Source organism: Primulina huaijiensis, chromosome 6, assembly GCF_012295235.1.
Source record: "Primulina huaijiensis isolate GDHJ02 chromosome 6, ASM1229523v2, whole genome shotgun sequence".
Classification (NCBI taxonomy): Eukaryota; Viridiplantae; Streptophyta; class Magnoliopsida; order Lamiales; family Gesneriaceae; genus Primulina; species Primulina huaijiensis.
The window spans coordinates 13,006,508-13,078,596 of record NC_133311.1 but is presented as its reverse complement, the minus strand read 5'-3'; the positions used below and the strand labels follow the sequence as shown (position 1 = coordinate 13,078,596).

The 72,089-nt window shown below is 35.9% G+C and overlaps 6 protein-coding genes across 19 annotated transcripts in view; 2 read left to right on the top strand and 4 right to left on the bottom strand.

Moving 5' to 3' along the window:
• Positions 1-15,670: 15,670 nt before the first annotated feature.
• Positions 15,671-17,056, bottom strand: LOC140979098 (uncharacterized). Its single transcript, XM_073444447.1, has 2 exons — positions 16,647-17,056; positions 15,671-16,160 (listed from the first exon to the last, which is right to left on the bottom strand). The coding sequence occupies exons 1-2, from the start codon at positions 17,054-17,056 to the stop codon at positions 15,671-15,673; spliced, it is 900 nt and encodes a 299-aa protein (XP_073300548.1).
• A 1,734-nt stretch (positions 17,057-18,790) lies between these two features.
• LOC140979097 (uncharacterized) lies at positions 18,791-20,092 on the bottom strand. Its single transcript, XM_073444446.1, has one exon. It carries the CDS (start codon positions 20,090-20,092, stop codon positions 18,791-18,793), a length of 1,302 nt encoding a protein of 433 aa, XP_073300547.1.
• Positions 20,093-31,364: 11,272 nt separating this feature from the next.
• On the top strand, positions 31,365-35,724 carry LOC140979494 (ethylene-responsive transcription factor-like protein At4g13040). Of its 5 annotated transcripts, none has more exons than XM_073444907.1 (7): positions 31,365-31,570; positions 32,584-32,642; positions 32,820-32,950; positions 33,827-33,911; positions 34,658-34,832; positions 35,215-35,336; positions 35,417-35,724. In XM_073444907.1, exons 2-7 carry the CDS (start codon positions 32,600-32,602, stop codon positions 35,530-35,532), a joined length of 672 nt encoding a protein of 223 aa, XP_073301008.1. In that variant the 5' UTR covers positions 31,365-31,570; positions 32,584-32,599; the 3' UTR covers positions 35,533-35,724. The 5 variants fall into 5 exon arrangements, with proteins under 5 accessions (XP_073301008.1, XP_073301010.1, XP_073301011.1 ...); XM_073444909.1 differs by having other exon boundaries at positions 31,395-31,416; XM_073444910.1 differs by having other exon boundaries at positions 31,423-31,570; positions 32,592-32,642.
• A 665-nt stretch (positions 35,725-36,389) lies between these two features.
• Positions 36,390-41,270, bottom strand: LOC140979493 (uncharacterized). 6 transcript variants are annotated; one of them, XR_012175751.1, is made up of 4 exons: positions 41,075-41,270; positions 39,275-40,797; positions 38,985-39,164; positions 36,390-36,825 (listed from the first exon to the last, which is right to left on the bottom strand). XR_012175751.1 is itself a non-coding variant. In XM_073444906.1 (2 exons), the coding sequence occupies exon 2, from the start codon at positions 40,757-40,759 to the stop codon at positions 39,389-39,391; it is 1,371 nt and encodes a 456-aa protein (XP_073301007.1). In that variant the 5' UTR covers positions 40,760-40,797; positions 41,075-41,270; the 3' UTR covers positions 37,309-39,388. The 6 variants fall into 6 exon arrangements, 1 of the variants encoding a protein (XP_073301007.1); XR_012175748.1 differs by having other exon boundaries at positions 38,970-40,797; XR_012175749.1 differs by having other exon boundaries at positions 38,985-40,797.
• A 15,905-nt stretch (positions 41,271-57,175) lies between these two features.
• LOC140979492 (probable LRR receptor-like serine/threonine-protein kinase At1g06840) lies at positions 57,176-66,452 on the top strand. 5 transcript variants are annotated; one of them, XM_073444900.1, is made up of 21 exons: positions 57,176-57,420; positions 57,800-57,952; positions 59,265-59,418; positions 59,939-60,010; positions 60,118-60,189; positions 60,438-60,581; positions 60,736-60,807; positions 60,885-60,956; positions 61,330-61,404; positions 61,618-61,686; positions 61,883-61,951; positions 62,049-62,120; positions 62,319-62,405; positions 62,586-62,654; positions 62,773-63,266; positions 63,628-63,774; positions 64,368-64,651; positions 64,875-64,926; positions 65,123-65,373; positions 65,535-65,669; positions 65,852-66,452. In XM_073444900.1, the coding sequence occupies exons 1-21, from the start codon at positions 57,279-57,281 to the stop codon at positions 66,194-66,196; spliced, it is 3,030 nt and encodes a 1,009-aa protein (XP_073301001.1). In that variant the 5' UTR covers positions 57,176-57,278; the 3' UTR covers positions 66,197-66,452. The 5 variants fall into 5 exon arrangements, with proteins under 5 accessions (XP_073301001.1, XP_073301004.1, XP_073301003.1 ...); XM_073444903.1 differs by having other exon boundaries at positions 57,176-57,506; XM_073444902.1 differs by having other exon boundaries at positions 57,176-57,553.
• A 4,420-nt stretch (positions 66,453-70,872) lies between these two features.
• LOC140979491 (large ribosomal subunit protein uL16-like) overlaps positions 70,873-72,089 on the bottom strand; it is a 2,407-nt gene continuing 1,190 nt past the window's right edge. The window contains exons 2-4 of the mRNA XM_073444899.1: positions 71,465-71,966; positions 71,224-71,305; positions 70,873-71,095 (exon numbers count right to left, since the gene is read on the bottom strand). Coding sequence (XP_073301000.1) covers positions 71,021-71,095; positions 71,224-71,305; positions 71,465-71,966 — 659 coding nt within the window. The 3' untranslated portion in view covers positions 70,873-71,020. The remainder of the gene's footprint in view (positions 71,096-71,223; positions 71,306-71,464; positions 71,967-72,089) is intronic.

The following is a 72,089-nucleotide window of genomic DNA, read 5'->3' as shown; positions in this document are numbered from 1 at the left end:
GAAGCGTTATCTGATGCCGATTCATCCAAGTGGCTTGAAGCAATGGAATCTGAGATTAATTCCATGCATTCGAACCAAGTGTGGAACCTTGTGGATCCACCTGAGAGAACCGTTCCCATAGGGTGTAAATGGATTTACAAGAGGAAACTTTGGGCGGATGGGAAGGTATTGACCTTCAAAGCGCGATTGGTGGCAAAAGGATATACTCAAAGACAAGGAGTTGACTTTGAGGAAACCTTTTCTCCAGTTGCAATGTTCAAGTCGATAAGGATATTGCTAGCCATAGCTGCATGGTATGACTATAAGATATGGCAGATGGATGTCAAGACAGCCTTTCTTAATGGAGATATTAAGGAAGAGATTTACATGTCTTAACCTGAAGGGTTTACATCTGTCGAAAGTGAGCATATGGTATGCAAACTTCAGAGATCTATTTATGGTCTAAAGCAGGCATCTAGGAGTTGGAACCTCATATTCGATAATACAATCAAAGAGTTTGGTTTTACTAAGAATCCTGAGGAACCCTGTGTGTATAAGAAGGTCAGTGGGAGTGTGGTGACATTCCTTGTGCTTTATGTTGATGACATTCTACTCATTGGGAATGATGTAGGAATGTTGCAATCAACTAAGATATGGTTAGCGAGTAAGTTCTCGATGCAGGACTTGGGTGAAGCATCTTTTGTATTGGGAATACAGATCTATAGAGATAGTTCAAGAAGATTGCTTGGTATCACCCAGTCCACATACATGATACCATCGTGAAGCGGTTCTCGATGGATGAGTCCTAGAGAGGACATCTACCAATGTGTCATGGCGTGTCCCTATCCATGTCTATGTCTCCCAAGACTGATGCAGAGATAGCGGCGATGACGAGCATTCCTTATGCATCTGCGATTGGTAGCATCATGTATGGGATGATATCTACACGTCCTGACGTGGTTTTAGCACTAAGTGTAGTGTATAGATATCAATCGAACCCTGGTCTTCCACACTTGAAAACTGTGAAAGACATCCTCAAGTAATTGAGAAGGACCAGTAAGTTGCTATTGGTCTATGGGGTGGAGAACTGAAATTGGAAGGCTATACCGACTCTAGCTTCCAAAGCGATATCGATGACTCAAAGTCAACCTCTAGGTTCGTATTCATGCTCATTGGTGCTGCTGTCTCTTGGAAGAGTTCCAAGCGAGACAGTACTGCGGATTCCACCACTGAGGCCGAATACATTGTTGCATCGGATGCAGCAAAGGAGGCTGTTTGGATAAGGAATTTCGTCCAAGCGTTGGACGTCATTCCTAATGGAGTTGCTCCTATCCCGGTGTTTTGTGAAACACGGGAGCCATAGCTCAGGCAAAGGAGCCAAGGTCTCATCAGAAATCCAAACAAGTATTGAGAAAGTACCACATCCTCGGAGAGATTGTGGAAAGAGAAGTGTCTATCGACTAAGTCGGCTCCGCAGATAATGTTGCTGATCCACTAGCTAAGCCTTTACCTGAACCATTATTCGAGATGCATCGCGAATCAATTGGTTTGAAGTATATGGGTAGTTGGCTCTAGTGCAAGTGGGAGATTGTTAGAGTAGGTGCACGTCGAGCCAAGTGTTGGCCGAGTGTTCACAATGAAACTCTATGTATAAGCAATCTTTATTTTAATAATATTTGAAATTATTGTTTTGGCACATCTTTATCTGTATACCCATGCTAGTTGCATAGATAAAGCCCTTGAATATACAAATAGTAGAAAGAATATGAGATGCTCATATGATGAGTATCATGAAACTCATATTTGGAATACTGTATATTCTAAACGGTTCCTAGTCGATTCAGCCGCCGCTAAGAAGGATATAGGCCGCTCGAGCTTGAGACTAGTATCTGCGATGTGAGTACCATGTTTCATTGGTAGGGGACATTGTGATGTCCGAGCATGCAGATAGGTGCTCCTGGTAGAGTGCACTGAACAACCCTCCATTAAAGGACTTTCCAAGTGGTTCTCACTTATCGAGTGGAAAAGTCCTAGTTTATGGTTGTACACCATTAGTCCTTATGACCCGGGACAACATTGAGACTCTATGTGCTAGAATTACACTTTGACTTGTTTACCGACTCTCATGGGGTCATCAGGTGGCAAGGTTGGGTGTTCTGTCGAAACATATAGGAGTCGATGCATTGTAGTCGGGGATTCACCGCTTACCTACGGGTATGGATATCCTATGTGTTTTTCATGTATATGTAGTTTGAAATCTCTGATCAGAGTATGGTGGTAATTATGAAAGGGGTTTCATAGATTACACCATCGATGCAACTACGACATGACACATAGTATCGATTCATTGACAACTCTCGATAAACCAATGGTTGTCGAATCGATCGGGATATATGAGATGAAGGGACCGTACTGTACGCTAACCATAATTGAATGGTTCTTGCAGGCACTATCATTTGATACCTAGGGAATCATGTAAGCGATGCTGCTAGACGTTTAACATGATTGGTTGGGTACTATCAGACTTGAGTTCTGACGTTCTTATTATCAAGGAGTTGATAATTAGGAATGGAGCAATTGGGGTATGCTCGTATAAAGACATGTTTAGTCCGACTCACATGGAGATGTGAACCCACGGCTAGTTGTATCAGTGATTCATTGAGGGCCACACAAGTACTAGCTTTCTAGATCCCGTTGAGAAGTAAAATAGTTCAATGTGTTGAACGGCTTATAAATGAGTTTACAAGCGTAAGGAAAAATAGAAGTATGACTTCTATGAGAGAATGTAACTTTTAATTTATGAATGTGTTCCTAAAATTAAAAGTTGGCCAAATAAATAATGTATTTGAGAATTGTGATTTTCATAAACATTATTATGGACTAAATTAAATTAATTCAAGTGTTGAATTAATTCAACACTAGTGGACCTAGTAGAGTCCAAATAATTAAATTAATTCAAGTGTTGAATTAATTAAATAACATTGGGTCTTGTAGAGTCCAATTGGAATAATTATTTAACTAGTAGACTTGAGTAAATTCAATTAATATTTAATTAGTCTCAAATATGTTTGAGATAATTAAATTAAGTCCATGGATTTTTAATTGTTAAAAATCAAATTACATTGCATGCATGGGAGGTGTAGGGTTGGATACTACCTTTTCAGTCTCCAAGGCTTGGGATGCTAAAAGTGTTTTAGCTTTTCCCACAACCAAGACAAGTCATCCCTCTCCCATTCAAGACTCAAGATGGCCGAAATTTTGGAAGTGATTTTCTCCTTCATTTTTCTCTCCTTTTGTTCTTCAATTGTTGAGGAAACAATATTCTTCTCCTTGAAAAATCCTATTATTTTTCTAGTGCAAAATAAGAGGGGTTCTAGCTAGTTGGTGGTGGGCTTAATATTTGAGCAAGGTGTAATCAAAGGGAAGCTTGAAGATTTGCCATCCTTTCAAGAGCCAAGTTGTTTACAACTTGGTTGGAGCCATTACATCAATCTTTGAGATTGATAGGTACATTTCTAAACACACTATGAATGTCATTTTTGTGTTTTTGTATTTGCTACACATCTTAGTAGAGGTGTTTGATTTTCTTCTTGAAATTAAAATTTTGAACTTCCGTTGCGTATTAGAACACCCGTAACCGATCTCCTTTCACTTCATTCCTTAGAATTGTGATTGTGCAAGATTCGGCCGTCCAATTTTCAATCCGAGTTTAGTTTTGTGTTTCTCTCGCCAATAGTTTCGAAGGGATGTAAGTTTTATTCCTTTTCTTGCATGATTCAAAACTTTGATATGGGAGAAATCAGAATTTGATTGATATTATGTGTTCTTGAGATATTGGTAAACATATAATTGAAACCGGATCGAAGAACAGACGCCGTATGAAATTGTTATCATTTTCCAGAGTATATTTGATATTGATTATGCAGATTAGAGAATTTTAGATGGTATTTGTATTGATTATGAGTTATGGTAATTGCCTCTTGTTGTTTGAGTTGCCGAATATCTCAATATAGTGCCGTTGTGCCGTTGAGATTTAGCTAGATTGAGTATTTGCTTTGAGCTGTGTATTGATATTGTGACTTGCGATAATGTCATTGCAGATTTTCAGATTGGTATTGAAGCTTCCGAACTCGAGAATTCAACTTCACAACGTCAAACCAAACACCGAGGAAAGAAAGGTATAAATCAATGTTAAATCGGGATAGATAACTCGGGTCAGATATGACTTGAGTTTCCCAAAACCACATACTTACTTGTTATTGCTTTGATGTACTTAACATGCTTGAGATTAATGTACTTGCTTGTTCTATTGAGTTATAGAAAAGCATAGAATAGAAGATAGATATCGTGAAAGAGTCTTTGGCAGTGGTGTCAAGTCACTGGACGTTTAGTTTATATCGATGCGCTTAGGAGTCGATCGACTCCTATTGTAGATACTCGATATAGTGTACCAGAGTTCAGGAATAAGAACGTACCACCATCTAGAAGGGGAGAGTAGATGGGAGACTTGTTGCGTTCGTATTCAAACCGGGATCCCTAGACTAGATAAGAGTCGAGTCAAAGATTAAGAGTTCAAGAGTTTGATTTACAGTTTTGCATCGATTTATGTTTATCAGATTGTGCTACATGCTATTTGATAATTGCTTATGCTTTTGTATATGCTTATATGAATTGCATTTATACGTTGTTTATACTGGGAAATATCTTTCTCGCCGGAGTTATCCGGCTGTTGTTGTGTTTGTATGTGTGCATGACAACAGGTGGGACAGGATCAGGGTCGAGAAGAGGATGAAGATCGAGATTAGAGTGGTGATTCGGACTTAAATATACATCTAGTGATTCAACACGTGACATGTAGTTGATAAACACTAGTTTGTATGATTTCCTTTCGAACAAGTTTGTATTCTGAATCATGTTGTAGATATTGAACTTGATCTTGTATACAATGAAGCATAACTTGGTGTAAGATTTTATATACTTGTTATGAGGGGTTCGCCTTTTAAAAAAAAAAAATTGACCTAGTGTATTTATTGATCCATTTAATCCCAAGAATTATTAAGAAATGAGTTAGCGTCCGGGTCCCCACAACAGGTGGTATCAGAGCCGTAGGTTCCTACGACTGAGATAGAAACAGAGTTGTAGGTCCCTTAGACTGAAGTAGAAGCGGGTGAGCGGGGTACATCGAGTTTTCTTTCTTGCTTCTGTAATACTAACATGAGATTTATTGTAATGTTGCTTTACATACTTCTACTTTAGAAAGTACATGTTTACCTGATTATCTGATTTGATTGGAAACGTGTATATTTGAGAATGAATCAGAACCGATTCTTGATCAGAGGTATGATGATCAGAGGAGGACTGAGACAGATTTGTTAGATTTGATTACTAATCATTTTGATAATCAAATATGCCTCCTCGAAGTGTCCTAGAACATGGTAGTACCTCCAATAATCTGATGGATGTTACAGCGACACCCATGGAAACACTGTTAAAGAGATTTCGGTCATTCAAACCGCCGACTTTGAAAGGCACTGATAATTCTATCGACTGCGGGAGCTGGCTTGAAGATATTGAGATGTTGTTTGATTCACTTGACTATACAGATGAGCGTAGAGTCAAACTGATTGGGCACCAGTTACACGAGGTTGCGAAGAGTTGGTGGCTCACAACCAAGAGAGCCTTGGAGCATCGAGATACGGTTATTACTTAGAAGATTTATAAAACTGAATTCTATCAACGATTCTTCCCAGTATCGTACAGAAAGGACAAGGGTGCAGAGTTTGCCAACCTGAAACATGGTCCCTTGAGTATTGAAGAATACGTGGCCAAATTCTCTACCTTGCTACGTTTTGCTCCGCATGTTGCTGATAATGATGAAATCGTCGCTGATCAGTTCATCAATGGACTGAAACCTGATATTTTTACACTAGAAAATACGGGGCGACCAAATAATTTTGCTGATGCCTTGAATAGAGCAAAGGGAGCTGAAGCAGGCTTGATCAAACAGAGAGGAACTTCGTATGCTGCGCAGACACAGAGACAACAACAACCTCCAGCTCAGTTCCAGCAACCCCCTCCTAGATTTGATAGTGGTGGTAGCATCAGTTGAAAGAAGGATAATCTAAAAGCCCGAGGGAAACAGTTTAAGAGATCTTGAAGTAGATTCCTATAGCTCCAGTAGTTCACGACAGACTGGCCAGAACCAGAATTATACAGGGGTCTATTGCAGAACATGTGGAGGAAGACATCCAACAGAGCAATGTCGAGGAGTGTTTGGTATTTGCAACATCTATCGACAGCCAGGACATTTTACCAAAGTCTGTCCACAACGAGGTTCTCAATGATCCTAGGGAGCAGAATCATCTGGATCAGTGGCTCAGGCTGATAGACGATCATCTGCTGTTCACTCTTTCCAGTCATCACTTACCCATTCACAGTCGAGGCCAGGAGGAAGCCAGACTGTTAGCCAACCTCCGAGACAGTAGGCCAGAGTGTTTGCATTGACTGAAGAACAGGCCCAGGAAGCACCTGATGAGGTGGTTGCAGATAACTGTTCTCTTTGTGGTTATCCTGCTTATGTGTTGATAGATACGGGTGCATCCCATACAATTATCTCTGAACGATTCTCATTGATGCATGCTTTGCCTGTTGAGTCTCTATCTACTATCGTATCTGTCTCTTCACCTTTGGGGAGAGGTCTTATATCAGTGACTTCTGTTAGACATTTTATGCTGCAGTATGAAAGTAATGAGATAGAGTTAGATTGTATTGTACTCGGTTTGTCTGATTTTGACTGCATTATTGGTATCAATATGCTGACCAAGTACAGAGCTACCGTAGACTGTTTCTAGAAAATTGTAAGATTCAGACCAGAAATGGCTGATGAATGAAAATTTTACGGTAAGGGTTCCAGAGCTCGAATTCTTTTAGTATCTGCTTCGTCGATGACTCGATTGCTACAGAAAGGAGCAGAGGGATTACTTGTGTATTCAGTAGATGTACTGAAAGGCTCGACTTCATTGGCAGATTTGCCAGTGGTATGTGAGTTTGCTGACGTCTTCCAAGATGAAATTCCGGGTTTGCCTCCAGATCGAGAAATAGACTTCAGCATTGAACTGATATCAGGTACAGTACCTATTTCCAAAACTCCATACAGAATGGCGCCAGTTGAATTGAAAGAATTGAAAGATCAGCTAGAAGATTTATTGGCCAAGGGTTACATCAGACCGAGTGTTTCTCCTCGGGGCGCCCCAGTACTGTTTTTCAGAAAGAAAGATGGTTCAATGAGACTCTGCATTGACTATCGGCAACTGAACAAGGCTACGGTAAAGAATAAATATCATTTGCCTCGTATTGATGACCTATTTGATCAGTTGCAGGGTTCTTTAGTTTATTCCAAGATCGATCTGAGATCTGGATATCATCAGTTGAGAGTTAGAAATTCTGATATATCGAAAAGAGCTTTCAGAACCAGGTATGGCCACTATGAGTTTATAGTCATGCCGTTTGATTTAACGAATGCTCTAGCTATATTTATGGGTTTGATGAACTGTATATTTCAGAAATATCTTGATGCCTTTGTGATTATTTTCATTGTTGATATTCTGATTTATTCGAAGAATATGACTGATCATGCTGAGCATCTAAGAATTGTCTTGAAAACTCTGAGAGCTGAGAAAATGTATGCAAAGCTATTGAAATGTGAATTTTGGCTGAAACAAGTTGTATTTTTGGGGCACATAATATCTAGAGATGGTATTTCTGTTGATCCTAGCAAAGTTGAGGCTGTGATTAATTGGCCTAGACCAACATCAGTACCAGAGATACGTAGTTTTATGGGTTTAGCGGGATATTATCGTCGATTCATCAAAGATTTCTCTAGTCTTGCTAAGCCGATTACTCAGTTAACCCAGAAGAATGCCCCTTTTGTTTGGTCAGAAGTGTGTGAATCCAGTTTTCTGGAATTGAAGAAGAGATTAACCAGTGCTCCTGTGTTGAATATTCCGTCAGGTACTGGTGAGTTTGTTGTTTATTGTGATGCTTCTCACAGGGGATTAGGTTGTGTTTTGATGCAGCGAGGACATGTCGCTGCTTATGCCTCGAGACAACTGAAACCACATGAGACTCGCTACCCGATTCATGATCTTGAATTGGCTGCCATCGTATTTGCTTTGAAGATCTGGCGACACTATCTATATGGTGAGAAGTTTGAAATTTATTCTGATCACAAGAGTCTGAAATATTTATTTCCACAGTCAGAACTGAATATGAGACAACGTAGATGGCTTGATTTGCTGAAAGATTTTGATTGTGAAATCAAATATTATCCGAGGAAGTCAAATGCAGCAACTGATGCACTGACTCGAAAGGTATGTTCTTTATCCTTATCGACGATTGGTGTTTCGAATTTGAAGATTGCTGTCTTTCTAGATTAGTATTTGAAACAGATTGTAAACCTCTGAGACTTTATACCATTCAATTTGAACCAGAGCTGATTTTGAGAATTAAAGAAGCACAAAAAATTGATAATAATATTTAGAATTCGATTGCGATGGTCAGATCAGGGCATCAATCTGAATATCAGGTTCGTGACAATGTGTTATATGTGAATAATCATCTTGTTGTGCCAGATGTTTCAGACTTGATACAGCAGATTTTGACAAAAGCACACGGTAGTCGTTTTAGTATTCATTCTGGTGGCAGAAAGATGTACAATGATTTGAAGAAACAGTTTTGGTGGAAACAGATGAAATCAGATATTGCAGATTTTGTGTCCAAATGCTTGAATTGCCAACATGTGAACGTAGAAAGGCAGAAACCAAGAGGTCTATTGCATAGCTGAGCTATTCCAGAATGGAAATGAGATCACATTTCCATGGATTTTGTTACGAAGCTACCCGATCCTTCCGAGGTTGTGTTGCGATTTGGGTCGTTATTGACAGATTGACCAAATCAGCGTGTTTCATTCCATACCGAATGACGTATAGACACGACCAGATGGCAGAGATTTATGTCAGAGAAGTGGTCAGATTGCATGGAGCGCCAAAGTCCATTGTATCATATCGTGATCCTCGATTTACTTCACACTTTTGACACAGTTTGCAACAAGCTTTAGGTACGAGATTACACCTGAGTACGACATATCATCCTCAGACGGATGGACAATCAGAACGAATGATCCAGACATTAGATGATATGCTTAGAGCTGTAGTGCTATATTTTGGCACTAGTTGGCAAGATTCCTTACCACTTTGTGAATTCTCGTACAACAAAAGTTATCAGATGAGTATAGAGATGGCTCCATTTGAAGCGTTGTACGGCAATAAGTGCAGATCTCCTCTCTATTGGGATGATATCTCCGAGGTACCTGAACGTGGGCCTGATATGATTCAAGATATGACTGAGAAAGTAAAGCTGATTCAACAAAGAATGAAGACAGCTCAGGATAGACAGACCAAATATGCGAATATTCGACGTCGACCTTTAGAATTTGAGGCAGAAGATAGAGTATTTCTGAAAATTTCTCCTTTCAGAGGCATTTTCAGATTTGGCAAAAGAGGGAAGTTATATTCACGTTATGTCGGTCCGTATGAGATTCTTGAAAAGATAGGTAATCGTGCCTATCGACTCGCCTTTCCTCCGTCACTATCAGAAATACATAACGTATTTCATGTGTATGTCCTACGGAAATATCTTCCTGACGCTTCTCATGTTCTTCAGCAAGATGAGGTCGAACTCGATGAAACTCTGAGTTATTTTGAAAAGCCAATTCAGATTCTTGACCGTAAAGAAAAGCAGCTCAGAATGAAGACTATTCCGCTTGTGAAAGTGCAGTGGAGTCGTCATGGCATTGAAGAAGCTACCTGGGAGACTGAATCAGATATGAGACATAAATTTCAAGAGTTATTTCACTGATGTAAGTTTCTTATTAGCTGCTGTTATATAGTCGTATTTTATATGTGATTTGAATGCCTGCGATTTCGAGGATGAAATCATGTCTTAGAGGGAGAGAATTGTAAGGCCTGAGATTATATCACTGTAATCAGACATTAATTAATTGATAGAATTGCAAATAATGAAGATGTAAGGGGCTAAAGTGCAATTAGTGAGATTAAGTGGAAAAGCATGTGGAGGACAGAACTTGTCGCGCATATGCGCGGAGGAGAGGCGCGCATATGCGCGAGCAGCAGCCACGGGACAGATCTTCTCGCGCATATGCGCGGAGACAGGGAGCGCATATGCGCGAGCAGATGCAATGCTACATGCCGAGACAGAACTTCTCGCGCATATGCGCGAAGACAGGGCATGCATATGCACGAGCAGCTGAATGGCCAAGCGTGAGACAAAAAGTCTCACGCATATGCGCGAGTGTTGGACGCGCATATGCGCGAGACGTGCTGAACTAAGAGTGAGCCACATTTTTTTCCATGCATACTAATATAGAAACACACATTCATCTCCTTCAGATTGACACGGCAAGAACCGAGACTCCATTTTCAGAAATTGTCAAGTTTCTTCATTCCTTAGAATTGTGATTGTGCAAGATCCGGCCGTCCGATTTTCAATCCGAGTTTAGTTCTGTGTACTTCTCGCCAATAGCTTCGAAGGGATGTAAGTTTTATTCCTTTTCTTGCCTGATTTGAAACTTTGATATGGGAGAAATCAGAATTTGATTGATATTATGTGTTCTTGAGATATTGGTAAATGTATAATCAAAACCGGATCGAAAAACGGACGTCGTATGCAATTGTTATAATTTTCCAGAGTATATTTGATTGAGATTATGCAGATTTGAGAATTTTAGATGGTATTTGTATTGATTATGAGTTATGGTAATTGCCTCTTGTTGTTTGAGTTGCCGGATATCTCAATATAGCGCCGTTGTTCCGTTGAGATTTAGCTAGATTGAGTATTTGCTTTGAGTTGTGTATTGATATTGTGACTTGCGATAATGTCATTGCAGATTTTCAGATTGGTATTGAAGCTTCCGAACTCGAGAATTCAACTTCACAACGTCAAACCAAACACCGAGGAAAGAAAGGTATAAATCAATGTTAAACTGAGATAGATAAATCGGGTCGGATATGACTTGAGTTTCCCAAAACCACATACTTACTTGTTATTGCTTTGATGTGTTTAACATACTTGAGATTAATGTACTTGCTTGTTCTATTGAGTTATAGAAAAGCATAGAATAGAAGATAGATATCGTGAAAGAGTTTTTGGCAGAGGTGCCAAGTCACTGGACGTTTGGTTTATATCGATGCGCTTAGGAGTAGATCGACTCCTATTGTAGATACTCGATTTAGTGTACCAGAGTTCAGGAATAAGAACGTACCACCATCTAGAAGGGGAGAGTAGATAGGAGACTTGTTGCATTCGTATTCAAACAGGGATCCCTAGACTAGATAAGAGTCGAGTCAAAGATTAAGAGTTCAAGAGTTTGATTTACATTCTTCCATCGATTTATGTTTATCAGATTATGCAACATGCTATTTGATAATTACTTATGCTTTTGTATATGCTTATATGAATTGCATGCATACGTTGTTTATAATGGGAAATATCTTTCTCACCGGAGTTATCCGGCTGTTGTTGTGTTTGTGTGTGTGCATGACAACATGTGGGACATGATCCGGGTCGAGAAGAGGATGAAGATCGAGATTAGAGTGGTGATTCGGACTTAGATGTAGATCTAGTGATTCAACACGTGACATGTAGTTGATAAACATTAGTTTGTATGATTTCCTTTCGAACAAGTTTATATTTTGGATCATGTTGTAGATATTGAACTTGATCTTGTATACAATGAAGCATAACTTTGTGTAAGATTTTATATACTTTTTATGAGGGGTTCGCCTTTTAAAAAAAATTCGACCTAGTGTATTTATTGATCCATTTAATCCCAATAATGATTAAGAAATGAGTTAGCGTCCGGGTCCCCACAGGCGGTGTGTGTGAAATTGAAGAGAAAAGATCGTTAGAGGAAGAAAAAAGAGGTGGAGGTAGTGGAAGAGGCTGCGGATAAAACCAGAAGAACGAGAATTGGGATCTTTAGAGAGAATGTCGGGGAAAAAAAATTTAGAACTCCCACCACCTCCTCTAGGTTTAATGTCGTAGAACTCACTCATCTAATCACAGCTATAGTGGAGCAGTGTTGGCTCGAAGGCATGAAAATAATCCACCTCCACCGCCTCCTTCCAATCAGAATGCATATACTAAAGAGATGAGAAGACTATGTGAGGAGATAGAACATTTGCAGGAGACTCGAGGGGTTTTCTGCAGAAGTTATTGCATCTGAGCTTCCCCATCACTTCAAATTTCCCTATATATAGGAATATGATGAAAAATGAGATCCAAAAGAGCACCTCTCTCGGGTCTTTGTCGCCACCCTAGCCGAGGCAACATAGCAGTGGTTTAACCCGATTCAGCCAGGAAGCATCCAATCATTCCAAAACTTTAGCAGAATCTTACTACACATATTCGCAAGCAGCAGGAAGCAACCAATAACCACGTTAAGCCTTTTTGGCATGAGACAACAAGAGCAAGAAAATTTTATGATTATATTCACAAGTTCAATAATTGGGTTGTGAAAGTTACCTCTGCAACCCCAGATTTATAGGTAAGTACTTTCATTTGAAGCTTAAAACCAGGAGATTTTTTTGTTCCCTCTACAACCCAATATTTATTGGTAAGTATTGTCATTCAAGGATCAAAACCAGGAGATCTTTCTAAATCGTTGGTCAAGAAGTTGTCCACCAGTTTCGAAGGCTTACTAGAGAAAGAACAAAAGTTTATCAATGTGGAAGAATCACAAAAATCTCAGATGGAGGAGCCCAAGCCAGTCTCAGAAGTACATCGAGAGGCTCAAGCGGACAATCTGGTGCTTCGTCTGAACGAGCCAATCCAACAGAATAACTCTGACAATTTGCCACATATATCCAGTTGAAAGTTGGCAAGTTCAGGGCCCTTGAAATTTGTGAATAGAGCAACCTCATCAAAAGCCAGAAGGAAATTATAAAGGACCTGGGGACCCCTTTTTAATAGGTATTGTGATTTTCTAAAGATTATGGTCATATATAAAAGTGTATAGGCACATAGCTCCAGATAATGAACGGGTTATTCAACAAAAAATGGGGAATGAAAACCATCTTGGAGCAATCAGAATAAAACCATAGGCCTCCTCTTAAGTGGACTCAAGAGGAATGCAATCAGGGTAATTGGAAACAAAGAACGCATGAGCCTCGAAGAAGAGGCCCTTCAAGTGTCAGCCTGAACAACCTAGTTTCGTCCCATGAGACCAACCTCCACTCCGAGGGGATATAAACACGATCTCCAAAGGATCTACAGATAGGTACTCCAACAGAGAGCAAACAGTCGCGACATGGAGAATGCAGAGATCAGGTATAGGAAGATCTAAACTGAGACAACAATATCATTCAGATCCAAAGATATGCAGGGAGTTTCCGACCCACACAACGATGAATTATTCATCCAAACCATGATAGTTAATCAAGAGGTAGCTTGGATATTTGTGGATCTTGGAGCTTGGTCAATATTGTAACACTCGTGACTAAAATACATAATAAGTGCGGAAGCTTTTAAACATAATTTGGAGAAAAGGTGTAATTTAAAAAAAATTTAGGCAGCATCTCCCCGTAATTAGGACATGTCACCTGTCTCAAGCAACACGTAAAACACATGCAAAATATTTTCAAACATATCAAATACCATTTAATGCAGTAACTAACATATTCTACTTCAAAAACAAAACAAGCTTTTCAATGTTTCCCAAAATATCCAAAAGCTTAACATATCAAAAATAACATCCAATCATTATCTCCAAAGTTTGGCATATTCCCTTCTCTCGCTTCGACAACTCAGGGATGATCAGTCTTTCTTACATGTGCCTGCATCACATGAACATAACTGGAATGAGTATAAAACTCAGCAAATGGAATCAATACTAACAAGATACATATATATCATTTTATTGTAAAACATGAAATGTAGGTAGCCTCAGTTTCATTTTGTTGAAAACATCATTCTTCTCGTTTCATAAACATCGAAACATCAATAATATCATCCGTCAAGAATCACAATACAACAATACATAGGGATGATATTCATTTTCATTGATTAACTGAAGAATTGATAGTTCTTATAAGATAGTTCATTCTTGCTAACCCTCTTCGTAAAAACGAATCTTATAGGAGGGACATGTACCTCTGCATAAAATGCATCTTATAAGAGAGTACATGTTTTCATCGTTAATTGGCCAATTACATTGCGGATTTAAAATTGCCAGAGGCAACACCGCTACTATAACTATCAATCCAATCATTCAATCATATAAGACTTCATTTAGGCATTTTATCGAACATCTTAGAGGCATCATTTAAAATTTTACTCCTTTCATTCAAAAATGCATATAATTGCACTACCTTATATACATATTTACATATATATATCATGAATGAAATTTGAAAGAAGTTAACATTATAAAATCATCAAAACACATACATATAGGATCACGTGATGCATTCAAGAAATGATTCCATTTACTACACTTGGAGAACTTGGTTTCGTAAACCTTGAAGTTGATCCTACAACAATAAACCCAATAACTAACCATCAATACCCAAATAATAACTTAAATGACCATTTAATCCAATACATCAATCACAACTATCATGCCCTAACTCCACCATCTTCAATAACTCAAGAACAAGAAGGAAAACCACTTACCTTTGCTCCTTTCACTAAAAAGATGAAGTTTCAACTCTGTATTGAAGATTTATTGCTTGATTAAAAGAAAGGAAAAGAATAAGATGAAGGACCCTAGCCTTCAAATCGATGGAGAAGAGAAATGAAGAGAAGGGAAATGATAAAAATAAGAGTCTCACTCGATTTTATACCTTAAAACACCCAAAACACGTTTTTGCACTGTGTTGGGCGCTCGGGCGGTCAAAAATTACCGCCCTAGCGCGGACCATGCTGTCCAAGACGAAAAATCCAGAACCAGTGGCGCTCGGGCGGTCATTTCTTACCGCTCGGGCGCCGCTCTGCGCATAGCCATATCAAAGATCGCTTCCGAAACGCCTCTTCCTTTCATAATTAGGAAAAGTGGTAAACATGAAAGTTGTAGCTCTATGTCTTGGCTTGCATCTTCAATTAGCCTCATGTCATTTGAAGGTCTGAGTAAAACGTTATGCTCAATCTCCCAACATGTGTCACTGGAGGAACGATGATACACACGACACACTTCGGGGCGCTTTTGGCTTATCTTCCACAATGATTTGAACAAAACTTAAAACATGAAAGTTATAGACTTATATTTTATCTTTCAAATGAAAGTAGCCTCACATCATTTGGATCACAATACAAAACATTATGCTAAAAACCACAACTACTGCCACAGTTTCATACCGTTTCAGCACTTCCATTACCTATTTGGCACAATAGCAACTTTCTATTCTACCCATCCATTCTCCGTTTCATTCTATATCATTCAATGCCATTCATATCATATCTTGAAGTCATAAACCATCACCATTACATCACATATCCCAAAAGATCATCATAATAAACCATAAAAGAAATAATGAACATACTTATATATCATATGCATATAAATGTCTGGGCGTTACAATTCTCCCATCCTTAAGAAATTTCGTCCCCGAAATTGCCATTACTGTGCGCATAACTCAGGATATCGCTGTCTCATTTCCTCCTCTAGCTCCCACGTCCCTTCTTCAACCAACTGATTACGCCAAAGAATCTTGATAATGCCGATCTCCTTATTCCTTAGTACTTTAACCTTGCGATCTAAAATCTGAATTGGAACTTCTTGATAAGTCAAGTTCGGCATCAGATCCAACGGTTCATGTATGAGAACATGGGAAGGGTTCGAGATGTACTTCCTGAGCATTGAGACGTGAAATACATTGTGGACTCTATCCAAGTCTGGAGGTAAGGCTAGACGATATGCTCTTTCTCCAATCCTGTCCAGAATTTCAAATGGACCGAAAAATCTTGGGCTCAGCTTTCCTTTCCTGCCAAATCTCATAATTCCTTTGAGAGGAGCAATTTTAACAAATACATGATCTCCAACTTCAAACTCCAAAGGCCTCCTTCGGATATCGGCATAACTTTTCTGTCTAGATTGGGCCGTCTTCATTCTGTCCCGGATTAAAGCAATCACATCAGCTGTCTGTTGGACCAATTCTGGTCCTAACATCTTTCTTTCACCGACTTCATCTCAGTTCAACGGTGATCTACATTTTCTGCCGTACAATGCCTCGTATGGTGCCATGCCAATTGTCGCTTGATAACTATTGTTATACGTAAATTCCACAAGTGGCAATTTAGAATCCCAGCTACCGGGAAAATCAATCGTGCAGGCTCGTAACATATCTTCAAAAATCTGTATCACCCTCTCTGACTGCCCGTCACTTTGAGGATGATATGCTGTGCTAAAAGCCAATCTGGTGCCCAAGGCTCTGTGCAAGCTCTTCAAAAATTCAGCAGTAAACCTCGGGTCACGATCAGATACAATTGACACAGGGATACCATGAAGTCTCACAATCTCAGCCACATAGACTTCAGCATACTGGTTCATTGTAAACGTCGTCTTGACCGGAAGAAAATGAGCCGACTTGGTTAACCTGTCAACAATCACCCAGATGGAGTTGTATCCCGTTGGTGTTCTTGGAAGTCCCGTTACAAAGTCCATGGTGATGTGCTCCCACTTCCACTGAGGTATTGGAAGAGATTGCAAAGTTCCGGCAGGTCTTTGATGCTCAATCTTTACCTGCTGACATGTTAGACATTCGGATATAAACTTTGCAATATCACTTTTTATACCTGGCCACCAGTATAGACGTCGGAGATCCTGATACATTTTGGTGCTACCTAGATGTATTGAGTATGGTGCAGTATGAGCCTCTGTCAAAACATCCCGACGAATGTTATTACCACTGGGAACACATCTCGTAGCTCCCCACGTTAACAAATCATCAGTGTTCATCGCAAACTCTGTATTTCCTTTCTTATCGGCTTTAGATCGCAATTCCATCAACTGATTGTCATTAGGCTACTCCCGTCGTATCCTATCTGTCAACGTAGGTCGAATAACTAAAGCTGAAAGTCTAGCGATGGTCCCTTGCTCTATTAAAGCGATCTCACTCCTCTGAAGATCCAATAACAATGGCTTCTGAATCAATGAGCTCAAAGAAGAAACTGACTTGCGGCTCAAAGCATCTGCGACGACGTTTGCTTTACCTGGGTGGTAGCTAATGGTCACATCATAATCTTTAACAAGGTCTAACCACCTCCTCTGTCGCATATTGAGTTTCTTCTGTGAGAATAAATATTTCAAGCTCTTGTGATTTGTGAAAACTTCACATTTCTCGCCATACAGATAATGTCTCCATATTTTCAATGCGAATACCACAGCCGCCAATTCAAGATCATGGGTGGGATAATTCTTCTCGTAATCTTTCAACTGCCGAGAAGCATAAGCGATTACTTTCCCACGCTGCATCAATACAGCTCCAAGTCCCATCATTGACGCATCCGTGTATATAATAAAATCTTCAGTGCCGCACGGAAGTGCTAGAATAGGGGCTGATGTCAACTTGTCTTTCAACAATTGGAATCCATCTTGGCATTCGTTTGTCCACTCAAACTTCACCGCTTTCCTCGTCAGATTGGTTAATGGCAGGGCTATTTTAGAGAAATTGGCAATAAAGTGTCGATAATAACCTGCCAAACCAAGAAAACTACGCACCTCGGAGACTGTCGTAGGAATAGGCCATTGTTTAATCGCTTCAATCTTCATAGGATCCACTGCAATGCCATCTCTCGAAACGATATGGCCTAAAAATGATACTTGTTCTAACCAGAATTCACACTTTTTCAACTTTGCGTATAACTGCTTTTCCCTCAATAACTACAATACAGTTCTGAGATGCTCGGCATGAAGTTCCCGAGTCTTGGAATAAATCAGGATATCGTCAATGAAAACGATAACGAAGCTATCCAGATATGGCTTGAAGACTCGGTTCATTAGATTCATGAAGACCGACAGAGCGTTCGTCAACCCGAATGACATAACTAAGAACTCATAATGGCCATACCTGGTTCTGAATGCAGTTTTAGGGACGTCGGCTTCCCTAACTTTCAGCTGATAATATCCAGAACGCAGGTCGATCTTTGAAAACACTGTTGCTCACTGTAGCTGATCAAAGAAATCATCAATCCTCGGCAATGGATATTTATTCTTGATCGTGGCTTTGTTGATCTCTCTGTAATCAATGCACAATCGCAAAGATCAATCTTTCTTTTTGACAAATAAAACCGGAGCTCCCCATGGAGAAGAACTCGGACGAATAAAGCCTTTGTCTAATAGATCCTGCAACTGATTCTTCAGCTCCATCATTTCAGTCGGGGCCATTCGGTAAGGAGCTTTCGAAATCGGAGCAGTACCTGGAATCACGTCAATCACAAACTCAACTTCACGGTCAGGGGGTAATCCAGGCACATCATCTGCAAATACGTCAGGAAAATCCCTAACTACCTCAATCTCATTCAACTTCATTGTCATCTCAGTATTGACATCTATCACAGCAGCTAAAAATCCCTGACACCCATTTGATAACATTTTCTGAGCTTTCAAACAAGAAATACAAGGAGTAACAAGCGAAATACCTGACCTCTGAAAAATCCCGCTATCATCATCTTCTGCAGGAAATTGCACCGTCTTAGCCACGCAATCAATAACGGCACGATATGATGATAGCCAGTCCATTCACAAAATAACATCAAACGCCACCATGGGAATAATAATAAGATAAGCAAAATAGATTTTCTCATTTACTTGGACTGTACAACCTTTAAGAATACTAGAAGGCCATATTTCGTCTCCCGATGGCAACAAAATACTATAGTGGAGGGGTTCATAAGAGGGAACAACATTCAAAGAGCGCAAGAAAATTGCAGACATAAAGGAATGCGTAGCACCAGTGTCAATCAAGATAATAGCTGCCTTGCCTGAAATTACGGTAGTACCTGATATAACAGAAGAATCAAGATTTGCGCTTTCTTTGGTGAGTGTAAAGATTCTGCCTTGAACCTTATCCTCCCCTTTCTCACCCTTTATTGGACAATTTTTGATAACATGACCAACACCTCCACAACGAAAGCATCGATTACTTCCAACCAAACACTCTCTTGTATGCATTTTGCCACATTTTGGACATACAGGTCGATCATACGCAGGCGGTGGCATAGGAGCTTTGGGTCGATGCTCCTCTTTTTCTTTGCCTCTGAACTTTCCTTTACCCTTCCATCCAGATCCTTGGCCCTTAGTAGAAAAATCTTGGCGCTTCAACTGTCTTTCTCTTTCAATTTCTTTCTCGTCCTGGTTAGCCATCCTTGCTTTTTCAACAATCTCTTTATATGAAGCAGCTTTACACATTCGAACGTCTCTTTTAATTTCAGCCCGGACACCTCTCAGAAAATGCTCGCCCTTTTCAATGTCATTACTGGCCAGATATGGGGCAAACTGACACCCCTCTTCGAATTTGAGAATATACTCTTGCATTGTCATATTTCCTTGCTTCAGTTCTAGAAATTCCTTCACTTTCTGACTTCGAACATCTCGAGGAAAATATTTGTCGTAGAATAAATCTTTAAACTCCTGCCATTTTAGTGCCGAGACATTAACTGATACTTTGGTGGCATCCCACCAAATCCTTGCCGTCTTGGTCAGTAGAAAAATGGCACAGCTGACTCGATCTTTATCATCAAACTGAATATAATCATAAATAGCCTCCACAGCTTTGACCCATTCCAATGCGACCATGGGATCAGTGCTACCATCAAATTCTGGTGGCTTCATCTTACGAAATCTTTCGTATGCGCCTTCACTACTGGGCTCGGGCATCGCTTGCTCTCTTTCTCTCCCTCGCCCTGCATTCTGCATCCTTAAGAGCTGCTGGATTTGCTCACCGTGTACCTTGGCCTGTTCTTTTAGTAACTTGCTAAATTCATCAACCACTCTAGATGATGAACTATCCTCCCCTTCTGATGCTTTACGCTTAGGTGGCATGATCCTATGATACATATTTGTTTAAAACCATTTTCACACATAACATATCATTATTATTGAGGCTACACATCCATATTATATCAAATGATGCAGATACATACATACCGAATTGTCGACAGCAGAGGAAGTCATATGCCAAATAATTGGTCCGAAAATCTCTGCTCTGATACCACTAAATGTAACACTCGCGACTAAAATACTTAATAAGTGCGGAAGCTTTTAAACATAATTTAGAGAAAATGTGTAATTTAAAAAAAATTTGGGCAGCATCTCCCCGTAATTAGGACATGCCACCTGTCTCAAGCAACACGTAAAACACATGCAAAATATTTTCAAACACATCAAATACCATTTAATGCAGTAACTAACATATTCTACTTCAAAAACAAAACAAGCTTTTCAATGTTTCCCAAAATATCCAAAAGCTTAACATATCAAAAATAACATCCAATCATTATCTCCAAAGTTTGGCATATTCCCTTCTCTCGCTTCGACAACTCAGGGATGATCAGTCTTTCTTACATGTGCCTGCATCACATGAACATAACTGGAATGAGTATAAAACTCAGCAAATGGAATCAATACTAACAAGATACATATATATCATTTTATTGTAAAACATGAAATGTAGGTAGCCTCAGTTTCATTTTGTTGAAAACATCATTCTTCTCGTTTCATAAACATCGAAACATCAATAATATCATCCGTCAAGAATCACAATACAACAATACATAGGGATGATATTCATTTTCATTGATTAACTGAAGAATTGATAGTTCTTATAAGATAGTTCATTCTTGCTAACCCTCTTCGTAAAAACGAATCTTATAGGAGGGACATGTACCTCTGCATAAAATGCATCTTATAAGAGAGTACATGTTTTCATCGTTAATTGGCCAATTACATTGCGGATTTAAAATTGCCAGAGGCAACACCGCTACTATAACTATCAATCCAATCATTCAATCATATAAGACTTCATTTAGGCATTTTATCGAACATCTTAGAGGCATCATTTAAAATTTTACTCCTTTCATTCAAAAATGCATATAATTGCACTACCTTATATACATATTTACATATATATATCATGAATGAAATTTGAAAGAAGTTAACATTATAAAATCATCAAAACACATACATATAGGATCACGTGATGCATTCAAGAAATGATTCCATTTACTACACTTGGAGAACTTGGTTTCGTAAACCTTGAAGTTGATCCTACAACAATAAACCCAATAACTAACCATCAATACCCAAATAATAACTTAAATGACCATTTAATCCAATACATCAATCACAACTATCATGCCCTAACTCCACCATCTTCAATAACTCAAGAACAAGAAGGAAAACCACTTACCTTTGCTCCTTTCACTAAAAAGATGAAGTTTCAACTCTGTATTGAAGATTTATTGCTTGATTAAAAGAAAGGAAAAGAATAAGATGAAGGACCCTAGCCTTCAAATCGATGGAGAAGAGAAATGAAGAGAAGGGAAATGATAAAAATAAGAGTCTCACTCGATTTTATACCTTAAAACACCCAAAACACGTTTTTGCACTGTGTTGGGCGCTCGGGCGGTCAAAAATTACCGCCCTAGCGCGGACCATGCTGTCCAAGACGAAAAATCCAGAACCAGTGGCGCTCGGGCGGTCATTTCTTACCGCTCGGGCGCCGCTCTGCGCATAGCCATATCAAAGATCGCTTCCGAAACGCCTCTTCCCTTCATAATTAGGAAAAGTGGTACACATGAAAGTTGTAGCTCTATGTCTTGGCTTGCATCTCCAATTGGCCTCATGTCATTTGAAGGTTTGAGTAAAAAGTTATGCTCAATCTCCCAACATGTGTCACTCGAGGAACGACGATACACACGACACACTTCGGGGCGCTTTTGGCTTATCTTCCACAATGATTTGAACAAAACTTAAAACATGAAAGTTATAGATTTATATCTTATCTTTCAAATGAAAGTAGCCTCACATCATTTGGATCACAATACAAAACATTATGCTAAAAACCACAACTACTGCCACAGTTTCATACCGTTTCAGCACTTCCATTACCTATTTGGCACAATAGCAACTTTCTATTCTACCCATCCATTCTCCGTTTCATTCTATATCATTCAATGCCATTCATATCATATCTTGAAGCCATAAACCATCACCATTACATCACATATCCCAAAAGATCATCATAATAAACCATAAAATAAATAATGAACATACTTAATCATAATCATTAAATAATATCATATGCATATAAATGTCTGGGCGTTACAAATATGCTATTCAAATGGGCTATGGATCAAATAGACTTGGGCGAGCACAAGATGGAGCCTGTTGTCAGGGCCTTGTTTGGATTAACAGGACACATTGTTAATCCCATTGGAATGTTCAATTTACCTCTCTTTCTTTGGGTATGAGACAATAGGAAGACACAAATTGTTAGACTTATCATAATGGAGGCTCTCTCCATCTACAATATAATCATGGGAAGACCTGTCAAGACCACCTTCATGGCAGTAGCTTTAGCCATGTACCAGAAGATTAATTTCCTTGTTGAAAGATCATTAGGATAAGTTAAGTGTGACCATAAAATAGCTCAGAAGTGTTATGTCGAATAATTCTGTGTAGAACAGAAGGTAGTTAAAACCAAGAAAGAGAGTCAGCCTGAAAAACGATAACACAGTCATTTGAATCTGATCGATGAAGCAACCCAAGTCATTACGGAAGAAGATCGTGAGAAAGTTATCATATATTCCCCATGTGGCATGGTCAGGATTGCCTAAAATCTAACTTAACCGATCAGGGGTCGGCTACTCGAATTCCTCAGAAATAATAAGGATGTTTTCGATTGATCGACCTCAGATCTCACAAGGGTCAAGAGGGAGGTCATGTAGCACAGGTTGAATGTATTGAATGATTGTCGCCCTGTTGTTCAAAAAAAAATTTAAAAAAAAAGTAACTTTGAGCCGGAAAAAGATGATGTAATACGGGAGAATGTGGAATAATTATTGAAAGGAGGGCACATTCAAGAAGTGTAATTCTTGAGCTGGTTATTCAATGTAGTTCTCATGTCCAAGTCTTCAGGAAGTGGAAGATGTACATAGATTTCTGAGACCTCAAGTTGGCCTATCTAAGGCATTGTTACCTACTTCCCTGAATCGAACAGTTTGTTAATTCTACCGTCAGACATGAGTTCTTATGTTTTCTTGATGCATGCCAAGGGTAACACCAAATCCCTTTGGACGATCGAGCAGGACATGGAAAAAGTGAGCTTCATCACATCATATGGGACTTTCTATTATGTTTTCACGCATTTTTGGCCTCAAAAATGTCAGGGCTATTTACCAAAAGCTCATGGACAAGGTTTTCAAGAATCAGATCGACAGAAAAGTGGAAGTATCTGTAGAGTACATATTTGTTAAAGCTATGGCATCAAATGAGCTTATCAATGATCTAGAGGAAACCTTCTGAAAAATACAAATAGATGTTAAATCCGAGTAAATGCACTTTTGGGGTACATAATGGCAAGTTGTTGGGACATATTATTACTCAACGAGACATTGAAGCTAACCCAAAGAAATTTCATGCTTTAGATACCATGGGATCTTCCCAAAATATCCATAAAGTACAGAAGTGTACTGGGAGGATTGCAACCCTATCAAGATTCATATCTTGATTAGTCGACTGGAGTCTCCCAGTCTTTAAGATTCTCCAAAAAGCTTCGAGTTTTAAGAGGAATGTAGAAAGTGAGTAAGTTTTTCAATAGTTGAAATCTTATATAGGAGGGTTACCCGTCCTCAACAAACCTACCAAGGTGAAGAGTTATTTGTTTACTTGGCAGTACTAGCTCAAGCCACAAGCTCGGTATTGGTCAGAAAAGAGGGTCTGGTTCATCAACCCGTCTATTTTGTTAGTCACACCATGAAAGGGCCCGAGCTGAACTAAAATTCTCAAAAAAAACCCAGCTCTAGCCTTGCTGCCTTGGTCATTACAGCTTGGAAATTGAAGTCATGTTTCATGTCACACCTTATTATCGTGCTCACCAAGAATACTTAGGTAGACTTGTATCCTATCCGGATGCCTCCGAGAGATTGATTAAATGGGTAACCAAGCTTAGTGAATATGATATCAAGTTTGAGCGCAAGACTGCCATAAAATCTAAAACTATGGCTGACTTCTTAGCGGAAATAGTTCAAACAGAAGAGGAAGAATAGTGGAATATTTTTGTGGATGGCTCTTCTTGTCATATTGGGACTGGGGTCAGTGTATGAGGACCTTTTGTGGAGGCCAAAAGTCGCTCAAAAAACTTGTGTTACTTGAGCTATTCGTTACTCGGATTCCCAGCTGACGATTCAGCAGAACAATGGAAGGTCTGAGGCGAAAAATGACAAGATGGTCAGATATGCACAAGTCCTCAATATAGCTCGAGAAGCCTTTGCTGAGCTCATCATAAAACTTATCTTCCCGACAAAAAAGGAAAATGAGATCAATTAGCCAACAAGGATAGCTCTCTTGGCCATTCCCTCAGCTCGGATGTTATCGGGCTGGAACTTTTTTCTCATATTGAGTATGTAAAAGAATTCATGATAGAAATAAATTAACAAGATTGGAGGTATGTCCTTTAATAGTATTTACAATATGGAGTTCTGCCAAGTGATCAGAAAAAAGAACGGGAAATCAAGAGAAGAGCTTTGCACTTTCAATTATTCATTATATCATCTATAATTTAACTGTTAAATTTAATAGTAGGGACTATTTTTGTGATATTTATTAAAAATTAGAGACCAAAAATATTTATAAAATATTATAAACTAAAAATATATTTTATTGCATTATTGTTCTTGTATGTACATTCCTAAAAAATTGTATAAATAAAAAATTATCTTTAAAAAATATTTAGATTTGAATATACAATTTTTTTAAAAATAAAAAAGTTAAAATTATTTTTTTAGAAAATTATATTTTTGATTCTATAATTTGTACATATTTTATTTTCTAGGCTGGTTGTCGTTCAAATTACGATATTAATCCAATAATTTGTATTTTTCAATTTTTTCACTTGAATGATGACAACCTGACACGACGTCGAAAGATGATGACGTTACATCAAAAATTGATGATATGTAACCTAAAATTATTGACTTGGTGTTGGATATTAATAACCTTTTGAAAAAATACAAATTAACATACTAAATCGTGAATTGACCAAAAACATGATAGAACACATAAAACGTGTAAACTAAGGATAAAAATATAACTTCCCTAATTTATTCACGTATGCCTCGTAATATCTATAATTGCAGTTTATTATTAGTTAACCAACCACTATATATCTCTCTTCCTCCATTCACAAAAATTCACAAAAAAAATAAACCATAAGAAGTTTATAAATTGAGCAAAAGATGGTAGATGCTAAAATTTTTATAGTGAAATGATAATTAAATAGCTCATATAGTGAGCTTTGGACCATATCAATTTTATTTAAAGGAGATGTATATATAAAGTGGGTTTCAAATGATTTTTGGCTTTCCAAAATGTCAAATAAACTTTACTTTTTTGAAAGGTCAAATAACATTTGTTTTTCTATAAGATCACATGGCATTTAGTTTTCTTAAAGGTTAAATAACATTTTATTTCTGAAAATGTCAAATAATCTCTGACATTCTGAAAGGTTAACATTTTTCCTATATATATGCATACACTCCTCATTTTCAAGTGAATAACTTGAAAGAACTTTCAGAACTTTCTTATTTTTTTCTGTGACTGCTATTTCTTTTAAATTGTGATATAGTTCAGGTACTGTTCATTTCGCCTATATCAAACTTTGTGCTAATTTGTTGCAGGTATTATCGTTGTATCCTGTGAAACAATTATCAACAGTGAACCTCAGAGCACAGTAGGAGAGAAGAATATGTTTTAAGGAAAATGTAACATATTACAAGTGCAGTTTGATTTCGTTTTCTTTTAACTTTATTTATGTAGGATGGATATGCATTGATTCAAATATTATATGAAGATTAATTTTTTATTATTAATTTTATTGTAATTTACAATTTTTAACACCAGTTTATCCATAATAAATATTTCAAATATTATCCCCATTTCACCCAAAAAACTTAAAAAATATTCTATTTTCAAAATATTCATTACTTGATTTGTGTTTCAGATAGGCTACTGGTTCGAATAACTCGAATGGGCCAAAGGTCACTTTTTTCCTATGGATGCCAGTGAACCATGCTGACAAAACTGAGAAATTTGACGGCTCATATTTCAAGATGTGACAACAAAAGATGTTTTTCTATCTCACAACCTTGAACCTGGCAAGGTTTCTAACTGAGGATGCTCCCAAACCTGCTGAAGGCGAGGGAGATATGCAAACTGCTATTGCTGTTGATGCATCAAACCATTCTAATTTTTGTGTAGAAATTATGTAATGAATGACCTTTCTGATTCACTATATAACAGGTTTAGTGAAAATAAAATGGATCGAGGCTTGTGGAAGTATATGTATAAGAAATATAAAACCGAAAATGTTGGGGCCAAGAATTTATCATTGGCCGATTCTTGGACTACAAAATGCTGGATTCCAAAACAGTGATCATTCAGGTTAAAGCAAAGTGATGTTGCATGATATTCAAGCGGAGGGCATGGCGTTGAACTTTTCAAGTGGTAGCCATTATTGAAAAACTGCCTCAAGATTGGAAACCTCCGGCTTGGTAATATTTCAACAATTATATGAAACATAAACGGAAGGTCAATCTTTCTCTGGCTAAAGCTCACATCTTCAAGCATAGATAGACCTCGAAAGTCAAGGAATTGACTGGATCGGATGGTATCAGTGCCAGGGACCCAAGAAAAATGCATTCAAGAAGAAATTTATAGAAAAATTCTTCAACTATGGTGGTTCGGTTCACAGGGCTTCTATATGCAAGAAACCAAATAAAAAAGGAGATAAATATGGTGGACGACATGTCTCAATATATTTCTCTTATGAATCTATATGTTGTTATTTCTGAAGTGAACTTCAGGGGTTCAAACCCACGTGAGTGGTGGATTGGTACTGGTGTCACTCACTACGTGTGCTCCGATAAGGAGATATTTGCTAATCTTGTGATGAATTCGAGAATGGTGAAAGGTGTACATGGGAAACTCTGCTACATCGGATATCAAGGATAAAGGAAATATGATATTGAAAGTGACTTCTAGGGAAGAACTGACTCTCAACAACATGTTGTATGTGCTGAAAATTCGAAATAATTTGGTGTCTGGTTCGCTTATGAATAAGCACGGCTTTTGCATTGTTTTTTATTCATACAAAGTTTTTCTATAAAAATGTGAATTTTTTTTGGAAAGGGTTATGTTAATGATGGCTTGTTTAAACTCAATGTCACATTCTATATTGATAAAAAAAAAAAAACGCACACACATCTGCAAAACTTGTGTTGAAGTAAAACTAACAAGATCATCTTCTCAAACTATTAAAAGAAATAGTGAGCCCCTTGATTTAATTCATTTGGATATTTGTGATTTCAAAAGAGTGCAAACACGTGGTAGAAATAAATATTTAATTACTTTTATTTATGATAACACAAAATTTTGTTATGTGTCTTCTTAAAAATACAGATGAAGCCATAGATAAGTTTGCAATTTGCAAATGTGAAGTTGAAAATCAACTTAACAAAAAAATTAATGTGCTGAAAAGTGATCATGGAGGTGAATATGAATCACCATTTGTTGAGTTTTGTGCTCATGGAATAATACATGAAAAAATTACACATTTTTCTACTCATCTAAAATGGCTTTACAGAAAGAAAAAATCGTTTTTTGAAAGAAATGATGAATGCATTGTTGTTGAGTTCTGGTTTACCACAAAATATGTGGGATGGAGCTGTTTTAACAACAAATTATCTTTTAAAATAAGGTGCCTCGAAATAAATAAGATAAAAGTTCATATGAGTTATGAAAAGGAAGAATACCTTCTTATCAATACTTGCGAGTGTGGGTGTGTCTTGCCAAAGTGACAGTACCTGCTCCGAAGAAGGTAAAAATAAGACTAAAAATTGTTGATTACATTTTCATTGGATATGCACATAGTAGTGGCCCTTACCATTTTCTTGTGCATGAATCTCAAACACCTGATATCTACAAGAATACGATAATGGAATCAAGAAATGTCTTTTTCTTTTAACATATGTTTTCATACAATTCTAAGAAATAATCAAGTTCTTCTAAAGATTATATGAGACAATGGAAAAAGAACAAGAGATTCATAATGAGGTTGAACCCCATAGCAAAAGAGTTAGGGTAAAAAAAATCATTGGTTCTGGATTTTATTACTTTCATGTTAGAAAATGAACCTCAAAACTTTAAAGAGACGGTGAATTTGCTGAGGGACCTCAATGGAAAGAAGCAATTATTTCCAAAATTGAATACATTTGTAAAACCATACATGAGAACTAGTGGATCTTCCTCCATGAAGCAAATCACTAGGCTACAAATGGATTTTAAACGAAAAATGTAATCAGATGGAACAATAGTTAAGTATAAAGCTGGATTGGTAATCAAGGGTCCTCGTCAACATGAAAGGCTTGACTACTTTGACATTTATTATCTGGTAATGAGAATAACATCAATTCGAGTGATACTTGCAATTGTCCCCTTGCAAAATATTGAAGTACACCAAATTGATGTAAAAAAATATTTTTAATGAACATTTAGAAGAAGAAATTTACATGGAACAATCTAAAAAATTTTCTGCACCTGGGACAGAAACAATGTTTGTAAATTGGTGAAATCTTTGTATGACTTAAAACAAGCATCAAAACAATAGCACGGAAATTTTGATAGAGTCGTGACAAAAATTGGATTTAAGGTCAATGAGTGTGATAAATGTGTACATGTTAAAGACACTAACTATGTTATTTTATATATTTACGTAGATGACATGCTTATCATTACGAGCAATGACAAAATGATTAAATCCACAAAGAAGTTGTTGAACTCAAGATTTGATAAGAATGACATGGGATTAGCTTATGTGATTCCTGATATTAAAATCCACATAATATCATGAGGGATTCTTCTAAGCTAGAATCATTATGTTGACAAATTTTTTGAGAAATTCAACAAAGATGATTCTGCATGGCTAGAACTCTAATAGATATGAGTCAATATCTATCGAAGAATCAAAGTGAGATTGTGTCTCAATTAGAATACTCTTGGATCATTGGAAGTCTAATGTACTTAATGAGTTGTACAAAACCAAACATCGCTTATGTAGTCATCAAATTGAGTAGATTCGCAAGTAATCTAAGAACTAAACTTTGGAAAGCAATCGTGAGATTGCTAAGGTACTTGAGGTATACTCATGATTATGGAATGCACTACACCATATATTCTGCTGTAATTGAAGGATACAATAATGCGAACTGGATATCTTATATGAAAGACTCAAAGTCTACTAGTGAATTTGTATTCACACTAGGAGGTACAACAATTGCATAAAAATATTCTAACCAGAATGTAATAGCTAGATTTACTATAGAATCTGAATTTATAGCCCTCGAAAAATGTGTTGAAGAGGTTGAATTGATACGAATATTCTTAGAAAATATTCCTAGTTGGGAAAAACTCATGTCAACTATATGTATTCATTGTGTTGGAATTATAATTTTGGAGTTTGACAAATTGAACGTGAAAAGATTGAAAAACTGATCAAGACAACTGAAGTTAACTGAACTGAAGATGTGTAACTGGTAGTTTCCTGAACTGAAGATTAATGCACAAATTATTAAAGACAACTGAACTGTTCACAGCTAACTGAAGTTGTGTAGTTACACAATCATATACGAAGTTAACAAGTTAGCAAGAACTCTACGTATATTCATTCTAAGTTAAAAGCTCTCAAAAGCTCACATTTATCATATATATTCATAGCTTTCAGGCTTTATTTTGAGCTTAAGCACAAACATTCATTGTTGTAATATTCGATATTTTAGAGATCAGTTGTGCTTAGAAATTACATAAGTCGAGTACTGATAAAATTGTATTGATACTAAGAGTTTCAGTTTTGGCAGTGTTAAGTCCAAACTGAAGTGGGTTTGTACAAAGTGTCGTATAGATCAAAGCTTTTTAGTGAATATATTATCTTCGATATAGAAGTGGTGACGTAAAAGCGTTTGAAGTCTCCGAACATCCACAAATCTTGCGTTCTTTATTCTTATTTTTATTCTATCTGTCATTCAGTTTATTTACGCACTTTCATTAGTTAACTGATTGACATTGACAACAATAAAGAGTTGTTGATTATGTAAGACGACTCTCAACTGGACTTATCGTTGTTGATTATGTAAAGTCAAATGATAATCTAGTGGATCAGCTAACTAATGGGTTAAATAAAGAGTTGGTTGTGAATTCATAAAAGGGAATGAGACTGAAGCCTATAGAACACATTTATGCGAAGGAAAACCCAACATATTCTGACTGGAGATTCTAAGAACTAGGTTCAATGGGACAATCTAATTGCATTGATTTGGTGAATCAATGGGGGAGTTATCTCTTGTCCATTCCTAAGGTGAAACAATGAATTTGGAGGATAAACATATGATTTTTAATGATTCTTATGTGTCAGTAATTGAGTGGAATAATATAGATTGTGCTTTATTTAGAATCAGCTACGTGGGAGAGAATTGGGACCGCTTCGAAGAAATTGTGAAGCTCAATTCTAGACCCTCTTGCAGAACCAGACATGTGTTAATGGTATAAAAAATACAATCACGAGAACTGAACTATATCAGGGAGAATCTTGTGTGAATTATTTCTTAATTTACATAAAATGCATAATAATTCAAGGACATCAACTCTACTGTCAGCTAGTAAATAAAAGTACTTTCACAAGGGAAGGTTCAAAGGGTCACTCATACCTATCATATTCTGTCACTACTATTTCTTCTATACCGTAAAAAGTTTAGATACTATTCAATTCGTATGTGTCAGATTTTGTGCCAAGTTGTTGCGAGTATCACTGTTGTATCCTGTAAAACAATCGTCCACAGTGAACCTCAAAGCACCGTGTGAAAGGACGAATACGTTTTAAAGAAGCTATAACATATTATAGGGATCGATTTGGTTTCGTTTTCTTTTAATTTTATCTATGTCAGATTGATACATATTAATTCAAATTTTATATGAAGTTTAATTATTTTATTATTAATAATATTGTAATTTACAATTGTATGGCAAATTCATCCATATCATTTCAAATATTCCCCATTTCCCCCAACAGTAGCTGCATGAGTAAACGCCAACTGCTTGTATGTGACACTTCTCTCTTCGTTTCTTCTTCGATTCTTAGTACCTTCCCCTTGTTGTCTATGCTTTAAACCAACCCTTTAGATATTTTTCCTCTTCGGTATCCACGACTATAGTATCTGCTACCTTGTCTTGTTCCTGGATTTTTTTCCTCAGGTATCACCACAAAAACTCCTGCTGCTTAAAATGGCCGCTTGTGATGTAATTAAAGATCGTGTTTTTTGGTTTCGTTTCCCCCAAGGACTGTGGTCGAATTTATTGTCTGCATTGGTTGACTACTTGTCTTGTACTAATTGCTTGCTGATATATGGGATTTGGAATTAAAGTTATTCAAATTATGATATTCTTGGTGGGTTTTCGCCCTTATTTTCTTCTTGTTTGTTTAGTTTAGATTGGATTGCGTGATTGGATCTTGTTTTCTTCCTGTGCTTTTTGCTAGTCCAAGAATGGTAGCAGGGCTATGGGGTTTACTTGTAGTTCTTGAAAATTGGATGATTTTGTTTTTTTTTTTTTTTTTTTTTTTTTTTTTTTTTTTTTTTTNTGTTGGCTTCATGAGTCTTTTAGCTGCACTTCATGGCTAATTTTAGCTTTTTGTGTCATTCTTCCACCGTTATGTCTTTATAATTTGGACAGTCAGCTACTATGATACTAACTGTGGTTTATTGTCTTCAAGGCTTTCTGTGTAGACAATGATCGCTAAAACGAAATTAAAGGTGTGTAAAATTTGAGAGCTGACACTGAATGATAGATGGCTCTGTGTCTTATTTTAGGCACGTTATTTTCCAAATTTACCTTCCTTTCTGTTATCACGTGTTACATGTAAAAAGGGTGAAATCTTTGTGGCGTGGTAGTTAAGCGGATCAAAATTTATTTATTTTTATTTCAAGCTGTGTGAGAATAAAAGTCTTGCTGTAAATTCCCTGAAGATGTCATAAATTGAAAATTGTTCTCTTCATTTCTCAAAGTATATTATACAGTTATGCTATGATGAACTTTGGAGAAACAATGAATGGGCATGTAAAATAAAATGAGGACAACTGTGTCGTACCACCATATGAGGCTGGCTGGCTGCATTTGTTTTTATTTCCTTCTTTTTAGCTCATTCCTTGTACTCATCGTATTTTTTACATTTCATGGGATATTTGCTGAATTATTGGCTTGTGTGTTAGGAGCACAGGCATTAAGATGGTGAGCATCCGGAGGCGCAAACTCTTAGGTCTATGCTCTGGTATTTAAAGTTAAGACAGTTGTTATTAGTGATGAAGTTTATTATGTGAATATTTGGTTGGCGATACATTATCATGCATCTACCTTCTTGAATTGTTCTGTATAATTCATTTAATTGTCCATTCCAGAACTTTATGTTAAAGTGCAATCTTTTTGGATACTTTGCATGATCGTTCAGGGAGAAGTTCTTTCTTGGCTCCACTGCCCCAAGTTGCCGAGCTTGGAAAAAAATTTGAAAACTCCGTGGAGAACACAAAGTCTGTCGGCAGTTATGGTCTGTCTACGAATGGCTGCTACATCCCAGGAGAAGTTAGCATCTCTGAGTTCTATCTGTGTGATTCTATATGTTATCTATCGTACGATTTGCCCGTATGCGGGAAATATGGAACCATAGTCCTTTAGAGTTTAAATTACTATCACAACAATGTTTGAATGTATATGATTTCTTTTGTCCACGGTAAACATTGACTGTCTTGCATCTACTATTAGAAGCTTCTCTCCTTTTAAATTGTGAAGTCTCTTTAGTAAGAGGAACTTTGAAGTACTAAGCATGTTCAGACACATGCAAGATTGATTTTTTACTTTGACCGCCCATCGGTGACCTTGAACAAGAATCCTGTCTTAATTCCCTACCATCTTTTGATGAGATGCTGTAACATTGTAGAATGCTTTGCTCCCGTGTGGTTGATGTTTTTGGAAGGAAGAGCATTTTTGTATGTGTGAGTTGGTTTAAAACTGACTAGCCCTGCTTGCTTATGAAGGTAAATGTGTAGAATCTTTTGGTATAAACTCTAACAGCTTATGTTGTCTCTCTCTCTCTCCCCGTTTGTTTGGTGGATAAAGAATCATCGCCGCATCACCAGTTTTAGTTATTCTTATCATGTTTACCTATAATATAGAGTCTTAATTACAAGGAAAATTTCATCTTCCTTTCTGGTAAACTTTACTGTCGAAAGATCATCCTCTCCTTTATCTGTGGATCATTTTTAATATGTGGCGTGTGCTATTTCATTCAAGATAAGCCTGACATAATTTTTTGACTAACGACTTCCATAGAGAAAAACATGTGTATACATCTCTTCCAGTTCCAATGTTATATTTCCTGCATTCTCAAATTCATGCTCTATAATTTTGTTTGCATGCTTTATGTAATAAATTAAAGATTTTCATTTTGAAAACTGCTAGGAAACCACCTTGGAAGATGGGCCTGGTAAATCAAATGTGTCTGCATCAAGTCCATTGCAAGACAACATCTTTCAATACTCCTCTGGTTCATTTCGTTCTTTTTTTCTCCTTTGTTGTTTATGTCTCCTCCTTGCAGTCTTGTTTCTACTAAGAACTTCTTGCCAGTAATAGTGTAAAGTGTGAACCCCATTGTTGAGTTGTTATAGGATAACTTAAGACATTTTTCGTTTAAAATCTTTGTTCGCATGCACATTGTCAGTTAAGAACTTATTGATTGTCTGTTCGAATTCCACTCTTTTTACGAATGAACAAATTGGTAACGCATCTTTTTTCTGAAGGGTGAGTGTGATTCAGTGTAGTCACTTAACATCTAAATGAAATTAACCAACAATTAAAAGCAGTAGAAAACCCTTATTCAGGTCTGGAAACTTTACGAGCATATGCCAGTTGCCTGATGGTTTCGGGATTAACTTCAACATTAGACAAATACAGTGGAGACTTTGGATCTCATTTGCGTCCCACCTTCAACAACTTTTGTACCTCTTTTCTGATAATCTTGTCTTTCTCGGGTTTTAAGACGTTTATCCAATCATAATACTCAGAATTAGCTGAAGTATATCCTTGTCTTTGTATGTTTTAGAGAAATTGACAGGTTTGATGGATTTTGTCTGTTCACATATTTAAACATTTTGACATGTTCTTACATTCACAATTCCTTCTTTTTTAGGTGCATAAGTTCAATATTTTAACGGGATTATGAGTAAATACAGATATATTAGATGTTCTCAGCATCTTATAATTGATTTGATCCATCAATTTTCAATATTCTAGAGGTTAAACGCAGAAAGCGTCATAAGAGAAAACAAGTTGAAAACCAAGAACCATGCATCATGCGAGGTGTCTATTTCAAGAATTCTAAATGGCAGGCTGCAATTAAAGTTGACAAGAAACAGATCCATTTGGGTACTGTTGGCTCTCAAGAAGAAGCTGCTCGGTTATACGACAGGTAACTTTACTGGTTTTCTAAATGTTTGAGAATTAATTAGAGTTTTATTTGACTTAAGTTTTTTCATTTGCCCATCAATATTTGGTCTCATTAACTTTCACTTGCTGCTCCTCTCTGTTTTACAAAACTGAGTATCTCAATTTGCTAATTAAGTCAAGTGGGATCACAGTTTGGTGCCAGAACCCGCTTTCCGATGAAAAAATTACATTTTAAGTTACTTTTTATCACCAACCCCCATAAAATTTGTCTTCTGACCTCCGCTAATAATATTCGATATCATGTTAATTCTTAACTCTTGCCTTTGTTCCAATGTATACGCTTGTGTTTGTAATAACTTCCAGTCTCTTAGTCAAAATGTGACAGTTTTTTCCAAAACTCACAGGGCTGCATTCATGTGTGGAAGGGAACCCAACTTCGAGCTATCAGAGGAGGAAAAGCAACAGCTTAGAAAATTTAAATGGGATGAGTTTCTAGCTTTTACTCGTTTAACAATAACCAACAAGAGTGAGGAGTCTTAATCTTAAAAATCATATGCACACGTTTATTATCTTTTATTTTTTGACATGTTTTTACTTTATCTACAGAAAGTCAGAGAACTACCCCTGGCTCTCAAAGAAAATTGCAAAACAACGAATTGGAGGGTGGTGAGCAAGGACACAGCAGTGTTTCTGCTTCGGATGATGATGCATCAGTCCCTTGAATTTTGCTTCATTTTTTTCGCAAGTCACACGGGGCGGATAATCCTTTTTATTCAATTTATAAGTTATAAATGTCCCCTATTTGGGCAGATAATGTTCGAAGGGACAACCAAAATGGTATGTCTCATTCGGTGTTATACTTAATTTGTTCGACCTTACCATACTCTTAAGATAATGCCACTTATACATTTGAATCAGTTGTTTTTCAGAAGTGCCTAGAATGAGTTTGTCTCAGCCCCAAATGGTCGCAACCTTTGTGTTGTTTCTTGAGACATTTGGCCTCAAAATACCAACTTGAATACAATTTTTAACTCTGTTCCGTTTATGACAAGTGCTTTGGGCACTCTCTTTCCACAAGAAAGCAGTTTTTCATATTAAATGATATTGGTCGATAAAGGTGAAACTGAATTCTGTCAGTCTCATGGGTTCCAGAAAAGGGAAGACTTAAAACTTGCAAATTTATGGTGGTATAATTGCAATGACACAAAAACCTGTAAACTTATCCAGGCATCTTATTCTTGAATAATAGGTGCCAGAAAGCACAACACCACCCCATGAAAAGTTGTTTGGTAAAACAAATTCATTCAACTACATAGATACACCGTAAATATAAATAAGCACCAAGGGCCTTCTGTAGTTCAGCAGTTTCTATAGGACATGACTGAAATACAGAACAAGAACATTGTAGGAATAACTTTTTATTGACTTGTTGCAGTTCCAAACTTGAGATTACATCATACCTTGAACCACTTTTAAAGTTTTCGGGTAAAAAGCTCCGAAAACAAAAATCCCAGAATTTCCCCTACTACGGAACTACAAATCAGCAGCAAAATACCACAAATCGGGAATGAATAAAAAATAAAATAAACCGTCGACCAAAATTCTGGTTTGATCGCTTATCAGGAGAGAATCTCCATGCACGGCATATATTGTTGGGAGTATGCTTCCCTTTATATTTTATATCGGATCTACAAATATATTGTTTACATCCATTCAAGCAAAAATAATGATTGATATACACCATTTTGTAAGCTCTTCTTCAAACTCCGTAGCAAAATCCTCTTTGTATGCCAAGATAATCCAAACCATCCGAAGAAGCTATAATTTCCACGCTCAAATACTCCCTTTGTTCCACGTGCATGAACCTTTGGAAACAGAGTTGAACTCCATTTGTTCATGCAACTTAATCAGAGAGTAATATGGCGACCAACAATACGACGACATCCTGTTGTTTCTTCCTCTTTGAATGCAGTCTTGCCTGTCAAACACTTCATAGGCCATCAGTTGATTAATGTCTGCATTATAACCAAAAGATCATTCCGAAATGTGACAGATGGAAATATCAAGATACATTAAACTTTGGTCACTACAATAGACACAACACTTAGACAATTACCTCTTATTGGTACACAAAAATCAGTAAATATAAACTCAAAAAATTACAAGATAACACATACTCGATACATACACAAGTGAGAGAACAATGGAATTATTTGACCGTACACGAATCCTGTTTTTTTTAACTTCAATTTTGTCACTGAAAAGAAGCTTGATACACTTTTCTCAGCCACAATAAACGAAGATAGATAGGGAATTTTTTTTATCAAGTGAAAGAGGCAGAACATAGCAGAATGGACTCAAAACAGAGGAATATTACTGTTAAGCTGCACTTACGAATGCACCTTTTATCCATCTAGGCCGACCCAGACTTTGACCACATACAATCAGCTTTGACACAACAATTGTTTTATCAACACCAACATAACCATTACCTTGAGGCATAGCATTTGTTGGGCAAATATATCAATAATGTAAGCTATCACTGAACTGTGTAATGGTCAATAAAAACTTTTGTGAAGGTGTGGTGTTAAAGATAACTGGAAGATTTCAGAAGCTGTAACCATGAATCATTATCAATAGTTATCAGATCCAGTCAAGAGAATAATCAGGAAGGAGCAACAGGGCCGAAGATAATCATGTTACAAGACTAAGAATCAGATTACAGACAATTCCCGTTCAGGCTGTGTTATAGAAGTGATTCTTACATATTAAAAGTACAAAAATTAAATAAATGTTCAAAAGAAATGGGGGAGACTATCCCCAATTTGATCAGCATCCTTAGTTAAAGTCCAATTAAACCCCTTCAAATAGAAGCCAAATTAAACCCTTTCAAATAGAAGAAATAGAAGACACAAGGAGGTGAAAATTGAAAGCGTACTTCAGATGTAATTAATGCTGTCAGTTTGGTCAATATTCTTTCCCAAATATTTTACAGAGGAAGAGGTGCGGAGGATAAAACTATCTCTGCTCTATGATGTACATGACCGTGAAAATGTAGAACAAATCCAAAATGAAGAAATGGCATACAGTAGGAATTCACAGTTTCATATCATCCATGAAACCGCAGATAATTGATTATGACTAAATTGACAGACTATGGACCTGGTTCCTAACTTGAGTTTAAACAAGGAATAGATTTGCAACCATAATGACATAAATATTTTGGTATGAAAATATTAGACTCCAGTTTTAACAGAGCAAAACGAAGCCCATAAAAAATGATCTTATTAATAATTTAAACCCCGCAAGAGTCAAGAAGGTGCACCTCTAAAATTAAACACAAGATGTAGGATGCAATTCACATGGCAAATTTATAGATGATCATAAAAATATCTTCTTAAACCGCGGTAACTACAGTCTTCTAATTAGTCATTAAATACGAAATGTACTATAGATGTCCAGACAAACTGGGTGGCATAATTTCAAAGCAGCTGAAAAACATCACATTGCGTAGAAGAGTGAGTTCGAAGTGTATGCAATGCACATGAAAAAGTACCAAATATGCGAACGTCACCTGTTTGAATGGAAAATAAAACAAATATGTCATTGCTATTGAATATTATATCATTTTTTATATAAGAAATTGTACTAACCATTATAATTTATAATTCTCATATGATTTTGCATTTTGTTATCTGCCTAGGCTCAGTTGGCACCTTCCTTGTTGCAAGTAAATGAATATAATTCAAAGTTCAAACTCCAGCATTTTAAAGAGAGAAAATTTTCCATTGCTGTGACTGTCACAACATACTTCTGAAAACATTAGTTGGTTGCGACCTTCTAACATGCTCCATATTGTCTACTGTGTCATGTAAGAACTATGATCAATTCGACTGTAAACAGAGTATATACATCTAATAAACCCTGAAATAAAAACCCCTACATTTGATAAATCCCAAAAGAAATAAAGTATTGCAAGAGGTCCAGAAAATTCAAATTGGGCTCGCACATACAGTCACCACCTTAGGCAAGACATACCATGCCATGAAACTTAGTAATCGCAGACATGCAAGCACGATAAATCAACATAATTGGCAGAGGGCGTGGATGTTTCAATCTCCTGAAATAAGATCCAAAGAAAACAATGCAATTTTTATACCTGGCCAACACCCACCTTCAAGCTTCTCTATTCTCGACTTCTACACAAGAATCCCAAATTCCAGTGGAGAGGTGTCTAAAACTGAGAATGGAGAATTCTATTTCCACTTTCCGATAGACTGTAATGAGGGTACTTAAAGTGGACTGACAGACCGCCTAATTGGAGATATAAACAACTCTGGTACTAAGCAGAACTCTTCAGGATTGAGAAGTACATGCATAACAGAATGTCCCACGTAATCAGAGTTAGCATTTACAGAATTTTTTCCAATCATGAAGCTTGCGAGGACATGTTACTCAACTCACAGGAATTCATAACAAGCTCGATTGTAGTGCAGCAGCAACATAGGACTCTTCTAATTCTTTCCATGCAGTAGTCGGTGTGACAAGTTATCATGGAGAAATAACATCAATGGTTGATTAATAACTCAACAACTTGGCTATCCGGACTTTCAACTTAAATTTTTGAACATCCCTCTTGGAGCCTGTAAGAGTAAGACCTTTAATAACAGCCCTTTTGTCTGATCTAAGTATTTGCAGACCAGCTTTAATGCAAGATAGCAAGAGTTCAGAAGCCAATCGGTACCTCCGAGCCTTGCAAAGATTGTGTACCAAGGAAGAGTAGGTAAAGGAATCCTTTACATCCATTGAGTGAAAAACTTGCAGTGCATAATCTATGTGGCCAAGTTTACAAAGAGTATCAATAAAACAATTAAAAGCTACCAAGCAATAGAATCCCATTGTTTTCAAATGGTTTAGATGCCTCTCAGCACCAGAAATATTTCCCGCCTTGCAAAGTCCATCTATCAAGATGGTATGGGTGTATATATCACATTCCAGACCACTCTCTTCTGCCGCATTCAATAAGTTGTAGGCATTTTCTAGTTTACCTGACTTACAATGCATATTAATTAAGGTGTTATATGATGCGATATCAAGCTGGTACCCGATCTTAATCATGAGAGCAACGTACTTACTGGCTTCCTGGGTCCTGCCCCACTTTAGCAAAGCTCCAACCACTGTACAGTACGAAAATAAATCATATGCATACCCTTTATTCTTCATTTCCGAAAAGATTTCAAGTCCTTCCCTGAGGTTCTTACGCTTAAAACAGCATTTCATCACTGTGGTATAGGTAATAGCATTAGGGGAACAACCTGATTGTCTAAGCTCCTCGAAAAGCTTCATCGTGTCTTTCCACTTTTCTGACTTGCATAGACCATTGATAAGAATATTGTATGTCATTATCTCAGGAACACATCCACCACGCTGCAAATTCCTAAATAAAATTAGTGCATTCTTTATATACCCATTCCTGCATAGTCCATTTATCATAATGTTGTACGTAGTTTGACATGGATATATATTATGGAGGAGAATATCATGGAAAACCCTGTATGCTTCATCTGGTTTTCCGTATTTGAAAAGGCAGTGGATCAATATGTTATAAGTCCATACATCAGGAATAATTCCCATTTCAAGCATCTCTTCAAACATATCAAAACATTTAGACACTGTGTGCCCCCTGGTGGCACCAGCCATCAATGAATTATATGTAACAACATTTGGAGACACCCCAGCTTCCTTCATTCTGTAAATAACAGAGTAACCAGCTTCAAACCCAACAATACGAGAATACCCCATGATCAGAGTATTGTAAGTCACAACATCTGGTACCACCCCCAATCTAATGCCATCGATTATAGCAGCTTCTGCTTTCTCTAGTTGCTTTGTTCTACAGAGGGAAGCTATCGAAATGTTCAACAGCTTAGTTGATAATCTAACAAACATTATCACGCCACATCACACCCAACATCAGAGACCCAAACCTGGCACCAGGAAAAAAAAAAGTGGTGTCATCTTTCTAAGCTCTATCACATAATCTCAAGCTTCAAGATCATAATTACCTAATACACCAAAATCGAAGACTTCCATTTTAGCAACAGAAAAATCAGACTATTACGAAATCATTCCGAAATCCCACCCATAAATTATACTCATTAGGCATTGCGAAAATCAAAAGTGATGAAATTTCCACAATTCTAAGTTCGTTTGAGTAAAACAAAAACAAAAATTAAATAAAATCAGAATTAAAAAAAAACTCGCCTTTCATCCCAAAATCCAATTCAATGCTGCCCCACATAGTGCTGCCAAACTGTAGAAATGCGAGGTGAAGTAGAACAGAAGTAATTGAAAGTCGCGTTGGAGAGCAAACTTACTGGACTTTCAATTACTTCTGTAAACACAGATTCATTGCAGCACTGGCTTAGGGTTTTCTTACAAATAACCCAAAATTTATGAAAGTAAAATAAATCATTAGGGCACCTAATTTTCAATTATTTTCTTAATTTAACCTTCGTTTATATATTCATAAAATAAATAAATATATACACTAACAATAATTTTTTTTTAAAATATGCGAGCAAATAATTTGATTAAAAAAACAGTGCTTTTAAATTACCTTATTTAAAAAATATATATATTTAGTGTCTACGTTTTTATAAGATAATATGATTAATTCTAAAAAAATATTTCTTTTAATTTATTTAAAAAAATAAGGAGATATCGGATAAAAAATTAAAAAAATAAAGCATAACTTGATTTAAAATAAAAATAAAAACGAAGTGGGACGTATTCAACTATGAGATTTAATGATTTTTTTAAATGATAGATTTTTATCGACTTTTATAGAATCTCACAGGTTTATAAACAGAATTTCATGAACTTTTGTAGACTTTTTGTAAGATTTTTATAGAGATTTGTAAATTTTTTTATTAATGGTACAAATTTTGTACTTTAATAAATAAATATTTTTTTAAATTTCTTTGAGCTAGTAATTATTTGATATAAATAACATCTCTACTTTAAAATAAATTTTATAATGTAAATAAATTTAATTATTTAAAAATTAAATCTATTTAATATATTTAAAAAATTACAATCAAATTTAACAAAATCAAAATTTCAATTCTCTGTGTATTCAATATACATAAATAATTAATCAATTCGCAAGGGAATGATGTAACAACCCAAAATTAAACTTAGGTCAAAATAAAGTACTTATTAATCCTTAAACCCAACTAAATTTCTTAAATCTGTGCAACGTCCCAAGCTCGCAAAGTCCTCCAAGAGCTTATAGATGGGCAAGTCTCTCGTTTGCAAGTAAGTTCTCATTTCAGCTTTCAAAAAGCTCATTATTCTAGCCAAGGGCGGATGCACTATAGGGCTGTACTGGACTGTAGTCCAACTCACTTTTTTTTTTAATATTTAGTTAAAATAGTCCAATCAAGCCCAACCCAACCCAATTTCGGCCCACCTCAATTTTACTCAATTCTACAAAATTTCGGCCCACCTCAATTCTACAAAATCTCTCTCCCAACTCCTTTAGCGAGAGAAAGAAGGCGCAATCGGACTCTAGCTGGTTTCCGGTAGTGTTGACTTGAACATCAGATGGTTTTTTTCGTGAACTCTTTGGCATTTTTAACGTTCTGTTTGGGACGTAGATGATGGTTCACCGCTCATAAATTTTCCTAATTCAAGAATGATTTTATTTGGTTATATCAATGACAGTCTATGTAGAAATCTTCTATAGTGTTGTTCGAGGCTTCCAATTTTATTACATGTTCAATTTCAAGGATAAATTGTAGATCTATGAAACTATCGGTGTTCTCCATTGTTTAAAGAAAAATGAGAATGAAAAACTTGAAGTCGTGACAATAAAATCAAATGGAATAAGCGAAGTCAATGAAGGATGGGATGATTGAGGGGTACTTCAGTATAATAAAAGCACTTCATATTTTAAGTATGGCTTTGTAACATTACACAAAAAATCATAAAATTAAAATGTGAGAATAATTTTTTGGAGTGTCAATAACAATTCCCTAAATATTATTAACTATATACGTTCAAAGTTCAAAATTCTTACCGATCAGAAATGTTACTTTTGCGGGGAAAAAAAAGTATCTTACTAATTTGATTCCCCTATAAAATTTATATTCCGATTAAATTACATACGTGTAAAGATTTATTAAGTGACAAATACTTGAATTAATCTTTTGTAAAGAAAACCAATTAGTTGAATACTTTTAGCTTGTGTAAACTGATCAAATGAATTAAGAGGAATCAGTTCTGGCTTGTATCAGTTCAGTTATGGTAATAACTGAACTGATCAAATCAGTTTAAAGCAAAGTTAAGCAGTTAATACACAAGATATGTTTATGGATGTTCGGAGACTTCAACTGTTTCTACGTCACCTTTTCTACCACCTCGGTTAGGTTCCACTAGAATACTTAGATTTATACAACACATCGTACAAATCCTATTCAGCTTAGGACTTACCCTACTGCTTAACTGAACTCCTAGTCTAGACTGAAGACAGCACCTTCTAGCCAAAACTTGTTTAACGTCTATGTGTCAAAGACTACATACACAAGTTTATTGTCTTTGTGCAAGACTGTATCTGAGTGGTGGTAACTTTGAATACAACGGGAAGGTGTTCTCCTACACTGAGGGAAAAAGGCTTCTATACTAAGCTGATAACACGTTGAAGTGTTCCCTCGATTGGGCTGACTGCTTCCTTGTAAGCTAATATGCAATATTCACGCCCTTTTTCTTTGTATCTTCACACACTCGATATATTGTTTATGGTCTTGATCTGGTATATATAGAGGCAGTGAGACCGTACACTAAGACTCATCAAATGTGATCGTGGGAGCTTGAATGCGTTGCTTGAAATTTGTGTCTCGTCTTTTCTGACATGCAATCAGGAACCTCTCGACTTTAATCTTTGCTGCAACGTCCATTATTGTACTATTGATAGTACAAATGCTTTACTTAATACGCACAGCAAAATTCCATAAGATAAGCTTGTCGCTTTATGCAAACTGATTGATTCCTAACTGATGTTCTGAACTGGTTAATTGAACTGGTCTTGAACTGATATGATGAAATCAGTGTGCTCATCAGCTGAACTGATTTCACAGATTCAGTTGAACTGGACAGTTGGACTTTTCATCAGTTGAGCTCTTCATCAGGTGGTCGGGCTTCTGAATGTCTTCTGCTGAACCACCTATCAAATGATCAATCAGTGGAACTGGTCTTTGATACTTCAGTTGGACTGGTTCAGTTTGGGCAATCAGTTGGCACTTTCAGTTAGCATTTTCGATAGCTTCGATTTTGGCTCGGTAACTGATCAGTTCAAAGCCTGATCAGTTTCAGCATCTGCGCACTTAGGTAAATACATTAAAAACAAAATAACTAATTTTGTTAACATCAAAATCGAGATTGCTGGAACATGAAATGTTCCAGCAATCTCCTCTTTTTTTACGATCACAAAACTTGAACTCATAAAGCAATTTTAAAATTTTAAAATTTAAAACTTAAAAATGATTCTCCCCCTTTGTGAGAATAAAAAATATTTAAAAAACATTTAAACGAATAAAAGAAAATTTTCAATTTGAGGGATAATACATTTAAACACGGTTAAAATCTACCCCTCAAGAACTGATTTAAAAACTGTTTTTTTTAAATAAACATTTTTCAGTTCGAGGGAAAAAGGAACTCCCCCTCAATAACTGAATTAATAACTCCTCATTAAAAAGATAATTGTATGCGCGTTTAATGAAGTTTTAGTGATAAGCAGTTTAGGCAACACACAAACTGGAAATAACAGTTCAGTTATATTCAAACTAACCAGATAAACATGATGTTTATTTAAATCAAATACGCGCCCATGTATTATACATTAAACACATCAACGTGTAAGAGAAATTGCTAATACAATAACATATTTTAAACAACATCAAATATCAGTGAGTTTACATATAATAGAACTGAATATACCCGCTACCCGTTGCCTTGAATGCTTTGAGTGCTACATCGATCTTGAGTCTCTTTTCCAGAAGAGCAGCTAATTTGACTTGAACTTGATCTCTTTACTGGCTAACTGGTCGTGCTGACTCAAAGTGGAGACAACTGATGCTGAACCGCATTGATTGATATGACAATTGAAAGATCGTGTTCTAGCACCTTCGAAGATGCTTCAAACACTATATTCTCCAATGAGTTGCAATAGCTCGTGTTCTAAGAATGTTAACACCGATGAATTAAATCGAGTTTGGTTTTAAAACCAAACGGAAAAAACTCGAAGTAATCCTTCGTGAAGAAAGCTGTTATATTAGAAAGCATTTTAACTTATATAAACTGAATAACTGAAAAGCAGGAGATCAGTTGTCACATATATCAGTTCAGTTATAGTGAAAACGGAACTGACGGAAGCTCTAACCGATCAAGTCAGTTTAAAAATAACAGTTTATCAGTTAAGTACACAAGATATGTTTATGGATATTTGGAGACTTCAACTGCTCTTACGTCACCCCTTCTACCACCTCGGGTAGGATCCACTAGAAGACTTTGCTTTATATAACTACTTGTACAAATCCATTCAGTTTAGGACTTACACCATTGCCTAATCTGAACTCCTAGCCTAGACTGAAGACAGCACCTTTCAGCCAACACTTCTTTAATGTCTTTGTGTCAAAGATTACATACACAAGTTTAATGTCTTTGTGCAAGACTGTATTTGAGAGGTGGTGTGTGTGTGCATGTGTGTGAGAACTGAACAAAGAATACACCGAGAAGGTGTTCTCACACACCGAGGGAAATGAGCTTCTAAACTAAGCTGATAATACTTGAGTATTCCATCCGGGCTGATTGCTTCTTGAAAGCTGATAAGCAAATAAGTGTGCCCTTTCTTTTCCACACTCTTTCGTATTTTTATTGCTGACGGTCTTGGTCTGTATTTATAGCAACAAGATGACCGTACAGCAAGACTCATCACATGTGATAGTTGCAGCTTTGAATATGTTCTTTGGACTTTGTGTCTCTACTTTTGCGACAGTTCTTCTGGAACATTTTGTCTTTAAGCTTTGCTGCAGCATCTATTATTGTCCTTTTACTGGACATTTGCTTTTATACCGTTGTGCACAGCTGGATTCCATTGAGTAATCTTGTCGTGTTCTGCAAACTGATTGATTCCTAACTGATACTCTGAACTGGTAAGTTGAACTGGTTTGGTGAAATCAGTTGGCTCGTTAGTTGAACTTGTTACATAGGTTCAGTTGAACTGGTCAGTTGGGCTTTCCATCAGTTGAGCTCTTCATCACCTGACCGGGCTTCTGGAGGTCTTCTGCTGAAATACCTAACAACTGATCAATCAATTGAACTGTTCTCCGATACATCAGTTGGACTGATTCATCTTGGGCAATCAGTCGGCACTATCAGTTGGCATTCTCGAAAGCTTCAGTTTACGTGAGATAGCTGATCAGTTCGGCTTCTGATCAGTTCCAGTATCCTGCGCACTACGATAAATCATTAGAAACAAAATAACAAGTTTTGTTAACATCAAAATCAAGATTGCGAACATGAAGTGTTCCAACAACAATGAAGCGGCAGTATAATTTTGATAATTAAGCTCCACTATAATCATCCAGCATCTCATCATAGATGGGCTATGTCTGTTAGTCAGCCAAACTGGTAGGCTTGGCAGCTGAAATCTTGTCCACTGAACAGTTTAGCTATTCTGCTATCAGTTTGGACTTAAAAAATCCTGCAAGCTGCTAAAACATTAAAGTTACAGAGTCGAGAGAAGTGGCTACAACGTTAGTTGCAGAGCCAAGAGTCTTCTCTCTTCCCTCTGTAAACTCATATAAAATTTTTAAGAGGATTTTTAAATCCAATTTAAATACCATTTTAAAACAGATTTTAAAATATCAGTTTTCAAATGTCCTTTTTAGAACAGCTAGCTCTGATACCAATTGAATGATCTTGTGCTCGGTACCTTTGAGGTGCTTCAAACACAATATTTTTCAATGAGCTGCAATACTCGTGTTTTAAGAATGTATACACCGATGAATTAAATCAAGTTTGGTTTTAAATCAAGCGGAAAATACTTGAAGTAATCATTCGTTAAGAAAACATATAAGTTGAAGACTTGTAGCTTGTGTAAACTGATAAACTGAAATAAGGGGAATCAGTTCTGGCTTGTATCAGTTCAGTTATGGTAAGAACTGAATTGATGTCAGCTGAACTGATCAAATCAGTTTAAAACAAAGTTAAGCAGTTAATACACAAGATATGTTTATGGATGTTCGGAGAGCTCCTACGTCAGTCACCCCTTCTGCCAACTCGGGTAGGTTCCACTAGAAGACTTAGTTTTATACAACACCTTGTACAAATCCTACTCATCTTAGAACTTACCCTACTGCCTAACTGAACTTTTAGTCTAGACTAAAGGCAACACCTTCATATTTCGTATCATTATCGTACATCATACAGAAAAATTCGGTATCGTTACCGTATTGTACTGAAATCTTCGATATACAAAAAATTAGTTAAATTTGGTACAGTAATCTCGGTATATCTAAAATTCGGTATTTTTTCTCATCCCTAGTTCTGACAAATCCAGGTTTATTTTTTCTCCAAATTTTTTTTTTCCAAAATAGTAAAAAATAAAAAATTAATATAGTTGCTGTCCATTGTTCTCCAATTAAACGTGAATGTGTTAGAACTAATTAGGTAATATATATTTAGGATTATTGATATTCTTTGAAGTAAAATATTAGTTAAAAGCATATATATTATTATATTCTTAAAGCTATTATCGGTAGAAATTCACGGCCCAAAAAATAATAATGAATAGATATAAACTATATTATTTTTTTTGCGTGTATGGAAGTACCAGTATCCATATTATTTCTATACTATAATGGTAAAACATGTATGTTCTCCGAGCCGTTGACTAAAATTGATCGATTTTATAATAAAATCTTAACATAAAATAATTTGTGAGTCATGGCAGACCTCATAGGACGATATTGTTGGAACATAATCTTGTGGGCTGGATGGCATATTTAATTAAATGTGTTCATTAATTGTTTGTTATTTTAAAAGTGAAACTCAATGGAGTGATCTGCTTGAGTTATATTTATCGGGTTTAATTCGAGCATCAAATTTAAATATAAATATAATATTATCTCGTGTAGAGACTTTATCTTCTTGTTTATTAATTTAATTATGAGGGGCTAATTTAGAAATTAGATAACTCTTCCAGTTATAAACATATATATAGGTCGATGTCCACATTTCATATACAACTATGAATTTATATATTGACACGATCTCATCATCATCAAAATTCTAAAAGAATGCATATTGATCTGGAAGATTTCAAAGCTTTCATCTTCATCAAACCTATATATTAAGTTAGAGTGGGTCTCATAATTTGTGAGACGGGTCAACCCTACCCATATTCACAACAAAAAGTAATACTATTAGCATAAAAAGTAATACTTTTTCATGGATGACCCAAATAAGAGATCCGTCTCACAAATACGACTCGTGAGACCGTCTCACACAAGTTTTTGCAATTAAGTTATATTGTTATTTATTGTCTTCATTTGACGTGTTTCATATTGATCAATTTGTTCAGATCTTAATTTGGTTATGTTTATGAATTTAGATTTATGAGTTTAATAAACCCTTGAATATTTTGATTAAAATATTTCAAGATTTGGTTTTAGGTTTATTGAATTTTTTTTTAGATCTAAATAAATAAAATTTAATTTGGTTTATTCGATCTCCGGTGAAAATATCATATTTTTGAATCTCCATATTTTTTAAAGAGGGGAAATTCGAATTTAGGGCTTAGGCTGCCAGAATTAATGCATAATCGCCCGAGCCACGATCGATTTCCAATGAAATCACTTCTATATTGGCCGAAAAAATCGCAAATTAGGGCTTTGCGCGATTTCACTAATTATTTTGGCGATTTGGTTATTTTCTGGACAAATTTGGCCGCTAGATCGATGTTAAACATCAACTGCGGAAAAGCATGTGTCTGGGATATGGAGAATGGTGAATGGAACGACCATATTTCGCCAGAATTCAGGCCGGAAAAGTGCGCCCGAGAAGGTTTGCGTGAGACAGAGAAACCGTGGGCAATTTTTGACCGATTTATGGACAATTGATGGTCGGTGAATGACTGATGGTGGTTGCCATTATGGTCTATCGATTTCTTGCGGTGATCTGATCGGAAATTCGATGGTGGCGAAGGATTGTGTGGGGTTAGTATTTATTCTAGTTTTTTTTTTTTTTCCAAAGAAAAAATTGTAAAATCGGAACCAAAATCTTCAGATTCTTCCAAAAATATTTTAACCCATGAAATTATATAACAATGTAAATATGAACGAAAACAAAATAAACAGTCTTAACAATATAAATTAACCAACTCTGAAAGAAAAAAGACAAGAAAAGAAATCGCATGATTGATTGTAAAGAAGTGGCCTTAAGTTCTACATATATACATCAATCTTCTTATGCTGCATAAAGTTCTTAGGCCACTCATCTTACGCTTCCTCTAATATGCACACCTTGCACGAAAATTTGAGGGATTAAGTAATATCAACTCACACAGAAACAAGAACTCAATACAAAAACTAAAATTTCTTTAATTAAATAACACATAAAATAAAAATCTTGGGTTGCCTCCCAAGTAGTACCTGATTTTTAGTCATCGACTTGACTCTCAGAACCACTTATCAAAGAGTGGTTGACGTCCAAAATAAGTGTCATATGACACCACATCTGGGTCTGTGTTCCATATGCCCTTAAATATGGCTTGATATAAACTCTGTAAGCTCGTCACCTCAACAAAACACGACTTTGAAAAATAGACACAGGATAAGAGAATAAGTGTTTTCACATATTTCTCAGATAATTATTTAAAAATATCTTCTAGCTGAGGCTCAACATCTATCACATATTCACACATCCTTAGATTTCTGGTGTGCTCCAAATTAATCTCACTACTTTGGTTGTTTGAGTCATCATCATCAAACCAAACTAGATTGATCTCTGTTGGAGTATCTCGCTTCACTTCACATACTCGGAGACTCGAAAATTGATGTTGTGAGATCTTATTCAAACGATACTTCTTCAACCACTTTTCGCGACTGAATCTGATACTCTATCAATTTCCAGTCAATTCTACGTATTTGTCCACTATAACCTCGAGTTGATCCATAATTAATTCTAATCTATCTTCATCCCTGTCTTGAAAATCGAACGGTTGGTTCATAAAGTCTGGGTAACTATATTTGAGAAGGAGTTGGTGGCTCCAACTCTGTAGTGAAGGATATCAATGCTGATGGTAGTCAAAGTCTGTCATATAATTTTATAAATGTACCATCTCATCATCATCTAAGCTAAATATGGGATTATCAGTTGCTAGCGCTCTATTGATCACCCCTCTTTGTGTTTCTACATCCAAACCGTTGAATGAAATTCAGTTCAAAAAATATTTAGAACAATCATGATACCTAGAAGTGTTTGTTAAACCATTGAATTTGTCTCATACTGAGTAGAATGGCTCTTCGTGTTGTTGGACAAAACTTGTGAATATTTTTTATGGAACATTTTGAATTATTGCACAAGAAAAATTTCTGCAAAGATACATATTAGAAAACGAGAATCACGTAGAAATGAAGTATAATAAACACTTAAATAAAATTAACTAAAAAAATAAGTAAAAGAAAATTTTGCCAATTTCAATCCCGACAACGGCGCCAAAAATTTGATCGAGCTTTTCTTGCACTATAAATCCTCAATAAAAATAAAATAAAAGTTTATGCTTGAATGAATCGCAAGTGCACGAGTCAAGTTATAATATAGCGTACAGAGTACGAGTATCGTTCCCACAGAGATTGATTAGAATTTTTTTACTTAAATACAATTCTTTACATGACTAAAACGAAAGTTGGATTAAATATTATATTAGCTTGAAGGTCAAATAAAATAATTTACTAACACGATATAAATAATATAAATCAAATTACTAAACAATCAATTTTTAGGATCTTGGTTCACCTACCCCTGAATCTTTTCTAATGATTTAATTTCAGTTATTAAGTTATGCTTTTGATGAAATTCTCTAGTTTATCAATATATTTTGTCAATCCACATTGACCTAATCAACAAACTGTAGTAACCAAGTGTCCTTGTATCATTAACAATTGCAATTGCAATAACGAACAGTGTAATCCTCTAGATTTCGACATATTGGACTATGACTATCAACATATATCCAACCTCATATGTCTATACAAGTTACAAATCCATGAATCGGTTTCAATTATAGCTCATAAAATCTTTTCGAAGTTGATCACTCTCCGAAGTTGCAAGAAAAATCAATAACACAATCAAGTACACTTAAACCAAATTCAATCTTCAAAAAGAATTCACCACATAAATGTTTGGAGATAGGATCCTCTTAATCCCAACGAAAGAAAAGAGAAAAGACGAAAAATGCTTATATGGTTCTTGTTCTTCGGTTGAGTTCTCTTGCTCCCCTCCGATCCCTAGCTTCCAACCCTTTCTGTGTGCCTCTTTTTTGATGAATTCCCCTCTAAAATTGCTGATCCCCCTTACAAAATACGTGTGATAGGGTGTCTATCTAGGTAATCTTCGGAAAACATGGAAGGAAATCGAGGGAAATTGTTTCCTTCTATATCATGCGGAGGCAGGTGAAATTTTCTGCCGCAGCGTGAGTTTTGTGCATAGAATTTCACCCATGCGCGTTAGGGCGGGGATTTTTTTGCCCCCCAGAATGCCTGCCTCACGTTCTTTTCCTCCGGGAGCGCTAGGGTAGGAAAAATCTTCCACCCTAGCGCGCCTGCCTCGTCTCCGGTGCATTTTTCTTCATGTGCGCGCTGGGGCGGACATTTTAACATGCCCTAGCGTGCATCTCTCGACTTTTGTCTTCCGTCCCTTTTTTCTTTCCTCACATATTCTACAAATCAGCCCATGCTCATTCAAAACACTTATAAGACATAAGAAATAAGAAAAACAACGAAATATAAATGAAATATCATGAAACACGCATCAATGTGACTCGAAATGGCACAATAGAAACATGCAAGAACGAAACCTATCATCACACTTGGTGAGTGGATTTTGATACTTCTACTCATATAAATGTGTCTTTGCAAAGTTGTATGAAATGCCAAAAATTGATGCTGAAAGATTCATCTATGCAGGCGATGACAAATCTATTGAAGTTGAGGTCATGTGATGTTTTAGATTACTTATAAAGACTTAATATTATTTTGATATGAAAGACAATTTTATTATGTCATCTTTTAGATGAGTTTGGTTTCTATTTCCATATTGGAAAATTTGATTATTATTGTTCATTTGGAAATTGTAAGTTTAGTCTTTCTCTATTCAAATATTATTAGTATTATTGATTCTTTATCATCTCTTGATAATCCATGTTTGATATGGTTGCCTAATTTAATGAAACCTTGCATGATGGTACTTATATTTTAAAATACAAATTAAATTATGAGAATTTTCCATCCTTATGACACAAGCAATTATGTTAATTAAAGTCTTGTATATGATGTCAGTTGACTTGATTTTACAAATCATTATTTTATAGATTGATTGTATTAAAGGAAAATGAACAAACTTAATAAAATGCTAAAACCTGCTGCTTGCATTCTAAGAGATACAGAGGGTATATGTTTTACTCCAGTTTTGATATGAAAATGCAACATTCTTTGAAAATGTTGAGTTAGAGGAGAGAGATAAGGATAAAGAATTTTTCTTGAAGAGGGATTGATTTAAATTCCTACAACTGTGTTTGATAATGTACCGTATAGGACATTGATTCATAAACAAGTTCAGAAATTCAAGGAAATAATAAGGAACTCTCTATATAGAATGACAAAATCATTCATACTTAACAAACGCAACATCCTCGAACTTACGAAGAAATGTCATTAAGTCTATGACATTTGTTTCACATTCTCAATGGCATAACAAATTCCATCAAATAATAACTTCGTTTAGTTTTGAGGTGAGTATGATGGATGATTGTGTATTTTATGAGTTTAATCGGTATCGAAGTTCACTATGAATCTTTAAGAAGGGAGCTTGACTGCAAGATCCACCCGTCAAATTCTTTCGAAGTCCAAAGAATATATTTCTTATTTTTTATGGAACTACCCTTATGGCTAAAAGAGACTTTTTTCTAGTCTCAAACAATGCCCTAAAAACAACCTTGATGCTAAATAAGTATATAAGATTCCATATGTTTATGCCATTAGTAGTTTAATACATGCTCATGTTTTGCGCACATTCGGAGATTGGATACATTACTTGGATATTAGGCGAATATCTGAGTAACCTTTGAGTATATTATTAGGTAGCAAACAAAGAGGGGTTATGTGGTATTTGTAAAGTAAAAAAAAATTATGCTTACATATAAAAAATAAGACCGATTGGAGATAGTTGGTAATTCGGATTTTATTTTGTGGGATGCCTAGACAGTCGTAGATCCACAATATGCTATGTATTATTAATTGTTGAAGACTATATTTTGGAAAAGTGCTAGGCATGCACTTATAGTCTCTCCTACATGGTAACAATATTCATAGGATATTATGAAGCATGCAACGATGGAATATGACTGCGAAATTTTGTCACAGGGCTATTGATAGGATCGGTTCTTGGCACCTGCAAGAGTGCTTCAAACACAATAGTCTCAATGAGCTGCAATAGCTCGTGTTCTAAGAATATAAGCACTGATGAATTAAATCGAGTTTGATTTTAAATCAAGTGAAAAATACTCGAAGTAATCATTCGTTAAGAAAGCTGATCAGTTTAAAGCTTTTAATTTGTGTAAACTGAATAACTGAAATATGGGATATCAGTTCTTGCTTGTATCAATTCAGTTATGGTAAGAACTGAATTGATATCAGCTCGAACTGATTAAATCAGTTTAAAACTATGGTTACACAGTTAAATATACAAGATATGTTTATGGATGTTCAGAGACTTTAACTGCTCCTACGTCACCCCTTCTACCACATTGGGTAGGATCCACTAGAAGACTTTGATTTATACAACACTTTGTACAAACCCACTCAGCTTAGGACTTATGCTACTGCCTAGCTGAACTCCTAGTTTAGACTGAAGGCAGCACCTTCCAGCCAACACTTGTTTAATGTCTATGTGTTAAATACTACATACACAAGTTTAATGTCTTTGTGCAAGACTCACTCGGCTATTCAATACGCTCGATTCTCTGTGTATATTTGAGTGATGGTGTATGTGTGTTTGTGAGAATTGATATATGAATACAACACGAAAGTGTTCTCACACACTGAGGAAATTTTGCTTCTAATCTAAGCTGATAACACGTTGAAGTGTTCCTTCAAATCTGGGCTGGTTGCTTCTTCTAAGCTGATATGAATTGAGCGTGCCCTATCTTCCTCTCCTTTCTATTCTTCACACACACTCTACTGTTGATGGTATTGATCTTGTATTTATAGAAGCAATGTGACTGTGCAACAAGACTCATCAAATATGTTCGTTGCAGTTTGAATCCGTTCCTCGAAATTTGTGTCTTGTACTTTCTGACAGCCATTCTGGAACGAAGCTATGCAGCAACGTTATTATTGTACTCTTAATAGTACAATTGCTTTCCCCAATGCACACAGCTGGATTCCACTTAGATAAGCTTGTCTTGTTCTGCAAACTGGTCGGCTCCTAACTAATGCTCTGAACTGGTCAGCTCCTAACTAATGCTCTGAACTGGTCAGCTAAAGTGGTCTTGAACTTGTGTGGTAAAATCAGTTTGCTCGTCAGCTGAATTGATTTCACTGATTCAGTTGAACTGATCAGCTGGGCTCTTCATCAGTTGAACTCTTCATCAGCTGGCCGGGTTTCTGAAGGTCTTCTACTGAACCACCTATCAACTGAACAATCAGTGGAACTGGTTTTTGATATTTCAGTTGGATTGGTTCAGTTTGGGCAATCAGTTGGCATTTTCAGTTTGCGTCTCGATAACTTCAGTTTTGGCTCAGTAACTGATCAGTTCGAAGCCTGATCAGTTTCAACTTTTTGCGCACTTAGGTAAATTCGTTAAAAATAAAATAATAAGTTTTGTTAACATCAAAAGCAAGATTGTGAACATGAAAAATTTCAACAGCTATGGTTTACGGATAGTGTTGAAAGACCATAAGAATATTTTGTGATAATAAATTGCATTCATGTTCTCCACAACGATAGAAATTTGTCAAAATTGAAGAGCTTTGCCAATAAATTCTTGTTGTTAAAGAAGTATACACGGTGACTAGTTGTTATGGAGTATTTTGGAACAAAATCAATGATTATAGATCATGTCACTAAGGTACGACACCCACGGCCTTTCTCGAGCATGTTGCTTGCTTGGATGTTGTGTTTCTTCAAGATGTTCAGTTTCAGTGGGAGTTTGTACATTACAATACTCATGTGTTAAAGGTATACCTTCATTGTTTGGTTTGAAACTTTGGTTAGGTAAAGCTTTGGTTTATTTACACTATATTATGGTATTTTGATATCACTAAGGTTTAAGGGATGACTAATTGGAAATAGACATGTTAGATCATATTATATGTAATTTCCATGTTACTCATCCATATTCGATCTGTCTCATTCAATCATATAAATATATGTGACCATTAAAGGGTTTAGTTTTTCTTTAATGCAAAGAAGGCCACTTTGATCCAACACTGGTATGATTGGATGGACGAGATTGTACATGATGCTCTGGTTCAATATTGCAAAATATTGAGCACTCTTTGGAATAAGTACATTTCTGTATATGATATGTAGCCCAATGGGAGATTGTTGAAACATAATTGTGCGTGCTATAATATTTAATTAAATGTGTCTATTAATTGTTATTTTAAAGGTGAAACCCAATCAAGTTATCTCCTTTAGTTATACTTATTAGCATAAAATTTAAATACGGATATAATCTCGTGTATATATAAACTTTATCTTCTTATTTACTAATTTGTGAGAGGCTAAATTAGAGATAAATTAAGTTTATAATTCTTTCAATTATAAATATGAGTTGAAGTCTCCAATTCATAGACAACACTGAATTTATTGACATCCCATTATCATAAAATTCTAAAAGAATGCAAAAAAAAAAAAAAAAAAAAAAAAAAAAAAAAAAAAAAAAAAAAAAAAAAAAAGAAGAGAGAAATGGAAGCCATTCTCTAATAAACTAGCCTGCTAGCAAGAAGGGCAGTTAAGTTATATTGTTATCTATTGAATTGATTTGATCGGAAGATTCAGGATTTAGATTTGTGTTCAAATCCCAATTATATTAAGCAGATACATGTAATATAGACATAATTATAAAAATATACATAAAAATTATATGACATTTATCGTATCATATAAAAAAGTTATACGATTCCAATTTTGTATCAACTAAATCACCAATAACATTGGCGCTTAAATCCAAGTTTTGCAAGATTTAAATTCTTGGAATTTGATTTTTAAGTTTAACGCTTAGAATTCGAAATTGGAAAGTACCGTAGTCGTTGTATTTTAGGAAACAAATTGCCAACAATCATGAGCACCGGGGTGGGACAATATCATTTTAAGGGATGAAAATTAATTTTGTTCGTTGTGTAGCTCGTTCGAATTATTTTATCGATTCTAAATGAGTATAAAACTCATTTTTCTAACATTACTCAGTGTGTACTGAAAAGTAGCTGTTGCGGGTTCTATCATCATAACAACAAGTTCATATAATTTTATAAAAAATTTAACTCACATTCTTAATATTTAATCGAGAAATATAACGCCACTAAATTTATATGTAAATTATAAGGGACGTGAATACAAAAAAACTTGTATTTAAATACAATAATAAAGAGTTTTCACCTTTTTCATTTTCTTAAGAAAAAATAAAATAAAATTCTAAAAAAAAAAAAAATTCCTTTTTAAGTTTTAAATTTTTATCTTTTTAATTTTAATAGATGGATCTCCGATCCGACCCATGAAAAATATTATTTTTCAATATAAGTATGGACCAGATCAGGTTGTCTCACGTATATGTGTGAGATCGTATCATATGAGACATACTTGATATATGTCATTTTTTAAACTTGATATATGTCATTTTTGAAGAAGTAATATCTTTTTAAGCTGATATTTTATCAAATGATCTCATATATTTTTTTATTTGAGTTGATTTTTGATATAAAAAAATATTATTTTTTATGAGTAGCATAACATTCATGAAAAATTTACGGGTGATTGATCATAAAAAAAGCTTATCCTGAATTTGATTCCACCAATAATGATTGTCGCATAATGCAAGAAAGTGTAAACGAAGAGTTGTTCAACAACTCCTCCTCCCAGAAAGTCAATAAATCCTATCGAATCTCATCAATCAATAAACTAATGGATGTGCCAACCATGTGTTCTAGTTTTCAATTCAACTCAATATTTTTTGCTGTTGAAATATCATCGAATGAAAAAGATGGCTGCTGCTCTATTCACCCTTTTCACCAATATTTCTGTAGCCGACCAAGTCAACCCCCGGTTTCGTGCGTTTACTTATTCTATCTTTCCATTTTCAAGAAACCATTTATGATATGCTACAGATAAAACCTGCAGCCAACTCCCTTCAACTGTAAGTTTTTTAATCAAGAATTGGATTTTATTTGTGGAGTTGTGTAGGTATGTGTCCGTATTTTCTGCATTTGATTGACAATTCTTTTTGTACTTTCTTGTTTGTTTTGCACTTGACCAAATTTGTTTGATTGGAAGTAATGTAGTCTTTTGTTTCTTGTCTTATTGGTTTACTTTATTTGGATTTGTTTCAAATTGGTTTCTAGTCTCAATTGACAAATTTGTAATTTAGTTCCTGGCCGAGGGAAGGTTTTTGAGCTGTTAAGTTTGATGTCTGTCTAAATGTTATCTTAGGTTGGCTCAAAGTGTGTGAAATGATCGACAATCTTGGAAAAGAGTGCGTTCGTGGGATGCCCAAAGCTTGTAAAAATCAGGTGATCGTGCTTTTTTTCTGCTGGACTTTGTTGGTAATTGGTGCAGATAGTCAAAAAACTCATCCAACTGAAGGTAATTGTTTGATCTGCTATCTCATTTATTAACTATGTCGATTTTTTTTGAAGTTGTAATTTGTCATCGTTCAGGTCATTAAGTCTTTTTCTTCCTTACCTTTTCTTTACTTTAGTCCATTTGGATGTCCCTGTATAAGGTTTTTTGAATTAGTTTTTGGTTTACATTGGCCCATTGGGATGTACCTGTATAAGATTTTCTAATGGATTCTTTATTAATCTTAAATGCATTGTGCTTTAGCTAACGTTTCCAAAAAAATTATTTTTCTTGAGTCAGCTGGTTTAAACTGAATTAGAAATTGATGGAGGGGGAATTCGATATGTAGATTATAAATGTCAGCATTTCATTACTGAAAAAGTTCTGGTCTCGACCTGAGAAGGTATCCTTTTCTGGCTATTGCTCTTGTGATTTGAATTAGTCCAGATGCACTTGAAAGGCTTACTTTGTTGAACTTCCCGAAATTTCCTGCTTCATGTTTCTTTCAGTTAGTAAATCTTTAAAGCCTCGGGAATTTGAAGTGATAGCTGGTTTGTTGTTTCCATTATCATTATAGTCTAGCTTAGAAATGTTAATGTAGACTCGTTTTAAATGTGCCTTGTGTTCTTGAAACTGGCTGAAAACAAGTCAATGTTCTTGAAATCAGTGCGTGACTATTATCCTGTGTGTTGTGTTAGATCAGACTAATTAGTTTAGGAGAGAACATTTGTAAACATTAGCTTTTTTCTTATTTTTAGCTTTTAAAAGGATTGTGGAACTCTATGGAATGTTTTGACAAACAAAAGTTTTTCAAGATAGGATTTCTTTGCATGTTGACCTATTTAGGTTAACAAGTTCAGTATACTGTTACTGTATCGGTACAAAAATGGCCTCATGATGCACAAGAGGATCTTATGTGTGTAGAAATTTGTTTCAGAGATGGTGTTTAATTTGAATAGATATTGATACTCTGGCTAAAACACAATGAGGACATCCAAGTCGAAGAGTAGAGAATCTGTTTGTCTTTAAGTATTGGCCACAGATTTATTTTTCTTGTCTTAAATATCGGTTGCACATTTGATTTTTATATATTCTCATGTTCTTTTGAATTTTTTATCCACGAGTTTGTTTTGATGCATGTTTAAATAAATTTGAACCACGCCTAACTGTCCTGGTAGTGTCCTTTTTTATATATCAGTTTTGAATTTATTTGTCTAAGGGATCTTATACTGATTTTATTCAATTTAGCTAGTACAAATACAATGAAAAGGAAATACAAAATGCTATATTGCTTGAATTAATTTGAAATCATAACAACTTTCAATCTTTCGTGCAGTCAACGCATTATTATCCATCAAGAAAAGTCTGAACAATCACCCCAAAAAACTTCACAGCTGGAACAGAGGGGATCCTTGTGCATCAAATTGGACTGGGATTATCTGCTATAACGATACAGCACTGGGTGATGGTTACTTTCATGTCAGAGAATTGTAAGAATTCAGCTCTGGGTGATTTTTTCTTCCTTGTATCATAAAATTACACACTCAGATTTTCTGCCATTATCTTTATTCTTGCCTTCCTTTCATTTTATGTTCCATTACATTATCGGAAGTATGCTCCCATACATGACTTGTGATATTTATGTCACTTACTTTGATTGGTTTAAGTTGGACCAATTTGTCGAGATGGCAAAATTGAGATTTGAGTGTGCTATGATTTTTTTACGCAGAAATGGCGTCTCCGTTTTTATGAAATGAACATGAAGGATAAACACGTGCTGTAAAAGATATTTGATGGAGAGAGAAAACCATACCTATGAATTTTTATGAGCTATTCATCTTCTGTAATAGATGTTTTTGTATAGGATTCTTCTATACCCTGGTACGAGGTGCCGTATTTTTGTGGACATCTTGGATGCTTCCACCAATATGTTGACTGTGTGTTAAATACATTTTTGCCTGGTTCTTGCAGTCCGGATGATGCCTTATCTGTTTTAACTTTTCCAACCAGGTCATTTTTTAATATGAATCTTTCAGGAAGTTTAGCACCAGAAGTTGGCCTTCTATCTTATCTGAAAGTACTGTAAGTATCATACTTCATATTCTACTTTATTATCATTATTTTTTGTTTGACACATATTCCACTTTATTATTTGATATTTAATAACTAAGCTTATAATGTTTTGATAGGGATATCATGTGGAACAACATCGGAGGAACTATCCCGAAGGAGATAGGAAACCTCACATCATTAGAGCTATTGTCAGTTGAAGGATCACTTTGTTCAATTTTCTTTCTTTCATTTTTACTCTTGCGTAACTTTTTTGTGTGCGATTTTATATAGAAGACCAAAACCCTAAATTACTTGGGAATATATTCGTGCTGGTTTTTTTTAACCAAGCGTGAAATTTGAATTTCTAAATTTGCCATTTCTAAGAAGAACCATTTTCTCTCTAAAAGGTGTGGTTGATTTTGCATTCCTTACCATGAATTCCTTTCTCTGGTTGCAGGCTTCTGAATGGCAATCAATTAACAGGTTCACTGCCTGATGAGCTTGGTAATCTTTACAATTTGAACAGGATACAAATCGACCAGAACCAAATATCTGGACCAATACCCAAGTCATTCGCTAATTTGATCAACGGAAAACATTTGTAAGTGGACTTCTTAATTACTAGATTAAATAAGCCTAATTCAGCTCAGAAGTAATTTTTTTCTTTTTATGATTTTGTCTAATCAGATATTTAGATTGATTGGTTGTTTGCCTAATCCTTCATTCATCTGATTCCTTCTTTGTATTGTGAGCAGTCACATGAATAATAATTCACTCAGTGGGCAAATACCCCGAGAGCTGTCCCAAATTCCGTTTCTTGTTCATTTGTAAGTCAGGGATCCTTTAGTTCTTATTTCCATTTCATGTTTAATGTCTGATGGTTAGTAACTTGGTGTTTTTCCAGGTTGCTTGATAACAACAATTTATCCGGACCCCTTCCACCAGAACTGTCTGAAATGTCAAACTTACTGATACTGTATGCTATCATTGCCTTTTTATCGTTTTGCAAATTGAATATGTGGTCATACATTACTTATCACCTGCTTCCAGAATGTATTTCCCAGCCTTAACTTATTCCTGCCCTTTTTTCTCAAATTACTTTCATAGCTTCTTTATGAATGTGTTGCTTTGTCCTACATACATGTTTGATCCTGGTATTAGGTCTTTTAGTGCATGCCTGAATTAAAAAAAATAATTCTGTTGCGTGTTTCATTTACATCAGACAATAATTATAATATATTATTATTAATTTGGCTGAAGTAAAAAAAGGCTGAGCATGTTTGGCTGGAAATTTGATGCACATGCAACCAAGATGTTTCTTTTTCTAATTTCACATTTCCGTTTTCCAGTCAACTTGATAACAACAATTTGGAGGGGACAGCAATCCCTCCCTCATATGGCAACATGTCTCGTCTTTTAAAACTGTAAGTCTATAATTGCATGTCTTATGATATTTTTGTGATATATAGCATAAATCTGTTTTCGGGGTTTGTGTCCATCTTCTGTTAGAGTACATTTAGGGATCTTTTCTTGGCTTTGCACTAACTTGGTCTTCCAAGCTCTGAAGTTTCACAAGAAAAATTATTCAGTATTTTTCCAGTACTGTTGTTTTTAATATGTTCTATTGGCGACATCAGGAGTCTAAGGAACTGTAGTTTGAAGGGGCCAATTCCTAATTGGAGCAACATGACTGATATTGCTTACATGTAAGTATATGTATATTCTGTTGGATCAAGTGGATATTTGGACATTTGATTTTCTATGTTATTGACCTTTTGTCCACCAGGCGACGTGCGTATTTGGTATACAACATACACACACACGCACACACACACATATGTGTGTGTGTGTGTGTGTCGTTTTGTATCACTTACTCTTACCTGTTAGCATTTTCAATTTCAGAGATTTGAGCCAGAACCAGCTTGACGGATCTATACCAACTGATGAACTTTCTCTGAACATCACTACAATGTGGGCAATCATTTAGAATGTTATTAGTTTTTTATTACTCTGGGATGTTTTTTGTCGAGAATCACGTTGGCAAACATTCAGTAACTCTATTTTGCAGGGATCTTTCAAACAACAATCTAAATGGAACGATTCCTGACACTTTTACAAGGCTTCCCCATTTACAGAAATTGTAAGCTTTCAACTTCCTCCCATTTTTTCGGTTATTATTTCGGTTTTTGTTATGTAATGGTGCTGAGAATTAGTTCTCTTGCTTGTTAATTCATGATTTAGTAGCTCACCAATTGTTCCTGGTTTAGCTTACATGAATATTTCTTTCAAAGATGTGAGATGTATTAAGTAAATCTAAATCTGTGCATTCCCTTTGCAGGTCCCTAGCAAACAATTTGTTAAGTGGTTCTGTTTCATCCGTCCTTTGGCAAAATAGGAAGTTAAATGCATCTGAGGGACTTGTTCTGTAAGTCTGATTAAGGAAAAAAGTTTCTGCTTATTATAAAGCATATGATCAAGCTGAATAAAAAACAAGGACATTAATTATAGCTTAAAATTAGACTCTAATAAATGTTGTCTAATAAGAATGGAATTTAAGTATGTCCAATTATTTTGATATGCATGTGTGTACTTTTTGATATTGCAGAGATTTTGAGTACAATACGTTTTCAGATATAACGGGCAGTCTTTCCATCCAACCCAATGCCACCATCAGGTTTGCCATTTGATAATTTTCTTAACATTGGCAATAGCTTCCCTTTTTGATTTAGATATTTTTGTGGTTATTTATGATTTTCTCTCTCGTTCTTTGAATATCTACCTGAACAATTCAGGCTTAGAGGGAATCCGGTATGCTCAACTAGTAACTTGACTCAGTTCTGTGGGTCTCATGAGGGAGAATTCAGTTATAGGTTAAATTTTACAAGGGTCCATGGTTGTGATCCTAAATGCCGACCTCCTTATCAGTCCGTCCTGGCAACTTCTGTTGCACGTTGCTTCTGTGCTGCACCTCTGTATATTGGATATCGCTTAAAGAGTCCTGGGTTCTCGTATTTTCTTCCTTATGAAGATCAATTCAAAGAGTACCTAAGTTCTGGACTCAAATTGGAGAAGTATCAGCTTGACATTGATTCCGCTGCTTGGCAAAAGGGACCACGTCTGAGAATGCACCTGAGGGTATTCCCAAAGTACAACAATGATACAAAAATTTCATTATTTAACAGTAGTGAAGTTTTTTGGATTCATGAGATGTTCAGTGTATGGGGAGTTCATGAAACCCAAGTTTTTGGACCTTACGAGTTTCTCAATTTCACATATCCTTCCGATGGTATGTCTTCTTTTATCATAACACACATTTCACCTGACATTTACGTCTATAGAAAGCAGTCAATGAATTCAAAATGTTTAAAGTTCCAGAATTATGTTTGGGTCATCCATCTCCTACATTGTGATGTCAAAATGTCATTTTATGTTATTACTTTATGGCTAGGACTTTAATGTACTTTGCCTATAGGGCTGCAATAATAATTTTAGAATTTAATTCCAAAAATTTGGTAATCTTAGTTTTTAGGTAAACTGAAGGCTTTCTCCCCTCTAACACGCTCTGATCTTTAAAAATTTAATTGCAAGAGCCCTCGTTCTCATTGCACTCTTGGAATATTCTTTCAATTCTTAGCTTCTATTTACAGGGTCACGTCCTGGTATGAGCAAGGGAGCTTTGGCAGGGATTTTACTTGGTACAATAGCTGGATCAGTTGCTCTAACTGCATTTGTGTCCATTCTCATAATGAAACGGCACATTCAAAAGCGGTACAAGTCTTCAAAGAAACGCCATTGTGAGTGTCCAGTGTTCTTTTATTTTTTCTTTGTCAGTAGATCTTTTCTTTTTTTTTTTTGCATTAGTGTTACATCTGATGTCGGGAATAAAATTTCACCCTTTTTAGGCACCAGCCCATGTTGACACATGTGGACATAACCATGAGTGTGTGTGCCTCAGTTGATTGAATCCTTAGGAACTTTATTATATTTTTGGTATTTGGATCATTACCCATTTATCAATTAGAAACCCACGAGTGATAGCAAAGAGAAAAATGTGTGTTCAAAGTACGGAATAACCAACTCTCTCCTTTTTATTCACGTGTAAAATCTCACCCTCTCTCACCTTCTTAGATTTTCCTAGTATGAACTTTTAATATAGTAGTATTTGTACTGTTTGGGCCATTTTGTATCTCATTGTCTTGGCCCAACCCGCTAGAACCCCCTAAGCCAAAGTCTGTAATAGATTACTATTCTTGAATTAGCATTTCTATGAGCTATGTGTCATTAGGCATTTACGTCGAATTCAATATCTTTTTTTGAAGCAGTGGATTAGAATTGGACGATTTTACGTTATTTGAGAATTGAGATGTATCGTTACGTGATACTGCAGCATCTAGGATCAACATCAGAATTGATGGTGTGAAAGATTTTTCATATGATGAAATGGCTCTGGCAACAAATAATTTTGACTGCACGAGTGTGGTTGGGCAAGGCGGCTACGGAAAAGTTTATAGAGGTACTCTGAATGATGGAACAGTTGTCGCTATAAAGCGTGCACTGGAGGGATCACTGCAAGGTGAAAAGGAGTTTCTCACAGAAATCGAACTCTTGTCTCGATTGCATCATAGGAACCTGGTTTCATTGATTGGATACTGTGATGAAGACGATGAGCAGGTAGCCTTCTTGTCCATGTGTGCAAACTTACATTTAGCTGGTAAATAAAAAAGTAATGGGTCATGCGGAGCATAATTGCTATCCAAAGTGTAGCAGTACAGTGAATTGAAAATATGCATTTGTGATTCTTTGATGATTTTTTTTGTTAAGAGGTTACGTTGAATTATAACATTTCTTCCCAAGAAGTTGGATGCCCATGTTTATTATGCATTTCATGGTGCAGATGTTGATTTATGAATTCATGTCAAATGGCACCTTGAGAGATCATCTATCCGGTAATATTCAGAAGCGTTCCACTCAAATGAGTTTCTCAAATTTTATTTGTATTTCTGTATAATATTTTCCTAGTAATACAAGTGTGATACTACCTGCCAATGCAATTTGGGTGACAAATCTTATTGTTTGAGGTGTTGATACAACCATTTAGGTTTGGGTCCTTGGGCAATCATTTATTCTTTCATGATAATACAGGTAAGTCTAAAGTGCCTCTGCGTTTTGCAATGAGGGTGAAAACTGCATTGGGTGCAGCCAAAGGTGTTCTTTACCTTCATACAGAAGCCAATCCTCCAATATTTCATCGGGATATCAAAGCAAGCAACATATTGTTGGACTCTAAGTTTAATTCCAAAGTTGCTGATTTTGGGTTATCACGTCTAGCTCCAGTGCCAGAGCTTGAAGGGGATGTACCTTCTCATATATCTACTGTTGTCAAGGGCACCCCGGTGAGAATGATTAAAATATTAACTCACTATGTAATAGTTTTGCTGTGTTTTAAGGCCTGGCTTATTTCCTAGACCCAAATATCTGGCTTCATTTTGTGAAACTGAGTTAAGTTTCATTGTTTGTGTATCACTGAAAAATTGCTGACATCTTATTTTTGCAGGGATACCTTGATCCAGAGTACTTCCTTACGCATAAGCTTACAGACAAAAGTGATGTTTATAGTCTTGGAGTCGTATTTATGGAGTTGCTAACTGGAATGCACCCTATTTCTCATGGCAAAAACATTGTTCGTGAGGTAACACGCTATTACATAGATAGTGAAAGTAACCGCTTCCTAGTCTCTGAACAATGATCTTTTATGCATTTTCCCAACCCCCTCCCCTCCAAAAAATTAATTTTTAAAGGGGGAAAAAGCAATGACAAGGAGAATCAGAAGGAAAAATCACTTTTTTTTGCTGCATTTGTATTTATGTATAGGTCAACGTCGCATATCATTCTGGTACGATATTCTCTGTTATTGATGAGCGCATGGGATCTTATCCTTCTGAATGTGTCGAGAAGTTAATAAATCTAGCTCTTAAATGTTGCCAAGAGGTGAGAAATAACCGGCCCTGTATGAAAGAAGTGGTAAGCGAACTCGAAAGCATATGGCTTATGATGCCCGAGTCTGACCCCAAGACAACAGAATCTGTAGTCACTGATGATTCTGTAACTACTGTGACTCCATCTTCATCGTCCACGTTGCGAAACCCATGCGTTTCGCAGGACATCTCTGGTAGTGATCTTGTCAGTAATGTCATTCCCACCATTGCACCGAGGTGACGGTCTTGTTTTCCCTTTCTTGAATTTTCCATTGGTGGATTTTGACTTGGTTGTGAACTGTATATAATGTCTTCTATTGTAGATCATGGATAGTTTTTTTTGTTTTCTGTAGTTTAACCACAAATACAGAAATGCCATTGCTTTACACATTGAGAGGTCTTTATGTAGCATAGGTAACCTCAAATTATTCCGTCTGTAGTTCTTATTTTCAGCTCTCAATACAATTGTTGTCTGAATGGACTGCTTTTTTCCTTGATCACGGGATCCTACCTCAACTAGCCTCTATAATTTTTATTGATTTTTTCCCATTGTACTATTATATATGTTGGGATGGAGTTCGAAGTCTCGAGTCCCTCTCAGAAAAGCGACCGAAAGGAAATTCAGTTGTACTCCACGATAAATTTAGTCCATCGGAGTACAACAATTTCTACTAGCATATTGGAACCAGGCTATGGACTAGAATCTGTTAGCACTGGGTTGAGGCTAGATGGTAACTGTGGCACCCTAAGCTTAATTTAGATGCATGTAGCATTTTAGTTATATAACATATGCCGAACAAATAATCAATATTTTAAAGGTGACATAAATTAATAACACATGAATAGTTGAGATGTGTATTTTAATTAATAATTTCGGAAGCATTTCCCTGGACTTAGCCCACATCACAAGTAAGATGCAAACACCAATATTCACTCTCATATGAAATATTAAAGCTGCAGGTGGTAATTTCCATAAAAACTGTAGACTTATATCCAAACATCTGCTATTAGAAATTAACACGACTGTAATCATATGTGATACTCTCATAATAGCTCGGGTCATCCAGCCCAAATCAGAATTAATGTGTAGAATTATTTTTTCAGTAACCGGGCAGATTAGTGCTCGGGACATCTTCTTCCCGGGCTACCGTACGCCCGGGCTCTCATGCAAGCTCCCGGGAACTTCTACTCGGGCTACCTCGAGAAGCGTACCACACTCGAGTGCATATATATGGGCAATCTCATACCTGATTCACCCGATTTTCATAAACACTGAACTATCATCATTATCCGGTGGATTGTCCACGTATCTCATATCCGATTCATCCGGATATCATCAATATGCAAAAGAGCTTTTTGCCATGGAGACTCCATCGTTCCCATACTATGAAATTATATTTCAAAACTATATTCATGAGCACATTTATAAAGACTAATATCATGTCACTTTTATTCATTTCCTATCACTGCAACTTGGCATATGATCTTCCATTGTTTCATGAAACCTGTTTCGTACTAACCTTTCTTATGTGCACCACATGAAACTAACTGAATGAGTTTTGTACTAACAAAATGCATCTACAATAGCAATAGTAAATGATAACCTTCTCTTAAAATTATTTAAACCATCAAGACATGAAAGAACATAATATCAACTATGATATTGATATGATCCGCTGAAGTATTTAAAAAAAAAGGTTGAATAAACACTTTCTAAAATTTATTTGTTCAAAAATAATTCAGTCTGATTAGAAACTGAACTTGGTATTCTCGATTGTCAATGTCAGTTGGCTAACAAAATATGTGCAAAGAAGCCAAACTGACATATTAGAACAATTCAAATAATGATTTGATTATGTAAACTGAATGGTAGACAGAAAGTAAAATGTAAGCAAGTTTTTTTCCGGAAGTTCGTAGACTTAGATCTGGTGTTGGGCTGCTCATCTCTACTGGAAACTCATAGTGATTACTTTACAAATCTGGCTGTTTAAGAACTCTTGATTCACCAGACAACTAAATCATTAATCTACGGTTAGCTTGTAACAATTTGAGTTGGTAAAATATCACAAAATGATCCTTAGAAGTTCTGATGTAATATGATAAGTGTGTGTTGTTTGAGAAAACTTGAAGTATTTCTTGTAGGAGTGATGAGAGATTTTTGATAACGCAGATTTGAAAGATGTGCGAGAGTTATATGTTATTCTTCCTTGAAACTGAATTTGTATCTATATATACTTCAAAGGCTTCAACTGTCGGATAAAGCCTTTCAACGATCACTTGTACAACTTCCCGATAAAATGGACTTCTCGCTTTCAGGCGAGGTACATTTCATTAAATGCCATGTTATGTTTCTTTTCTTTTGTAACTTATAACTCCTAGTTTTCTGAAAATTTGCTATAACTTTGTACATTTTAAGAAAATTTATGTCATATCGATAGTTTATAGGATACTGTTTCTTACACTATAACTGACAGTTTCAAAACGGCCGGAAGTAGAGTATCCACTTTTCTTTGCAAATTTTTGACCCGCGATTAGATAGTTATGATATTTATTTAATGCAGGGAGGTCATAGATTAGATGATATGTAGCTGATGAAGAATAAAACACTGGAGTGGCTGAAATTTGCATCAGTGATCGGAAAACTAAAATACAAAACAATATAGCGGTTGGTTTCATGTAACTGCTCGATGCTGTTATTTTGTCAATCACCAAAACTTAGGGTAAAAGAAATATTCTAACAATATTGAACAACTCGAGTCCAAGCTATCTATCATGAGCTGCTTATAAATAGCCGGTTGGAGAGCGGTTAGGGTTTGAACCATTTGACTAAGAACAGTTCATCGATAAAGCGGTCTGGTTAGAAGTAGATCTAAGTGATGATCTTCTGATGATGTATGCAACTTGAACTTTTAATAATACGATGATCGGCTTAACTTGTCTAGCTGCTAAAAACCTGTAAATACATAATAACGACAGCTAGACCCTGAAACAACTTGATGTTTTTTCATTACCAAAACTTGGGCTATTTCAAACTTCAACATTTCGTAATTTTCGATTTGGTTCGGATCGACTGGTTTGGATGATTAATTTTAATTATTGTCATATTTTTTTGACTATTTTTAAACATAATTTAAAGTTTTAAAACTAGTTTTAATAAATAGATAAATATCAAGATTCATATAGATACAAAATAATTTAACATTATTATATATGATAATAACATTACGAATTTCGTATCAAAATACATAAATTCTCAAAATCAAAGTACTTCATCTTAAAAAAAACTTTACCATCATCCACTTTCACACTTTAAAAAAAGAGTTATAGTATCTTCTATGTTATTTCAACTTCACTTTAATTAATGGAAAAACCTTATAAAATCTATAAAAATAACACTTATCATCAAATTTTCATAATATTAATGATATAATATGAACTAAAAATAAAATAATATATGAGTAGGTTAATTGCAAGACAAATTTACCATTGAATCTACTTTTTTTACTTATAAAATCTTGATTCATCTAAAAAAATCTAAATACATAACTTATCAACAACTAAAACTTTTATTTACAAAAAAAATAAAAAATTTATTATTTTACAATTTTGCCATATTTTTTATTATATACAAATAAAATATAAAATATTAAAAAATTTATCCAAAGCTTTAGTAGAGATATAACTTTTAGTTAACTTTTTTTTTTCCAAAATATATAAAAGTATTGAGTCTATCAGCTCAGCCCTCCAAAGAGTGAAATGTTTTTGGCTCTTTGGTATGACAGTTTCCTTAGGCATAATAGATCGCATTTATAGTCTCTGTCGATCATTTGTCTGGAACTCTAATCATCCTCCAGTTTCTTGGGCTACTATGTGTTATTCTAAAGAGGATGGATGTATTGGTCTATGGGACTCAAGGAGTTGGAACTTATGGGATTTTCAATTTGATAGACAATCACTTTGGATTCGATATCTATGGACATGGACAACTAAACTTTCCGACACTCCATTCATCAAGCGTGTTCTTCATATTAGAGGTGCGTGACACCCCTTTGCACTCAGCCGCTAAACTGGATTCTTGGTTTGGACAAAGCACTTTGCGTGGGAGCAGAGCTTATCATTTGTTCCAAACTTGAAGACAGGCGCCGTCCCTGGGCCACAGTTGTTTGGAGATCTTATCTATTACCAAAGCATGCATTTACGCTTTGGTTAGGAGCTCATCAGCTCACGGGCGTCTCTCCACCTGGGATCGACTGCCTCTTGTCCTGGACAAGGGATGTTCTCTATGTAGCTTGAGCTTGGATTTCTTGGATCACTCACTCTTTGAATGTCGGTTCAGACATTTGCTATGGATAAAAGTTCAGATTGGATTTGGATGAGAATGTAACATTCTATGAAGACTTTTCGAAGTGCTCTCAAGTTGTTCAAGAAAACTTTTCGTGGGACTTAGATGGTCACAAAAGTTAGGATGCCGGCTTTCTCGACTACCATATATCACGTTTAGTCTGCCAAGAATATGAAGATGTTTGATAGTTCATATGCGGAAATTGATAGGAACTTTTTCAAAATTTAATTGCATGTTTACCGATGTATTTACAATTTGTATCTCCAAGACTCTTACGATAGCGATATGATTGTAGAATAATTGATGTAATTTCTATTTGACTTTGATCGTAACTCATCTGCAAATAGATATGATATTTCTACTTATTTGGTTGAGTCATATATTTTATTTATTTATTTATTTATTTATTATTATTATTATTATTATTATTAAAAAGAAAGTGACACCACTACTGTTGTTAAAATGATTCGATAATAAATATCGTCCAAAGAACCGGAAAAAATATGAATCTATAATTTTGAAGAATTTCCAACAGATATTCAAACAGATTCGATTCGAGAGGTCAAAAAACAAACTAGAGAAAACACAATGTCTCAAATTTAACATAGTTCAACAATGAAAATACTGGATACACATCATAGTAAACCATCCCAAAATGGGAATATCCCAAGAAACTGATCATATCCAAAACTGCTTGATGTAACCCTATTGATTTCTTTACTTCTAGGCTGCCGGACCCTCCGACAAAAAGGCTCTTCCTGGTTGACGTTTGGCCAATGGTCCATGACATCCCAGGAACTGAAATTCAAATCAGTTAGTACTAGTTCCTCGCGCCAATGAAAATGAATAGCACACTAATAAGAAACTCAACACATCGAGTATGAGTAGAAAATATATTGCAAACTGTACTTAAGCAATCGACAAACCTTAGCATTGACACCGTCAGCTGCAATCCTGTTCTCAGATTTCCATTTCACGTAATCAGTACGGTTGAATTTAGTAAAACCCCTGAAATAAAGATGGAGAAAACACGTGACAAATTTGTGTAAAGTGTTTAAAGGAAACCAACGTAAAATCAAGTAAAAATCACATTTTATAGTCTGCAAGCGTATTTAGCAATCCCATCAAAACGAATATATCAAAGAAAATATTAGCAAACTGGCATACCACTTTCTGCTGACAATGATCTTTTGACGACCAGGGAACTTGAACTTCGCACGACGCAGAGCCTCCTGAGCATGGGGGCTGTTACCATCTTTGCAACGGACAGAAAGAAGAACCTGGCCAATGGCAACACGGGCACAAACGCCCTGAGGCTTGCCAAAAGCACCTCTCATTCCAGTTTGGAGCCTATCAGCCCCGGCACATGACAACATCTTGTTAATACGCAAGACATGGAAGGGATGTACCCTGACCCTCAAATGGAAAGCATCCTTTCCTGCAAACTTGGTCATGTACTTGTTGCATGCAATACGAGCAGCTTCAAGCGCCTCGCTGGATACGTTCTCCTTCTCCCAACTGACCAAATGAACACAGAATGGAAATTCATCCACTCCTTTCTTCTTCATTCCCACGTCATAGATCCTGATCTTGGGATCTGGCACACCGCGGCAGTACCGAGACTTAGGGTATGGCTTATTCTTGATTTGGCGATAACACCTCGCAGGTCCTACGGTAAAGATTCAGCTTGTTAAAAAATCACTATTTATTCAATGTTGTAAAACCACACATGCATTTTGTCCCAAGGTTGTTATATTTTAAGCCTTGTTAACATACTACATACGAAAATATA

Bases quoted from the DNA above. Each gene is read 5' to 3' on its own strand.
- LOC140979098 (XM_073444447.1), bottom strand. From the start codon at position 17,056: ATGGAATTGCGATCTAAAGCCGATAAGAAAGGAAATACAGAGTTTGCG. The intron at 16,161-16,646 runs GTTAACCAAGTC...AATCCGGGACAG, and splicing joins ATCTGGGTGATTGTTGACAG to AATGAAGACGGCCCAATCTA.
- LOC140979097 (XM_073444446.1), bottom strand. From the start codon at position 20,092: ATGCCACCTAAGCGTAAAGCATCAGAAGGGGAGGATAGTTCATCATCT.
- LOC140979494 (XM_073444907.1), top strand. From the start codon at position 32,600: ATGGTGAGCATCCGGAGGCGCAAACTCTTAGGTCTATGCTCTG. The intron at 32,643-32,819 runs GTATTTAAAGTT...ATGATCGTTCAG, and splicing joins ACTCTTAGGTCTATGCTCTG to GGAGAAGTTCTTTCTTGGCT. The intron at 33,912-34,657 runs GTTCATTTCGTT...TCAATATTCTAG, and splicing joins CATCTTTCAATACTCCTCTG to AGGTTAAACGCAGAAAGCGT.
- LOC140979493 (XM_073444906.1), bottom strand. From the start codon at position 40,759: ATGTTTGTTAGATTATCAACTAAGCTGTTGAACATTTCGATAGCTTCC.
- LOC140979492 (XM_073444900.1), top strand. From the start codon at position 57,279: ATGTGCCAACCATGTGTTCTAGTTTTCAATTCAACTCAATATTTTTTG. The intron at 60,011-60,117 runs GTAAGTATCATA...ATGTTTTGATAG, and splicing joins CTATCTTATCTGAAAGTACT to GGATATCATGTGGAACAACA. The intron at 60,190-60,437 runs GTCAGTTGAAGG...CTCTGGTTGCAG, and splicing joins CTCACATCATTAGAGCTATT to GCTTCTGAATGGCAATCAAT.